General features: G+C 37.3%; 2 protein-coding genes across 2 annotated transcripts; one reads left to right on the top strand and one right to left on the bottom strand.

Moving 5' to 3' along the window:
* The first annotated feature begins 16,626 nt into the window (after nt 1-16,626).
* LOC149840430 (uncharacterized) lies at nt 16,627-28,530 on the top strand. The gene is made up of 6 exons (XM_090003157.1): nt 16,627-16,765; nt 17,140-18,826; nt 19,168-19,419; nt 20,680-20,760; nt 26,184-26,882; nt 28,341-28,530. The coding sequence occupies exons 2-6, from the start codon at nt 17,519-17,521 to the stop codon at nt 28,395-28,397; spliced, it is 2,397 nt and encodes a 798-aa protein (XP_089859283.1). The 5' UTR covers nt 16,627-16,765; nt 17,140-17,518; the 3' UTR covers nt 28,398-28,530.
* A 6,607-nt stretch (nt 28,531-35,137) lies between these two features.
* On the bottom strand, nt 35,138-69,089 carry LOC149840429 (uncharacterized). The gene is made up of 10 exons (XM_090005067.1): nt 68,872-69,089; nt 68,682-68,796; nt 62,177-62,400; nt 61,998-62,058; nt 37,086-37,312; nt 36,591-36,662; nt 36,161-36,304; nt 35,965-36,036; nt 35,485-35,556; nt 35,138-35,210 (listed from the first exon to the last, which is right to left on the bottom strand). Exons 1-10 carry the CDS (start codon nt 69,087-69,089, stop codon nt 35,138-35,140), a joined length of 1,278 nt encoding a protein of 425 aa, XP_089861193.1.
* Nucleotides 69,090-72,089: the final 3,000 nt, after the last annotated feature.

Genomic DNA, 72,089 nt, shown 5'->3' with positions numbered 1-72,089 from the left:
TCACAGTTATTTATGTTTTATTCTTAGAAAATCCAATAAAAATATTTTATTATTTACTTATCCTCACTCATATGTTTTCTACACAGGTTTTCTCAATCACACTTGTAAGCATTGAACTTTTCTTTCTTTTTAAGCTCTTTCCTCTTTTTTTTTCTTTTCACGCTTTTTCTTTTTGCGCACTTATTTTTCTCTTATAGCTTGCGTGTGGTCTGCTTTTATGCCTTGTGCAATGTCAATATCTTTTATACTTTTTCAATGCATACCAAAATATATCAACTAAGACATAAAAGTGACTTCCTTCATTCACCTTTATAACATGAGAGTCAAATATTTCAACTTGTATCTGTTCTCAGTTACTTAGGTTCACGAAGTTTTCCACTCTCCTTTTCGAAATGGAATTAAAAGTTTCAACTTACATCTAAGTTCCATCTACTAAGGATTGTGGAATTATCCAAACAACCTAACACATGCTATATATATATATATATATATATATATATATATATATATATATATATATATATATATATATATATATATATTTATTTTTTTTACGCTTTTGTTCATTTGCTTAGTTTTTCAAAAATACCACTGTGCATATTCATATTTATGATTCAAAATCAATTCTAACATGTATCTATCATCATTTCTTCGAAATCCACATAAACAACCATAATTTTTAGATCTATGTCAGAAAAATTTTTCGTGGGGTTTAAAAATCCTCTAAAAACATTAGATTTGAAATAACATTCATATAAGTTCAAACTCTTTCTTTAAAAATCTACTTTTTATGAGAGATGTGTAAACATGTGCAAGAACGTAAACAGAAATATCAAGGTGTGCACTCTACACCCTCCCCCATGCTTGAATGACACTGTCCCAGTAGCACTCCCCCATGCTTGAATGAAACTAAGTGAATGCACATGAGAGAAATAAATGAGGGAAAAGAGTAGAATGACCTGACATGAATTAAAAATGCACGTTCTATGAATGTAATGAATGCAATGTACACATGACAAAACATGAAAACCATGAATGAAACAAAAAGAACATAAAAAACTCATGAATAAAACTAAAAAGTAAAAAAACAAAATAAAATCTATAAATTCTAAGCAAATCTAATAATATACAAGATATGGGTTGCCTCCCATAAAGCGCTAAGTTTCACGTCCCCAGCCAGATAGATCCCTGAAAAAATCCTTCATCGTCCATGAGATCAATGGACATGAAGTCAGACTCAATCGGGCTCTATGAAGAAAAGAGTGTCATCTGTGACACTACGCACTGTGTTTCCATCCCTTCTACCTCCAAATGTAGGATCATAACTCTCTCGACGTGAAGAACAAAGATTAGTCTCATCTGAGAGACTGGTCAAGAATCGAGAGTCTAGGACCGACCGAGTATCAATGAATGCTACTTCAGACAAGTGGTGAATATGATCAGGCTTGACTTGGTCAAGCACCTTCTGCATCTGCACCTCTTGCTTACTCAAAACGATTGGTGATCCTAAAGGCTAAGAAAATGGGGCTTTATATGATGAAAATGTATGCTGTGAGTAAAACCCCTTCTGTTGAGGTATCATAGAGATCGACTCGTCAGTAGAAATGATATGGGATTCATGAGTCGATTCCTGAGTAGGGTGACACGCCTTCCCATACTGAAGGGATATAACAGATTTGACTAGCTCATGATGTGAAGTAGGTTGCAAGTCAAATGACATGGAATCCTTTCCCTTGGATGTGACAACAGACTGACTAGATGGGTTCCCCTCGCTTTGCCTACTGAAGGTCTCAACCAACTGTCCCATTTGAGTCTCTAGCTTGGTTATTGACTGCGTATGGGAGCTCAAAACTTGTAATATCCTATCTTGGAAGGATTGACTAAATGAAGGCTCATAAGGATGGGGTTGAGTATAAGCATGTTGGGCTGGGGGATGAACCTGTGGAAAAATGGAATGCGAGTAACCTTGTGAAGGGTTACTGGGTCTATACTGTGTCTGGGAGGGCTGATGGGATGGAAAAATAGACTGGTTTCACCAACCTGGGTTATATGATGATGTAAATGAATCGGGCATGGGTTTAGCTAAACCTTGGGCAGCATTCACCTGCTCCTGAACGAATTCAGGATATAATGGCGCTGCCGGACAATCTGAAACACAGTGTGCAGGGCTAGCACATAGCTCGCACACTCTTTCTACTAAACTTCTCGAAGAATTGGCTAGGAATTGATCTAACTTCCTAGTCAACTGGTCAACCTTGGTACGCAATTCTAATTCGGACCCAACTTCGGAAATCCCAACTTTCCTAGGACCACTAGACAGAGATGTAGTCCTATCGAGCCGTGAAGACAAGGTATGATGCATCGTGTTTTCACTCAAGGTTTCGAATAAAGACCACGCCTCGTCCTCACTCTTGAGCATAAAAGTGCCCCCACAAGACGAATCAACCATTTGACGGTGCTTTTCAGTAAGCCCGTCATAAAAATACTGCACCAACTGCCAACGAGGCACCTGGTGATGGGGACACTTACGGAGAAGATCTTTCAATCTCTCCCAAGACTCGTGAAATTGTTCTCCCTCAATTTGAGAAAAACTGGTTATAGCTTTACGAAACTGATTCGTTTTACTAATTGGGAAATATTTTTTTAAAAATTCTTTTTGCATTCCTTTCCAAGTAGTAATACGAACCGTCTCAAGAGATTTTAACCAGTGCTTGGCTTTATCTTTGAGAGAGAACGGAAACAAAGTTAACCTCATAGCATCTTCTCCAAAATTATTGATTCGCACAGTCGAGCAAATCTCAAGGAATTCGTCGAGATGACGATATGGGTCTTCATTGCTAAGGCCATAAAACGAAGGTAACATTTGAATCACACTGGCCTTAATCTCAAAATGGCTCGCTCCTACATCAGGTCTCGTGATGCAGGAGGCTGGGGTATACGTATTTGGCATGAAGTACTCCCTCAAAGGACAGATCAATTGATGATCGTCAGCCATTGCGTACACCTTAGAGTAGACCGGTGTAGCACACGTCCTAACTTTGGGTTTTCTACCTAACTAACGCACTAAGCGGCCAAACCACGCAAACCACAAAGCGAGTGAACTAAAAACAACACAAAACTAAACAAACACCACGCAGTTACACATAAAAGAGATTACGCATAAGAAATATAAAATCTATGTGTACGGTACCAATCGTACACAGCCACCTCTAAGGGGGTCCTAGTAGGTGGGTTGTGCAGAAAAGTAAGCTCTTCTCTAAGCTATGCACATACGTGGTTCTAAACCTAAATGCAACACAAACACTAGGCAATAAAGTGAATACTAATATTACGCCGTTCCCCGGCAACGGCGCCAAAAATTTGATGTCTTCTTTTAAATCGTTGCAATTTTGAAAAGATTTTTATATGAAAAACATGTGAAAACCAGACATCAAATAATAAAAACCGGTTCTCACTAGTGGATGAGACCGGGTCGAACTCAGGGAACGAGAATATATCGTATTCAAGCACACAAATCTAAACTAATCTTTATTGCCGAATTATTGAAATGTAAAATGTTCAAGAAAAGTAAAAACAACTAACTATTACAACAAATGAATACCCTTCGCAGAGGGCGTAAAATGCAATATTTACAAACCCAATTAAAATTCCTAATTCTAAACTAAAAAGTAAAAATTCTTCTATTCTTGCACTTCATGTCACGTAATCGCTTCCGCTCCACTCCTGTGCTATCCTGCACAAATTCAATGAACACGAGCAGTACACGAAAGAAAAACAAAAATTAACTAACTAAATGTTAATACTGAAAGGACAATTCATTAAGAAATTTTAAGACTAATCAAAAACTAACAATATTTTCTTAACTAAGTACTATTAACTGCTAATTAACTAAGTAATTTAATTACAACTAACAGCTAGCCTAATCATTATTATCAACACACTTTGTAAAAATCATGGAGACACTTAGTAAAAACACACATAAATCTCAATGAATCTTAATAACTGCAACACTCTATAGAAATCCAACTAACAATTAAAGATCAATATAATTCCAACAGTGAAGGTTAAAAGAGAACTGCCATGAATTTCAGCAAAGAAACAATTCAGTGAAAATCATTGATCATTTTTACTGAAATTTAACACATTATTGCAGTGAAGTTCAACAGAAAATTGTGTCAGGTCAATTCCATTTCAGTAAACACAAACATTAAATTTCAGCAAATCCACACATTCATTGGCAATAGTGAAGCTTGACTGAAAAACATTTACAGCCTGATAACTCTGGTGATTATCTCAGAGTAGTTAACCGAATCAATTATCAAGTAGAAATCAATAATCAAATCAATTAACTAACTCAGATTTGAATGTAAATCAGATCTTGGTTCTGCATTTCACTCACAAGATTTACATATAACTGTGTAACAACACGATCAACAGTTTCTGTGGTGACCTTCCAGATTTTGCAAAAATTCTAATGAATTCAAATTCAACTTCAGTTATCACAACCTTCAGATTTTATAATAGTGATTCACAGCAGTATCCATTAGTTCTCACTTTCTTCCGATAACAATGACAGAGCACCCTTATTTGAAATCCAGTATTTAGATCATTCACCAGCACAACAGAAAATTTTATCAGAAATCGGAAGTCCTTTTTATCGATCCAGATGATCGACCAACACTCAGCCGTAATGTAACTGAAATCAAAAATCTGATTATCTCAAACATTGGATTAAACCAAAGAATAAGATGAATTCAATCAAAAATAGACTGATCTCAGTAATAATTGGAGATTAAGTGACTGATTTATGGAACTTAATCGATCGGTACATGTAATCAAACTTGAATCTAAAACAAGAAAATAAAAAAGAAAAAGATAAAAAAACATGCGATTTGTATTTTTTTTCCTTTTTGTTTCACACAGAAATAAAAAACAGAATTCAATTAAAAAGAAAAAAAAACAAGAAAAATGAAGAATCGGAAGAAAAATAAGAGAAAGAAGTATAAGAAGAAGAAGATGCAGAGGATGAATAAGAAGAACTAAAAAAATCGGAAGAAGAATAATGGCGACAGAAATCGGAAGAAGATGAAATCAAAAAGAAAAAATATCGGCTGAAGAAAAAGAAGAACTGGAGGAGAAGAGGAAGAAGAAGAAGAAGATTTGAAGGAGAAGAAGAAGATTACTCAACACTCACTGTGAACCTGAGGGATTAGAGAAGTTGGCCTCCACCATCAACGCCGTCGCCGGATTGAGTAGCCACCTCCACCGGAAAGAGAAGAGAGAAGTAGGGAGAAGGAGAAGAAGGAGGTAAGAAGTGGTGGAGGGAAAAGAGGGGAAACGGGAGAAGCTTTGGCGTGAATGAGTGAAGACAGGGGAAAATTTCCCCTCCATTGGGTTTTTAACAGCAAGCAAACCGGTTTGAACCGATTTGTTGCTGTTTGTTTTTCAATTTTTAAAAAAAACTCCAAACCGGTTCAACCGGTTTGCAACAGATTTTTTTTTAGTTTTCAAAATCACAAACCGGTTTGTAACAATTTCTTCAAAACACTCAAACCGTGTAAACCAGTTTGTTTTATTATTCTCAAAAAATCTAAAAACTGTTTTAAAGAATTTTATTTGCTAAAAACCTCAAAACTCAACTAAACTAAAGACTACTTCTTAAAAATATTTACACTAAACCTCATTTCAACTTATTTTATAATTTTTTTTTTAAAACTAACTATATTCTCAACTCTAATTTTTATTTTATTTTTTTTAGGAACTCACAATGACAAACATTAAAATATTCATTAAATTGCAAAATAACACTAATTTTCAAGCATTTTCTCTTTTTAATTCATTTTAGCTCATTCACTCAAAACCAGCATAAAATTGGGTTTTAAATCAATTTTTTATGAAATCATGCATATTTTTGATATGAAATAACCCTAAAATATATGCATGATCAATAATAGACAATGTTTTTTTATCTAACGATCAAGTTTTTCATTGATCAGACTTTACATATTGGATTTTTATCATTCATTTAGTGAGTCACATGTTTTTATTATGAATTTTTTATGTTTAGATCATTTTTGAAAGCGCTAAAAATCAATGACCTACAATATTTTGTTTCGTGAAGTTTTAAATGCATTATGAGCCACATCGATTTTTCGTTTAAAAAATCCTGCCAATATATCATAAAATCTTCATGTAAAACTATTTTTTATTCAATAAATTTTAAAGAACAAATATATGAGGTTCGATCAATGAGATGCTCAAGCATTGGAGAAGGTAAGTCATCCATTGGTTGTAGATTTGGGACCTTCCTTTAGTTGGATGGCCCCACTTGCTTCAGCTTGCTCAAGAAGGGTGATGTTTGCAGATTTGGACCTAAACCACTCATCTAGCAACCTAGGCTCCATCCCATTATGCCAAAGGAAGGGGTGCACCATGGTTTTATGCCGTTGGAGAGGGAACCATAGGTATGACAGAGTCCAGTGTGACTGGGTCCCTTACTTGAGGGCTCCTTCCTTTTCGGAAAAAAATAAGAACAAAAGTTTAAGAGTTCTAGAAAGCATACACTCTTAATTGCTTGGATCTTCATCTAACTCCAAGATGTTATATATGACATTCTAGATGTGTTTAACATAGTGTACTGTGTTACTAAGTTTAATCTTGGCTAATATGTCACAGATTAACTGTGAAGATGATAAAAAAACAATGCCTCACCATTCATGAAGCTTAACATGACTTGAAAATGACTTAAGAACACCATGTTGAAGTTAATTTTGGCATGTAAAATTAGCAAATAGATCATGTCATGTGAGTTGAAAGGCTATATTTCAGGGTTTAAGATATATATATATATATATATATATATATATATATATACATACAAAAAATCACTCTCAGGAGACCTAGCCGTGCTGACCCTCTTTGATGTACTTATGATCACTGTCCTGGCAGCCTAAAACCCTGTGAGCTTACCGCTTGCCCCCAAAGGGTCGCCACACTTCAGCCAATAATATCGTGGTTTAGTATGGCTATAGATGCACTATATAGTGTTATACTGTTGATTAAAAAATACTCATTGTATAATCCTCTTCAAAATAACATACTACCCAAATATAATACTTTGCAAAATTTTAACATTTCAGGAGGTTTTTATTCATTATCATCATTTAGGAAATTTATTATTCACCTACTCATACAAATCAAAAGTCCTTACTAACCATTACAATCATTCATTGATTTTATCTCTTCTCTCAAAATATTATCAGCAAAATCACGATAAAAACATTTCCATATATTTTTTTTACATATTTTTTAATTTAATTATTGTTATTTGTAAAATATTTTCTCAAAAATTTCCAGGACGACACGTTGCCTTTTTAAACTCTTGTCCGTACACGCAACTAGAAGGGAAAGTCGTACAAACCCTGTTTTTACTTACACCGAAAGTAAAAAAAGAAGAAGAGAGAAGTGGGACTAGTAAACTATTTTTTTTTTAAGGCAAGATGGGGTTAGGCAAACCCCTGCAGGTTATACAATGATATCATTGGGATTCAAACTTGCAACATCCCAACACAAGGTGACGTGCAATAGCTGCTCCTACCAGACAAGCGAAGAATGAATTGAGCAGCTCAGCTCGTGACACGACTTGGTTCGACTGATCACGAAACTCGTTTGTGATAGGTTCATATAATTGGCGAGCGGAGCCTTGATCAACTCATTCAGTTTAAATGAGTCGAGATCGACTCAGCTCGGGTGAGTTCGGATAGATAAAATATATACTTATTTTATGTGTAATATTTAAAGAGAAGAACTTATAGGATATATTCATAGAAAGATGCATGAAAAATGCTTATGAAATATGAACGGTTATGTGCAATATATATATTACATATAATTTTGTTTAATATAAATAAACATTGTATATATTATATATAATAATTGACATAACTTACACGAGCAAGCTCATGTTCGACTCTGCTCGTTTAAGCACAAGTTGACTTTGGTTAAACAAAAATATGAGCTGTCACAAGATGGGTCAATTGGTGATGAGCCAAGCCGAAACATGCTCTGTTTGGTTTGGCACATTACGTTTTTTTGAAGAAAAATTAAGATTCATTAAATAGTAGCAAGAAAGAAATATACAAGTTAGCCAGATGACAAGGAGTCATTAGAATAATGAAACATCAAAAGTAGTTTACAAATAATGGTATTCGATATCATACAAGTTGATGACACCATGACGCACCCAAGACCCTATTAGCTGGTGTCCTAGCCAGAAGAGATCCAAATTCTTTCAATTAAACTTCATAGCATAAAACAGATGGAATTGAATAAACAATATAATTGACTTGGTAGGTTTCTTCTTTTCTCTAAAAATCATGTTGTTTTTTTCTTCCCAAACTTTCTACCAAGCAAATATAAACCACCATCTCTCCATGGAGGGAACCTCTACCCAATGAGGGTTGCCATGTGGCCTCACCCTCTCTCTCTCTCTTCTCATTTGGGTGACACCCCCCACCCTTGGGCCCCATTAAAAAGGCCCTCTTTCTTTCTCTTCTCTCATTTCTCCCTAACTCTCCCTCTCTGTCCTCTCACCCTCTCTCACACAACCCCCTACCTCCCTTGCACGGCCCAAGGAGAAGTGCACCCTTTGACTTTTTAAGAATATTGGCCCTATCCGGCCAGTTTGGGTGGAGTCTGACTGTTCCAGAGTAAAATCCATCATTTGCAGTGAAGTTTCGATGGATCCAGGGTGTAAACAGCATTGAAGACTCTCTAGTGTAGATCTACATTGACTTCATATGTAGATCAAGTGTTGTTCGTGTAAACAAGGTACGATTTCCTCTTTTGAGATCTAGTTATGTAAAGTTACATAAATAGATCTATGCAGCCTGAAATTGAACAAGTTTTGCCCGATTTTGGTCGACAATTTAGAGCAGTAAATCAGGAGAAATAAAATCCTAAAAAATTAGTAGAATAAGTCTGCTCTAGATCAAGTAAAAATTCTAAACTTGTTGACCAATGGTTCGACCGAAATAAATTCTGGAATGAGGACTGTTGAAAATATGAACTGAACCTGCAGAAATTAACTTTTTATGCGTAACAGGTTTTATAAAATCAATTTGAGCATGCTATAAGTTAAATTTGGATTTGCTGTTTTTTATGGATGATATGTGGTATATCTACTGTCTTCTATAAATTTTTTAGAAATTATAGAGTGCTTATAAATTATAAAAATTCAATAAACAGGGTGTAATTGAAACAGGGAACATAACCGTCTATTCTGCCCCATTCGAGTTTGGTGGTGAATGAATGACTCATTTAAAGGGAAATCAGGTTGAACTTAATTGTGTTGATTTTTCTGGGATGTTATCCGTACATACTCTATTTATGGTTTATTTTTTTAGAATTTGTAGCAATCAAATTTGTCCTTTAAAAATCCTATATTGAAATATATGCAATCATATCCTAGTTAGAGACAGATTTTACCTGGTTTAAAAATTTATTCAGTTTAAAATAGTTAAAGGTTTCAAAAATTGGAGTAAACACCCTTTATGTCTTTGGGACACATCAAGGGATGATCAAATATTTTTTTTTTGATTTATTCTATTAGAATTTGATTTTTTGATGGAGTTTGTAAGTGAAGGGTACAAAACCAATGGGACAGACAATTTGTCCATCAAAAATAGGTTTGAAAATGAGTTTTTGAATTTTTTTTATAGGGAATGGTATTGTATGATCTAGAATATCCTAACATTGTTTGAGATAATTTTATGATTTTAAATGATTTTATGACAATCAGGTTTCAAATGGACATGATTCTATCTTATTTTGGAATTTGACTTGTGTACAAATGAGTTCTTGGTGAAATTGGTGTTCTTGGATAAAAGACAAGTTAAGGCACCCTAAACAAAATTTAGTTGAATATTTGAAGCATTATATGGTGTGAAAATTTTATGAAAAACATGATAGGTTTTTGTAAGTTTAGCGAAACATGAATGAAGATTTATGATGTATATTTATAATTATGTCATGTACATGAATGATGAATAATACATATTTACAATTATGATATATACATGCATGGATGAATAAAAATCATATCATGTATGTTTATAATTATGACATATGCATCAATGATGAACGAAGACCTTGTGATGCATATACGCAAGTATGACATATGCATGAAAGGTCATAGTTGAGCTAAATATGCAAGCATATGGTTCTGAAAATGTCCATGGACATGGTCGAAAAAGAACAGAGTGAATGCATGTTATAATGCATTGATACTTTTCATGTGAAAGCTTTTTTTATATGTTAAATTTTTGTTATTCATGTTTTAAATTTGCAAGTATGACAAATGTGATTGATGCATGAATAAATAACATGAAATTTTATAGGTATTGACCTAAGTGCAACTTGAGATGGTATGAAATGTGACATGTTGCGTTTACTTTAAAAATTGATATGCATTTGAAAAAAAGTTCTTGAAAAAATAAGAAAAGTAATGTATGTCATTTCTCATCTTTTTAAGAATTAATGTAACTTTCCTTATCTTTGCGAGAACTTTTCTCAAATGGTCATTTCTCATCTTTTCAAGAATTAGTGCAGTTGCTCTTAACTTTTTGAGATTTTTTTTCTTCAATGCATGTTATTTCTAAAAGTAACTACAACATGCCACATTTCATACCATATCAAGTTGAATATGGGTCAATACCTACACAATTTCATGCTATTCGTAAATGCATCTTATGAATCAATTACATTTGCCACACTTGCAAATTTAAAACATGAATAGAAAAAAATTAACATACAAAACAAATATTCACATGAAAAGTATCCAACGCATTTTACTCTATTCTTTTTCGAATACGTCAGTGGATATTTCTAGGACCATAGGTTTGCATATTTAACTCAAGTATGACCTTTCATGCATATGCTATGCTTGCATACATGCATCACAAGGTCTCCATTCATCATTGATGTATATGCCATAATTGCAAACATAAATCAAATGATTTTCATTCATTCATGCATGTATATACCATAATTCTAAACATTCATCATTCACGTACATGCCATAATTGTAAATATACATAATAAATATTCATTCATTCATGTTTCGCTAAACTTGCAAAAACCTGACATAGTTTTCGTAAAATTTTCACATCATATCATGCTTAAAAAATGTAACTAAATTTTATTTAGGGTGTCGTAACTTGTCCCATATTCAGGAACACTAATTTCACCAAGAACTCATCTACAACTTGTTCTACACAAGTCAGATTCCAAAATAGGACATAATCATGTTTATTTGGAAACTGATTTTCATAGTCATTTAAAATCATTTTATGTTAAAATTTCCAAATAAAACTATCTAGGACACTGCTAAGATGTCCCTGGTCATAGAATACCATTTTCCTATAAAAAAATTTAGAAACTAATTTTCAAACTCATTTTTGACAGACATACAAAATGTTTTGTCTGTCCCGCCAGTTTTGTACCCTTGACTTGTAAAATCCATCAAAAATCTAAATTCTAACAAAAAAAAATATCGGATCATCCCCTAGTGGGTCCAAACACGCAAGGGGTGTTTACCTTAATTTTTGAAACTCATGACTATTTTAAATTGAATAAAATTTTAAACCGAGTAAAATTTGTCCCTGACTGGGATAGGTTTGCACATATTTCAGTATAGAATTTTTATAGGACAAATTTGATTGCTAAAAATTAAAAAAATTAAATCATAAATAGAGCACGTACAAACAACATCCCACATAAATTGCTAAAATTAAATTCAACCAAATTCCACTTCAAATGGGTCATTCATTCGTCGTCAAACTCGAACAAACAAAACAAATTGTTAAGTTCGTTGTTTGGAGTACACCCTATTCACCAAATCTTTACAATTTATCAATACTTCCATAATTTTTAAATTTTTTATAGAAGATAGTAGACATACCACAGATCATGCATAAAAATCAACAAATCCAAATTTAACTTCTAGCATGCTCAAATTGATTTTATAAGACTTGTTATGCACAAAAAGTTGAATTATGTAGGTATAATTCATATTTTTGGCATTCTTCATTTCAATTTTTTTGGTCGAACAATACGTCAACAAGTCCAAAAATTTTATCTAATCTAGATCACGGATTAGGGGACTTCAATTGATTTTTTGAGATTTTATTTCTTCTGATTCGCTATTCTAAATTTTCAATCAAAATCAAGCAAAACTTGTCAGATTTTGGGCTGTAGAGATCTATTTACGTAACTATACGTAATTAGATCCCAAAAAAGGCCAGAAAATACTACCTTGTTTACACGAGCAACACTTGGGGTATGTCCGAAGTCAGTGTTGAATCTATGTTGGAGAGTCTGCAACACTGTCTATACCTTGGATTCGTCGGATCTTTATTGCAAATTGTAAATTTTGCTATGCAATAGTTGAATTTCATCTGCAACCGGTCGAACTCTGCCCAAACTTACTGAATAAGGCCAATATTCATACAAAGTCAAAGGGCACACTTTTCGTTAGGTCGCCTAAGGGAGGTAGGGCATTAGGTGTGTGAGGGTGAGAGGAGAGAGTTGCTTGAAAGAGGAAAGAGAAAAAGAGAGAAGAGAGACAAAGAGAGCCCTTTTAATGGTGGCCCAAGGAGGAGAGGTGTTGTCTCCCAAATGATAAGAGAGAGATAGAGGTGAAGGCCACGTGTCAGCCCCCTTATTTAGTAGGGGTCTTCTCTATGGGGATTTATCCCTTTACCTTTCTCTCTTTTTTTTTCATCATTAGTCTTTTTCTTAGCTTTTTTTTCTTTAAATCCTTCTTCTTTTCTTTACTTTCTAACATGCCATTTGGTTATGGGTTACTTAGATTAAGATCCAAACCCACTTTTATATTCCACTCAATTCCATTTGAACTGGCTTTTAAGAGATTGGATCAGTTCAAAACATGTTTGGATGAAATTCTTGGGTTTGGATCCCTCCTAGATCCAACCTTACTAATTGTTTAAGTAAAAAAAAAATTATGAGTATTACAACCTCCACTTTATTTCAATTGCATGCTAACCTAGTTTGATTTTGGCACAATTATCAATTGCCTGAAACAAAGGAACTGAATTGGATCAATTTCAACATTCTGCCATGTAAGGGAAAAAATCTCTTGAAAATGGAAGCAGATCAGGTCATGCTGAACATGAGCGTTTTTGCTCATGCAGACATCGTGGCCGTCTGTTTGCATTTTGGATGAATGCCACTTGGTTTTGTTGACTTTTGAGTTTTTTAAAATGCAAATCGGATGGCCACGATGTCAGCATGAGCAAAAACGCTCATGTTCAGCATGACCTGGTCTGCTTCCCTTGAAAATAGGGGCAAAACCAGAGCAAATGTTTAGCAGTTTCAGTGCTATTTTCACATAGTTGCACCAAATAGTTTTATCTGAGAGCAAAGACGTACCATGTTCATTACACACACCCTATAGCAAGAAGCAACAAAAAATAATCATCTTTGTTGAACTCCCATTTAACTTAGCTCAATGAATCAATAAAGAGCAAACCCTCTTTGAAAGTATTGAAAGCCTTAACAATAACTTTCCACACATGGAAACCTTTTTTGCATGTTGAGTTCGAAGACCAAGCTGAAGTTGGCCCCACTAATCTGTACTTTCCCTTTATAAAATTGTACCAAGGCATCTCGTCAGTGATAATATTTATTAATGATAACAAAGCAATATTTATTAATGATAGCCTTTCGATTAGGGGTGTCAACGGGTTGGGTTGGGTTCAGGTCTAGTTAAAACCGTACTTGGACCAATTTTTTAGGTATGGTTTTAGGTCTGGACTCGAGTCTATTATAAGAGAAACCATATTCGAACCTGATAAGAACTATATGAACCAGACCCGGACCATACTTTGCAAATTAATATTTTTTTAGCATTTTTACATTGAAAAATTGTGGGTCTTAATTGAAACTCAGGTTGGGTCCAGGTTAGGTATAAAATTTTACAAACTATACATTGATCCATGTATTAATCGGATCTTTGGGTCTGGACCCAGGTCTTAATCGAGTTTTCTTATTTGTCACTGTATCTATACTTTATAGGATTTGGTTCTGGTCGAGACCGGTACACCCCTATGCCCAAAGGGTTTGGATCGGGTGCAAACACATAGCACAAAATTTGTGCATTAACCCCCTCAATCAGAGGCCTTGGGCCCAACAACTCACAGACCCCGTCCCAAAAAATACAGGGTGATGAGGTGCTTAATGCACAAATATTTGTGCAACAATATTGCACTTGATCTTTTCACATGCCCAAACCACCTCAATACATTGGGATGAATAATAACCAATAAACCATTTCTTTTTTAAACGCCGGGTGTTACCCTCACAAATTTCATAAAGTACGAGTCTGTCTGGTTATCTTTGGTAAAAAAAAAGTGTGGTCAATGTTGTAGTGGTCCCAACTTGTGGTGGTACATCAATAATTGCTACAGGTTGTCTTATTGTTTGGATGAGGATGTTACCATTTTACCCTCAAACAATGAGAATATATTATTGGTCTTGTTTGCCGATCAAAGTTGGGAAGGCTTATATATTAAGTAGGTTTTGATTTGATATCTTTCACTAATTTTTTTTTGTTTTATTATTTTTAATTTATACTTGAAATGCGTTGATATTTACATCTTCATTCTTCTAATGCCACAACAAATTGGTTTAAAGAAATTTTGAGGCTTGAAAGAGAAAATCTTAAACGAGCCGAGTTCGAGCTAACTTGTTTATAAAAAAAACATTGTTTGAGAGCAAAAGAAATAAGATTACAAACAAAATACATGTAAAATATATTTTTTCAATACCTAATGAGCTTACATGAGTCGAGCCAAACTTAGTACCTGTTGTTCATGTCTAGTTTGACGGAGCTATTTTACGAGTTAATTTGAATGAGCTCTTTACAAGCCAAACATGAGCCAAGTGGGTCAAATGAGGACTATGTTTGAGGGGTTGGAATTACCCAACAGACATGTCATAAATGACATTATAGTAACCATATAACAAAATCAATGTCGATGCAACCTAATCATAAATCCAACCCCTCTCAAGCCAATGTGTAGCATAGGCCCTTGGGGCAGGGGTCCTAGTTTCGTAGTTTTACGCAGTTGGCACGACTACCCTAGGTGCTGGGTGCAGTCTATTCAAATTATAAATTCAAAAAAAGAGACACAAAATTATTAAACAGGTAAATTTCAAATACCCACTAAAATTATTATCAAAATTAATACCACTCATACTTTAATCTCGAGTTAGTGCTGCCTATGGGTTGAAACTACCAAGTTAACCTTCGTGAAATGTTGGTGTCATTTTTTTTGGATTTTTTATACCTTTAAAACATATGATTTTTTTTTTTGCCCAATGTTATAAGTTACCAAAACATAACAAGTACTTTTGGGTAAGTTCATCCAGTTTTAAGCTACCAGGATAGTTACCATAAGTAAAGCAGTCCCAACTAGCGCGGCTAGGTTTCTGTTCTTGAGAGCTGTTTCTCTGTGTAAATATAAAAAAAACAATTTTTTTTTTTAAATCTGTTGATGGATTTTGTGTTTGAGACAAAAAAAGGCAGCGAGAAGGAAAAGTAAGAATTGACCTAAAATGTCTTTTAGGGCAAGTTGGATTGCATCTCATGTGATTGAAGATCTCAAGTGATTATGAATCACATGAGTAGTGAAATGGCTTGGAACGTGATTTTTTACTGCCTTGTTACTACATTTTTGTTTGCAGGTGAAAAATGGAGCAGATGAGAATCATTCTCTAACGTTTTTTTAATTGCTTTTATAAGAATAAATGTGATTTAAAGTTCAATGATAGTTGCATAATTGGATTATTTGCCCAATTTTATTGAAAAAGTTTGTGGGGCATTTGAAATTTGAGAAAAACCTTGTTGAATACATCAAATAAGGCTAAAAAGCTGGCGAACATCCAAAAACATAAATTTCAAAATAAAGCTTCATATTAATTTCAGGTTAATGTTTGATACCCTCGTGGGTAAGGTGTGCTCCTTAGTAAAAAGAATTTGTATTATTTATAAGTATTTTTTATTTTTTTATACATCATCTAACCCACCAAATGTGATCTACATGTTTGGATTAGTAGAAATCAGTGCTTTGTTATTTCAATGTTTACGTGAGATTTTGCAGAGTTGAAAGATCAACTGCCTATGCATATATGCAGCTGCTTCAATATCTCTATCTCTCAATATTTACAGCCAGCAAATTTAATGAACAGTTTTTTTTCTCTAAAAAGAAAAAGAAAAATCAACAGCCTATAATGTGTCAATTTTCCAATCATCAAAAGTGAAAAAAAACACTCACTACCTAATTAAAGGGTTCCTTGTATCAAATAATTATTCTATATTAAATAGAACTAAAAAATGATGATCATTAAAAAACATAACAATTTTCAGAATAAAGAAAAATCCGAGGGGCTGGGGTGGCAAAGTGGCATCATCATATGGTGGTGAGGGGGGGCACACAGCCATGCACGCCATCACTGTTACCAGAAAATTCGTGGGCTTTTTTAAGTACGTAAGCACTCCCCTCATGGATTGCCACCTCCACCAACCAAACCCCCTTCTCTCTCTCTCTTCTTTTTCTCTCTCTTCCAAGCAGGATCAAAGGAGGAGGAACGAGGCGTCACGGCTCGTCCTTCGCGTCCGGAATCCGGCGGAAATCGAGAACGCCCCCGTTGGATTTCAGCATCTCCGGCCCTTTCCCCGATCTTGGTGAGACAGTTTTCCGTCGATTTTTTCCTATTTCTCTCTCCTTTTACAGGGAAAAACCATCTCCTGTCTTCTTTTTTCGTTATCTCTGTTTTTTCCCCCTATTTCAACAACTTTCCCTTCGTTGTTGAAGAATCCGGCAGCCTCAATCGGGGTTATGGATTCTGTGGTCTTGTTGGTCTCTCTCTCTCTCTCTCTGTGGTGGCGATGAGTCGGTGGCGCGGTTATGGGTTATTGAGTTTTAAATTTCTTTTTTGCCTGAAATTTTCTTTGGTTTTCATTGTTTTGGTTATCAGTATCATTATGGAAGATTTTCTTCTTGTTTTTTCTGATTTTTCTTTTTCTCTTTTGATTTGTTTTGGTATGATCATCTTCAGGGTGCGCGAGGAAGGATCTGGTTTGGTTTCTTGGTGGGTACCGATGGATCGGAAGTTCGTTGCCACGCTTTCTTTATGGAGTTTGATGTATTTTATGGGGTTCATGGTTGATTTTGGCAGGAGGATTGTTGTGGTGGGAAGGGAAGACTCGGTTAGATAGTAGTGTGATTTGGGATTATGAGTTGAAAACTGGGTCTTATTTCCGGAATGTCATGTGCTTGATTTATCTTGTGGTGGGTATGGTTAAATTGTCATGGGTGGGAGAATCGGGATAAGAATTTCTTTTTTTCTTGATGGAATTCACGGGGATTGGATGGAAGGAATCGCTAGATCGTTGCTGTGAATTCTAGGAAGGAAGGTGGTAGTTTTTGCCCCAGCAATGGGACTAACTCGGGTTTCGTCCGATGAAATTGATGATGAAATGGCGATATCATTACCAAATGGTTTTTGTGTGGATGATTGCGATTTGCAGGGGTTGTGCGGGAAGGATGTGGAAAATGGGGCTATGGGGGACATTTCGTTCTATGGCCGGGGCTTCTCTGGATCGTCAAATGGTGAGCTTCAGAGAAACACAGGAGATGAATTGTCAATGGGCAATAATGTGTTGTTTTCATTGCTAAATGTGGTTGACGGTGCGCCTATGAATTCTTGTCAGTTGAAGAATGAGTCAAATGACAAACGATGGTTCACATCCAAGGCAGGGAGAAATGTGCATTGCCCTGCTTCAAGAGTTGTGGGTTTTGAGTCAAACAGCACACACTTATCGGTTCGTGGTTCTGGGGGTAATGATTCTCATAAGCTGAACTCATTCTCGATTGTTGGTAAATCCAATAATTCAGGTGACGTGCTTGGATCACAGGCTAGGAAACGCATGTTGTCTCCTCTTAATGGTATGCTTCGTTCAAATCAATTTGATGGTGATCCTTTAGATATTGATTTACCAAGTACAGGAGAAACATTCAACGAGAATTCTATGATTTGCTCTAGGGAGTGTTATAGTATGCGTATGCTGCAGGAGAATAAGAAAGCGAATGTGGGTGATGGGAACTATCTAAATTCCTTTTCACAGTGGCCTATATCTAGCTGCAATTCCTTGTTAGATAACGGCAAATTGGATCCTCTTATTTTTACAGATGGTCCATTGCTCGACAACAGAGAGACTGTTTCCGGCAATCATATGTGTGCAATGCCTGGAAACCACTCCTATAAAGAAATAGGAGTAAGCACCCAGGCAGGAGCAATAGCTGTATCCCCTAGGAAGGTCTCACCACATTTATCGTTGTCTCCTCTTGGTCCTAGATGGTCTGAAAGAATGAAAATTGGTTGTTGTGTTGGTAGGGATTCTTCAGAACAGGCACAAAATGATTGTTTTAAGTCCGAAAATCATGATAGAAAGCTTGATGATAGAGGTGATAGAGGTCAAGACAACTTTGTTAATCCTGAAGATGGGTTTGAGGTTGCAAACAAGTCATTTCAAGAGTTTGGCCTTTTACAGAAAGATTCAGCTCTGTGCACTTCAGATTGTAACTCTGTTGGTGCTCAGACTTGGAGTTATGATGCTACACCTTTGCCCCAGACGGTCAAGTTGATACGAAGCCTGAGCGGGCTTCCTGTTCGAAGATCTTTGATTGGTTCATTTGAAGAGTCTCTGTTATCGGGGAGGTTGTCATCCAGCAAGGCCAGCCAGGTTTGTTGATGCTGCAAACACCTCAAAACCAACTTCTTCCATGATTTCAAAAGTTTGATTACTTTGGAAACTTTCTGTTCATTTTCACATCTTGTTGGTTTGATTGAAACCACGCATTGTTTTCTGAGTCCTTTTAAGCCGTGATTCTTTATTAATTATCTATTTTAATGTGTTTCATTCTTCTGGTTCTTTTTGGGCCATGAAATCTTGTATCTTATATATAGCAACGTTTTTTCCTGTTTCTGTTTGTCATTTGTCCCATTTTTGGTACCATTATTTGTCTGCTTTTCTTTCCTATTTTCTATTTTATTCTTATAATTTTAATTTTAATTGTTTTGCAGAGAATAGATGGCTTTTTAGCTATTCTCAGTGTTACGGGGGGAAGCTTTTCTCCATCTTCACAAAAACTTCCATTTTCTGTAACCAGTGTAGACGGTGATAGCTGCTTATTGTATTATGCATCTATTGATCTTGGGGGAAATTCACTCGTAAACAAATGCAAAGGTCCAAAGATGAAAAGAAGCCTGAGCAATGCGGATTCCTGGTCATCCAAGAGCCGTTTACACATTCCAACAAAAGGGAGAATACAACTGGTACTGGGTTTCTTAACCCTCAAAACTGATTGCTGATCAAGTAAGTTAGGCTAGTTGTCCCCTGCTTATGATGCATGTGTATACCTTTCTATGACTAGTATTTCTAGTTAATAAACCAATAAAGCAAGTTATTCACTTCGGATTAATGTTTAGGGGTTAGAATGGAAACAGTTTTGAATTCTTTTCTACTTTATGCTTTCCCAGTTACCCTCTTTTAAGCTTTCCTGGGCTCTGCTTTGTTTCTGATTAAAAAACTAAGGCCTATGGCAAGCCTATATTTTTGTTTTTGCACCCATCAAAATTGGGTTGACTTATGCCTACAGTCCATGCACGTAATTTGTGCATTGCCAGTCATTCTTGACATTCTACTCAACTGTGCTACCATAATACACCAGCATGGAAACAAATTTTACAGCTATCATATGACATATGAATCAAGGCTAATTGGGCAGGACATAATTATAGACATTTGCCAGTTGGTGCTCTTCGACAATGATCATGGTTACCCAAACCCCAAAAGGTGAGAGTTGTTCTTCAAGTTTCCTTTGTGGATTTTCTTCTAGGATCCTCAGAGTTTTGTGCAAAAAATGTGCTTTAGGAGCGTGTCATGCTAATATCTGGTAATTGGACCATGTCTTGTCTTTGTGCCAGTTTTGACATTGAAGTGTCTTTATTTTGCCATGTAACTTTTGACTTGCGGTTACAATGTGATTGCTTTCCAATGTAACTTTCACAGTATAAATATATTAACAAAGTTTAGGGCTGATATAAGCAGTTTTCGCATTTGGTTGTTTCTGTATTACAGTTATTACTTATCTGTATTATACAGTTAAAACTACTGTTTTGTCTTTTACGAAACTATCTTTGTTACTGTTAATTTTACTCTATGAAATTGTGAATGCTGTCTTTAGTGCTCTGGTGGATGGTCTCTGCCTGACTTCACTAGATGACCCAAATTGGAATTTTTCTATATCAATGAAAATTCTTCAAGGCTCAGATGTGATCTCATGCTATGTTAGAATACTTAATTGAGATTCTATGCTTTTATAACATAGTTTTCAAGTGTTACACGTTGAAAAGATTTAACCAGGAATTGCTTTTCATTACTTATAGAAGGGAAAAACTCTCTTTTTCATTTTATATGAATTGGAAAATAAGCAATTGTTTGCCTTTTGACTAAGAGGTTTATATTTTTTTCTGTTATGGCTATATTATATTTTTAGTTCTATATCTTGATGATGTACACGTTGACCATTTCAGGTTCTTAGTAATCCAGAGAAGACACCACTGCATACTTTTTTCTGCAACTATGATTTGAGTGACATGCCTGCTGGGACAAAGGTATGCCAATTTGTAGGGAAACATGCATCATCTTGCACATGTTTTGGGTCTGCATATTCATATACATATAAAAGATTCAACAGAAAACTGTGAAGCATGACACCAATTCCGATCTTTCATGTTGCTTTTCCTTTTTTCAATCAACAAAGAAATGTCTGAGCATTTGTCATGAAAGGTATATATGCAAGTGGAGATAACATTATGCATCTTTATTTGTACTACTTTTGCAGAGTATTCTGTTACAGATGGTATTTTTATTTTTCACTTTTAATTATTCTTGTTATTATCACTGCTACTACTACTACCACTACCACAACAACCACCACTACTATTTAAGTTCCACAAGGGGTCTTATCTCTAAAAGCATGTATGTCTTTCATGTCCATCACGTCCAATTAAGTTTTCCTCTCTCTGCTTCTCTCTTGTTTTTATATAACTCTTTTATCGAGGTATTAATGCATTTGTGGGCACATAAAAATGTATTCTTGTTCCTATATAACATTGAAAGGGCTATCATTTGATATTGTCCTGCATCTCCACATAAAGTTAAAGGTTTAAAGCTCTTTCTATCTTTGCTGAAGAATGTATGAAGATACTGACTTGAACTGGGTTACGTTTCTTGGTGGGATTTCCCCCTCCTTTTGTTTAACCCATGGAAACCAAACATGAGTGTTCTGCATAGAGTATGTTGTGCTAATGCATGCGATGATTGTGGAAGTCCAGAAAAAATAGTTCAACAGTTGTGGCTGCACTGTCCTTGAAAGTCACATATGAAAGGTAGGCTATGTTTTCCTTTTATGGCACCTGGGTCTTTTAGAATTAAATTAACTTTTACCATGTACTTGTTTCAAGAACTTCACGGGATCAAATTATTCATCTGTTATGGTTGGATTCCATCTTTCATTCCTTATCATAAGAAAAGGGAAGGTAGGTTAACTAAAACCCGGGATGACACCTTGTCAACCTTTTCCATCTTAATGAACATTTCTGATTTTCACCTTAATGAACATTTCTGCTTAATCTTAAAAAAGAAAAGAAAAGAAAAGGAAAATGCCAAACTAAAAGACAATGATTTAGAACTGTGGTCCTCCAGTCTATTCTAAAGGCTCTTCTTTGTTTGCATTTAAAGCTGTCCAGCATTTCAGACACTGAGGACCTCTAGTCTATTCTAAAGGCTCTTCTTCGTTTGCATTTAAAGCATGTTGTTCTAGTGGCCCATTGCAAATGATGCAAAAAGTGGCATGATCACCACAATGCATTAGGACTACCTTCTTTGGCAAGATTAATTATGTGACTATTTTTTTCAAGTAGAACAATCTTGAATGAAGAATTAAAAACAGTAGTGAGGATTGCTCATTGGTTTTCTTAGCATATGGGTCATTTTGCAACTTGGGTTCCTCTGTTGGGTCAATTCCTATCGACAAATGTGATCTAGAGTTTTTCATCTTCTGTTTTTTTTTTTCAAAAATTCAGGTCATTCTTGATGTAATTTGTTCCTTCCTTGAGGGGCCGAGGAGCCTTCAAATATACCGTCATTCACAAGTCCTATTTGTCACTAGTCTAATCTCTTAATTTTTTTCTGAAGCCTCTGTTTAGTACTTGAATGAATTGGAACCTCCTGTTCAAAGTATTGGGAATGTGATATATGTTTTGGATTCAGATCTGGATCCATATTAGATCCAGATCCATTGTAAAAAGATGTTATGAGTTATTGTATCTTATCTGTCCATTTTACCCCCATTATATATCTTGTTGTATATTAGAGATTGGGGGCAGTATTGTACATTTGCATTTGTAATCAATTATAGATTCCTAATGATAAAAGTAAGAAACCCTGCACGTCTCAGCATTGGCGTTTTGGGATATTTGCAACAGCCTCTCTTCTTTCCATTCTTCTCTTCCTCTCGGTTTCTCATTGAATGATCTCTGATGTACATGGTATCAGAGCAACCTTCGATTCTGGATTGGTTATCGAGGTGAGATCGAAATCTTGGCTGATTCTTCTCCTATTCTTTGATCTTCTTCCTACATCTCTATTTCTTTCTTCGGTTATTACATCTATCAAAACCCCAAATATCTTTTCTCGTTCCTAAAATCCTTTTCTTTGTTTTGGGTTTATTATTAGATCAAAAAATAACATGTTAATCTTTATTTTGGACACATCTCCACCCTAAAATCTCTCCGTGGTTGAATATTCTCTGCTGCTGCTGCGTATTTCATTTTGGACACATTTTGGACACTTCTTTTCCTCTATTCTTTTCTCTTCTCTTCTTCTTTTTCTCCTTTTCTAAAGAAACCCTAGCTGTGATCTTTCTACTCATTGTAAATATAATATCACAATTTTCTTGATCTATCTAGATCGACATTCCCTAGATCCCCTTTTCAAATCACATCAACCTAAAAAAAGATATCCAAAATCGATTTTGTGTTTTCGTTTCCTTGTCTTAAAAAAAAATCTCATACATCTTTTCCCTGCTGCTTTTGTTTCCTGGTATATATGTTTAATTCAGATTTGAATCTGTTTTAGAACTGGATCAAATCTCCTTTATTATTTTCGGTATTCTATTGAATTTGCGGTTACAATTTATTATATCTGTTGATATTGTCTTTCTCTATTTTCTGCTAACAAAATTTATTATTCGTAATTATCTTCGATCTGCAAAAGAAAAAAGAAAAAAGACGCAGTTAGACCTGGGTTTGCTACAACCACAACTTTTCTTTTCTCCTAAAATCTCTTGACATGGATTCTTCATCTCCTTCTATTCTCTCAGCAAGCTTTCTTAATCAGCTAGTTTATAAAAAACTGATCTCATCCAATTTTCTTGCATGAAAACGTCAAATAATTCTTTTCATTCATAGCCAAGATCTTTCTGGACACCCGGATGGATTGGTTAAGATCCCACTAGAGTTTATTTTGCGGGATAAAGTTTACATGGAATAACCTTAGGGATATAGTGAAAAGGATCCCAACCGATACATATGCAAGCTAAACAGGGCTATATATGGGCTCAAGCAGGCCTCCAGATCGTGGTTCAAAAGTTTCTCCCTTGAAATTCAAAAACATGGATTCGCCAGATTATATCTCATTCACTTTTTATATACAAAGGTAAAGTATGGTTAATTGTGTTACTCATTTACGTGGATGATATCATAGTTGTAGGAAGTTCAGAGGAACACATCATCAAAATTAAAGAAGTTCTAAGTCGCAGATTCAAAATGAAGGATTTGGGAAAGCTCAAATATTATTTGGGAGTGGAGGTCGATAGAGGAAAGGATACGCTGTTACTGACACAACACAAGTACACTATTGATTTACTAAACAAGGCTAGCATGAAAGATTGTAAACCTCTGCTGACTCCTAGTCCTTTGAATCAAAAGCTTAGTTGTGATGAAGGGCAAGTATATGAAGACCCCACTAAGTATAGGAGTATTGTAGGTATGCTTCAATACCTCACATTTACTCGACCAAATGTTGTTTATGTAGTAAATCAAGTATCTTAGTATATGTACTGTCCGAAAACCAGACATGTAGAGGCAGTAAGAGAATCCTTAAGTATCTCAAAGGTACACTTGGAGATGGTCTTTGTTATAGGAAAAGATATGAAAATGAAAGATGTGCTTACCATGATGGCCTACTCTGATGCGGATTGGGCAGGTGATCCTGATGAACGAATGTCAATTTCAAAATATAATGTTTTTGTTAGAATAAACTTAGTCTCATGGAACTGTAAGAAACAAAAGACAATCACTCGCTCTAGTATAGAGGCCGAATATAGAGCCATGGTTGTAACATCTTTCGAGGTGACATGGATTACATATATGTTGAGCGATTTGGATCAGAAAATATCATGTTCAGTGTTGTTCTGTGACAACCAAAGTGTAATTAATATTTCTCTCAATCCAATTCAGCACGGAAGAACAAAGCATATTGAAATAGATCAACACTTCATCCGGAACAAGATAGAGAATGGTGAGATTGAAACTAGATTCATTGGAACAGAAGTGGCTGATTTATTCGCAAAGGGGCTGAGCAAGCATCGTTTTTTGTTTCTAAAAGGCAAGTTGTCCATGATTTTGACCATGTACAACTTGAGGAAGGCTATTAGGACGTGATATATGTTTTGGATTCAGATCTGGATCCATATTAGATCTAGATCCATTGTAAAAGACGTTATGAGTTATTGTATCTTATCTGTCCATTTTACCCCCATTATATATCTTGTTGTATATTAATCGGTCCATACCCAGTATTAATCGGACTTTTGGGTCCGGACCTAGGTCTTCTTATTTGTCACCATACCCGGACCCTATAGGGTTTGGTCCGGGTAAACCCGACCTGTTGACACCTCTAGGTAGCAGTTAAACTGATTTTTTCTATTATGCTTAGCTCTGTTCGGTATCATGCTCATGTTGACCATAATGATAAATCTACAAACTTGTGCTTTCAGATTATTGCAATTGACTTTCTAGGGAATGATTTGTCTTCTTAAGTGTTGCTCCTTTAGGAGGTTTCATTCATGTGGAACGGATGACTGAAGGTGCTAACTAGAGAAGTTCAGTTGAGATGTTTTGGTGGATCTATGGCCTAATAAATGTTGCAGTGCAGTGGTTGTTCACATGCTTGTTATCATAGAGATGCATTTACCCATAATAGGCCTGGAGCTATGTAACACAGGTACTTCTATCAGGCCCCTATACAGGTGTCATACCTGTGTCATATCCGTACTGGTACTGCGTACCCCTGGTATGAGAACTGTGTTTCAAACTTGATTAGACTCATTTTATCCATCTTATGTCAATGTATACTTATGCTCAATGCCAAAAGCGTCTACTGTTAACTATGTATTTGTCGATCATCATTTATTCATTAACTATATATACCTTTGACATACTTTAGGTTTTTAGTACACTATTGGCGATCTATTTAGATCACTGATTTGACATTCCATAAGCATTGAGCATAAAAAAAAAATTCAGCTTGCATACTTTAAGTGTACGTAAGAGCCAGTCACATAAAAATGTATAGCCTTCCCGCCTTATGTCTGCTGCTTGTGGCAATGCCTTCAAATTCCTAGCTTTCTAATATGGTATAAAGCGCCAAATTTGTCAGTGGATTCCGAGTATTTGTGCCAGTACTAGTCTTGGACATAGCTAATGAAACAAACAAATACGTTCTCTTTGCATTTATACTGTATCAGGCCCTGTGCATTTGGTGCTTCTGATGTCCTGCAGCAGACTGAACTGATGGATGAGGATAAAAGCTTGGTTGCACAGAAGACATTTTAGAACAATTTCATTTCTATATGTTACATTATATCTTCTCATCCAAGACATTTTTCTTTTGCATGTATATTGGATTAAAATGAAAATGATACACTAAATACTTATTGACAATTATTGACTTTTTTAATTTTGTGTTACAGACCTTTGTGCGTCAAAAGACCACTCTGCCCTCATCCTCTGGTTTGGCTAGAGAAGGAAATTACAATCTTGCCCAGGAAAGTGTTGCCGTTGCTATTCCGATCCCAGAGAGAAGCCACACTGCACCACTTCATGAAGATCCTGCTGCTTCTAACGGTCACTGTATGTATAGAATGAGGTCTGAGGAACAAAAATCGGAAAATATGGAGAGGGAAGTATCTGATTATATGCACTGTATTTATTCTGATCAGTGGCATTTTGATATACTTCATACTACAGAAAGGAAAGGAATAAATTCAATGACTTTTTTACCTAGACGCTGTCCCAACAATCTGAATGTGTTTGACCTTGATATGAAATTGGAGAATGTAAATGGCTTAAACAGCAGTCGTTATCTGAAGACTGACAATGAGGATTTCAGCCCAATGGATATATGTCATATACCTGGAAAAAAACATGTAAATAGTTCCACAAAAGTGAATGAAAGTTCTGCCATCGCTGGTGTTCTAAGATATGCTCTACACCTTCGTTTCATATGCCTTTCTAAGAAATCCTTGAGGTCAATACAGAGGTGCAAGTCAGATCCATTATCTGTACCACATGTGGGTGATTTGGATAGTGAGGGTGAAAGGCGCTTTTACCTGTACAACGACTTAAGGGTTGTGTTTCCTCAACGGCATTCAGATTCAGATGAAGGGAAGGTAATAAATTTATTATACGTGCCTTTTGTTGATATTAACACTTTTCAAAGATCATTCTGGTTGGTACATGCGTTCTCTTGGTTTGGAGGTTGATAAACTGTTCTTGCATGTTAAATATAGTGAACATGTGATGGTGATGTCACAACTCTGTCGGACTAGTTTGATACTAGGCAATTGACTTTTGAAAGTGACCGCCTAATATTGTAGGATAAAGTGAAAGAGGTGGTACTAGTCCATGATTGCTGGTATGGGTAATGGGGTTCTGCCATGATCAGAACAGACATTACACTTATGGGGTTTACTGCTGTATAGTTGAAATACCCCTGGTGAATAAATAACATTGAGCGAACTTTACATTTATTAGCACAAGTTACTAGCTCATCCCTTTTGATTGCCAATTGCTGTCCCCTGGCTGTATGTGGTTCTGAGTTCTGACAATAGAAAACTTGAAGCTTAGACACACAAGAATGTATCCACTTAATTCTTGGTCAGAACATCTCTAGCTTTAACTGCTTGATCCTGCTTTATGACTTTCAATGGTTCATGGGCCTTTTTATACTTCATTGTCACTCTAAAATAAGGATGTTGGATATGATAACTTGATGAAAAAATCTATTCTTGATTTTTTGTACAGAATGCCGTATTCTATTTGTTTTTTGCTGCTTACAACATAATGTTAAATCCAAAGAAAAAAAAACGGCTTGCTATTAGGTCATGCTGGTGGATTTTTTTTAGGCAACATGAAAGGCTTCTTGAAGATCTGACATTTGCGTGTTTTGTATGCATGTCTGCAATGTGGTGAAATGTATCTGGCCGTTTACGTAATGAATACATCAATAACATGATTGTCATCTAAAAGTTGTGCAAAATCCTCCTGACCTAAATTGGAGAAGAACGTGCTTGTCTTCTACATTGGGGGTTGATAATTGCACATACACATATGATCACTTTTTTTGTGAATGTTAACAAGTTGACATCTTTTTCCTGCCAACTGATTTTGGTAATACCATGGTGGTTTCGTATATCAAATTGTGACCACCAAGTTAATTAGTTAATTGTCTGAGAAGTAAAAGGCCCATTTGTTGGTTGTATATATTTTAACATAAGTTTTTATATACAATCAGAAATGCAAACGTTGTACATACATTTGTAAGCTTTGGTATCTTCAGATATAAATCTTGTATGAAAGTCTAATCTCAAATATACATTTGTAAGTTTATGTATCTTCAAATATAACTCTTGCATGAAAGTCTAATCTCAGGTTTCTTGAAGTTCACTGTTTTTGTAGGTAATAGTCATTTTTTTTTCGTGGGCTGGGCTTGATAAGAGTAAAATCCATGTGCATTTCTGTTTGTTCCCATCTTTCTTAGGAACGAGCTTGCAAATAATTGGAATCATGAATGAGCTCTGCATTAGCCTTGAAAACTCAACACTGTTTGCTATGTTCTTTCCATGCAGTTGCATGTGGAGCATCATTATCCGGCGGACCCAAAGTACTTTGATATCAGCTATTGACGTCCCAGCCTCCAGCTTGATGTCTTTGAGCTGATTTGTACATACAAAAATGTCAACCCACTCATCTTAGTGGGTAGGTTGTCTTAATCTGTAAAGAATTCCATTTGTCAATAATATGATTAGACTAGTTCATTCCTTCATTAGGTTTTATGAAGAGATCCTTGCAGGTTTGAATCCACCTAATTTGTAATAATGCCCCCTAATTTGCAATGTGTACAAAAGTGGTTCTACACCGGCTTGCATTGTAGTTGGCTCTGTTTGGGAGCCTTGAAACAGAGGTGTGTTGTGTTTCCCCCGGTGCTATCATGCTCTCTGCTGTTTGGGAGCAGTGGTGTTTGTTAAAATATGTTGTACATATATATATTTATATATATAGATCACGACACATACACATATATATATTAATTATATATATGTCTATGTGTCTATCTACATATATAAATATATATATATTTATATCTTTTGTAAATAGACCCATATAGGGGTAAAACAGTCTTTTTACTTTTTATCGCATATTGTAATTTTTCTCTTTTTCTTTTATTTCCTTTTTTCTTTCTTTTTTATTTTCTTTATTCTTTTTCTTTTCTACCTTGGAATGGGCCCCACCTAGGAGGACGTTGGAGCATCCAACGGTCATATTTATGACCGTTGGAAGGGCTCCAACGTCCCTCTAGGAGCCCTTCCAAGGCCTCCTCTTTTGTCTATAAATAAAGGGGTTTCTCCCCATTGTATAGCATGCTTCTTTGAAGCCTTTTGAGTGGAATATATATATTTTTCCTCTTCTTTTGGGTGCCTTACCACTTTAAGTGGTTGTGTTGTTCTTTTGCCCATTAGTGGCTATTTGTGTATGTGCGTGCTCTCTTGTTTTGCTCTTGGAGGCTTCATCCGGCACTTTATTACATGGTATCAGAGCCTTGGTTGATAAAGCTTTATCGGATCTTCTTTTGACAAGTAATATCCTTCTCTTTCGTGCATTTATATTCCTCTTCTACAAATGGCCAACAAGGATGCAAAAATCGACCTCTCATTCAAATTGGATGGGACCAATTATCGCATGTGGGCGGCCGCTATGGAAAACAATCTCAAAGGTAAAAAACTTTGGGGTTATGTATGTGGAATCATTCCGGAATCACAATTGAAGTTGACTAAGTTTGAAGGTAATGAGGAAAAAGCTTTGAACGAAGAGGAAAAAGAGAAGGCTATTCTTGATTACTCTTCTAAATTAGAAGATTGGGAAAGTGAGCATGCTAAAATTTTAGCATGGTTCATGAACAATGTTGAATTAAAGATTTGTGCAAATCTCGCCAAATTCAAGAAGGCTAATGAAGCTTGGTTCTTTATGAAAGACATGTACACTCAAAGAGACCTTGCTAGGCATTTCTTTCCACAAGAAAAGGTAAGAGCTACCAAACAAGGTGATATGAGTATTAGGGACTACTATAGTGCCATATCTTCTTTATGGGATGAACTTGTCCTTCTCGAACCCCAATGGGAAGGTAGTGCTATTGCTATGAGGCAAGAGCAAATGGAAAAAAAAAGATTTTTTCAATTTATTCATGGGCTTCGCCCCGAATTTGAGCAACTTAGAGGATCTCTTATCCATAGGGCCTCTACTCCTCTAAGTGATATTTTGGCCGACTTATGTCAAGAAGAGACTCGTTTGGCATTAAAACGAGATGTTGATGAAGTTCATGCCGTATCTAGACCCGGCAACAATGTAAGGTCATACAAACCACCTCATTTTTTCAAAAATAATGGTGGTGGAGGAAGGAAAATCATTTGCCATAATTGTAATGAATCGGGCCATATTCGTCCGGATTGCCCAAGATTTAAAAAGAAGGTGGCCTAAGACTCAAAGAAAGATGGTGACATAAAAGAATCTCTTACTCATCTTACCGAAACTCTTCAACAATTCATGAAGATGAGCTCCTCTCAGTTTTCCTCTACACCATCCACTTCCGGCGCCGCTATCTCCTCCTTCCCAGGTATGACCTCTTGGATTCTTGATTCGGGTGCCTCCTTTCATATGACTCCGAATGCATCACTCTTATCAAAAACAAGTCTCAACAAATTTAAATCTTTTGTCTCCACTGCCGATGGAACATCCTTGGATGTTGAAGGCATTGGGAATCTTGTGAAAACTTATAATGAAAACAAAGAATTTTTTGTTCCCAAAATTTGAATTATTCCAAAACTTAATTTAAATCTATTTTTCGTTTCCCAAATTACCGATTTTGAATGTAATGTCACTTTTTCACCTACCCATTGCTATGTGCAGGATCTCCGGTCCGGGAAGCGGATTGGGCAAGGCCATAGAAGAGGGGATCTTTATTATATGGATTTTTTGTCATTGCCAACCAAATCATTTTGTAATCATGTTCAATCCAAAGATATTGAGACTTGGCATAAAAGACTTGGACATCTTAGTGTTTCTAAATTGTATCTCTTTCTTTTTTTGGAAAAATTTTGTAATACAAATACATTCACATGCAATGATTGTATCCTTGGAAAAATTCATTCGCTTCCGTATTCTCATAGTAATTTTGTGTCAAAAAGACCTTTTGAACTTGTGTATTCCGATGTATGGGGACCGACACCCGTTCTGTCCAAGGGAGGCTACTCCTACTATGTTAGTTTTGTTGATGACTTCACTAGATATACATGAGTATACATTATTAAAAACAAATCCGACGTCTTTAATAATTTTAAAGAATTTCATATTCTTATTCAAAACCAATTTCAAATCAATATAGCTATATTTAGATCCGACTCTGGAGGAGAATACATGTCTAAAGATTTTCAAAATTATTTCAAAACAAATGGAATTTTACATCAACGATCTTGTCCTAAAACCCCACAACAAAATGGTCTTGTGGAAAGAAAACATAGACATTTAATTGAAACTACAAGAACACTTCTTGTTTCTAAAAATGTTCTTAAAAACTTTTGGGCCGAAGCTCTTCTTACCGCAACATATTTAATCAATCGTATGCCCTCTGCTTCTTTAAAAAATGTATCACCTTTTGAAAAATTATTCAAAATTACTCCAGATTTTAATAGATTAAGGATATTCGGATGTAAATGTTTTGTGCTTGTTCAAGGATAAGATAAACTATCACCTAAAGCTATTGAATGTGCATTCATTGGATATGGTGAAAATAAAAAAGGTTATAGATGCTATGACACTCGAAATAATAAACTCTATATATCAAGAAATGTAAACTTTCTTGAAGATCAAAATGGATTTGATGTTCACACATCTAGAGAAAACCTTGACTATTCCTTCCTATTTGATCTTGCTCCTAGAATTGAAACACCAGATGCAAGTACTTGCGATAATACTTGTGATGGCATCTCCCATCATAATGATATACTCCAACATGGTAATGATTCTCAAATTGAGAATCTTAATGAAATGAATGTATATACCCGGCGGTCAGGAATTGAACATCAACCTGCTCTTGAAAGATATTCTCAAGATCTCTCATTAGAAGAACCTATTAATGCACCTAGGAGATCTTCTCGTAATAGTAGACCTCTACAAAAATTTGTATCTTATGAATCTTTCTCATCTAATTATAGGACTTGTCTCATGTTAATTTATTCATATCATGAGCCTACTTCCTTTAAAGAAGCTAAAGATCATCCATATTGGATTGAAGCAATGAAAGTTGAATTAGAGGCTCTTAACAAAGCTCAAACTTGGAGTATTATTCCCCAACCATTAGGAAAAAAGGCAATTGGGTGTAGATGGGTATATAAAGTTAAAACCAAGTGTGATGGATCTCTTGAGAGATACAAAGCTCGTTTGGTTGCAAAAGACTATGCCCAAGAATATGGAATTGATTATGAGGAAACCTTTGCTCCCGTAGCTAGGATGACTAGTGTGCGAACTTTAATTGCCTTAGCCTCCATTAAACAATGGCCTATATATCAACTTGACGTTAAAAACACTTTTTTAAATGGAAATTTATATGAAGTACTTATGGATCCTCCACCAGGTCTTGAAATTGGTAAAGGAAATATTCTAAAGTTAAATAAAGCTCTCTATGGTCTTAAACAAGCACCTAAAGCTTGGTATGATCTTTTTAGCAAAGTAGTTCTTGATAATGGTTTCTCCTCATGTTATACTGATACTGCTTTATTTGTTAAAAATTCTAATGATCACATTACAATTCTGTTATTATATGTTGATGACATGATTATCACAGGTAATGATAAGAGAGGTATTAACCTTATTAAGAATATTCTCAAAGAAAATTTTGATATGTCTGATCTTGGTTATCTAAGATATTTTTTAGGTATTGAAGTTGCATACTCTCCCAAAGGGTATGTCCTCTCTCAGATGAAGCTTGCCTCCGACATTATTGACAGGTCTGGACTGACTGATGACAAGAAGGTGGAGACGCCAGAAATAATCAATGCCAAGATGAGAGCCAGTGATGGCACTCCTTTAGTTGATCCCACACCTTATCGTCAATTGATTGGGTCGCTCACATACTTATCCATCACTAGGCCCGATATTTCTCATGCAGTTCATAGTGCAAGTCAATTTCAGACTACTCCCTCCACCATTCACATGGCTGCTGTCATGAGAATTATCAGATATTTGAAAGGCACCATAACAAAATGATTATTCTTACCCTCTTCTTCACCTCTTACTTTACTTGCTTATACTGACTCTGATTGGGGTGGTAACCCCGATGATCGTATTTCTACCACGTGGGTATTGTGTGTTTCTTGAAGAGTCACTTATCTCTTGGAGGTGTAAGAAGCAACAGAAAGTTTCACTCTCTTCTACTGAAGCAGAGTATCGTGCGATGACCACTACCACCACAGAGATCGTATGGTTAAGAAGTTTGCTTAAAGATATGGGAGTCTCATTCTCGACTCCCTCAAAGCTGTGCTGCGACAACAAGAGCTCTATCTATATTGCCAGCAATCACACCTTTCATGAAAGAACAAAGCACATTGAGATGGATTGTCATTATGTTCGTGATGAGTTCCTACGCGGCACCATTCAATTGCCTTATGTTCCAACCGAGTACCAGTTGGCGGACTTCACCAAAGCTTTGCCATCGCCTCGTTTCTTCTTTCTCCTTAGCAAACTCTCGGTGATCTCACCGTGTGTTTGAGGGGGGGTGTTAAAATATGTTGTACATATATATATTTATATATATAGATCACGACACATACACATATATATATTAATTATATATATGTCTATGTGTCTATCTACATATATAAATATATATATATTTATATCTTTTGTAAATAGACCCATATAGGGGTAAAACAGTCTTTTTACTTCTTATCGCATATTGTAATTTTTCTCCTTTTTCTTTTATTTCTTTTTTTCTTTCTTTTTTATTTTCTTTATTCTTTTTCTTTTCCACCTTGGAATGGGCCCCACCTAGGAGGACGTTGGAGCATCCAACGGTCATATTTATGACCGTTGGAAGGGCTCCAACGTCCCTCTAGGAGCCCTTCCAAGGCCTCCTCTTTTGTCTATAAATAAAGGAGTTTCTCCCCATTGTATAGCATGCTTCTTTGAAGCCTTTTGAGTGGAATATATATTTTTCCTCTTCCTTTGGGTGCCTTACCACTTTAAGTGGTTGTGTTGTTCTTTTGCCCATTAGTGGCTATTTGTGTATGTGCGTGCTCTCTTGTTTTGCTCTTGGAGACTTCATCCGGCACTTCATTACAGTGTTGCCAAAACACTGCATTGGGAATGGAATTGGCAGTCTAAATACCACATTTCAACATCATTTACAAGATGTTTTTGGCAACTCCATCCTCAGCATCATGTTTTGCCCACAAATGGGATGGTGTTTCCATCTCAATGCAAGGCTCCCAAACAGAGCCTAAGTCGACCCACTTTGAGTTCACTTGTATCTTTGGATTCTTCAGCAGTCAGAAATGGTTGGCTGGGCATGCCGGCTGTTGTATGGTTGGTTGAATGCATGGTGCACCTATAGCAAGGTATACACTAGTGATTTGTAGTGCTTATGCATTAAATTGCTTGCAATTGGGGCTGGTAAATGAGCTGAACGAATTAAACAGAGGGCTGAGTTAAAGAAGGCACTTTTCAAAATTGAGAACAGAATTTGGACTTTAAAAGATGTACACCCTAAATTTATTGCTCGCAAGCCAACATCCGCACTGTATGAGCCTATATGAGTTGAGCTGAAACTCATTGTTAATGAGCCTAAAATCACAGCTCAAGCTCAACCCACACGTTGTTCAGCTCGGGTTTGGGTCATGATTTTTATGCCTATACCTGGATATCTGGTTGGTTTTGGGTCAGAGGTCAGATACAAACCCAACCTATTGACCGCCCTTGTTTCATTTGATCGGGTGCCTTCATCTATGTACCCTCACAACTGCCCTTGTTTCCATATCAAGTATAAGCAGCGGAGGTGGGCGTAGGCTTTATTTTTTTTATGCATATCTCTCTCTCTCTCTCTCTTGCAGAAACATCACACACATTTAGAGACGTACAGTCACGTCTATGCAGCGCGACCTTGATATTAAGACGGGGAGATCAGCAAAACTACAAACTAACGATATTTGATTTTCTTTCATGGTGGAAAAGTTGAAGGTAAAATTACACAGCGACCCTGCAAGCTGCAACCAGCATATGCTTTCACAAACTCAAAATTGATTGGAATCCTTTGTTGCTTTTCTTATTTTGTCTTTTTCCCTCTCGCCAGACAGGTTTTGTTTTTTTTTGTTTTGCTTCAGTTGCAGGCGAGGTCGTAACTCACAGAGCCAATCAGTTCTGGCCCTTTCAGCCGTTTATTGTTCTCGAAACTGCAGACACACCATCAATCAGTACATAACAAAACCACTAACCAAACACCGTAGAACTCCAAGACATCACACAAAATGGCAAACTTGCCACCACTCAACTTAGGCCCTAGTCCCATTTTTCATATATTCATGTAATCAAAGAATATCCCACAAAGAACCGGACCAAGAAATGATATATATATATATATATATATATATATATATATATATATATATATATATAGAGAGAGAGAGAGAGAGAGAGAGAGAGAGAGAGAGAGATGATTGGTCTCACCTCTTTTCCGAGAACTTGGAGAAGGAACCAGAAGTAGGGATCGTACCACACAGGTCGTTGTCCGAAACCTCACTGGCAAAAACCGTAGTACTTGCTGTGTCATGTAAAATAATCATAAAGGAGACTATATCGCTGCAACACTTTTTTTTTTAACTGTATACTGAATTAGTGATGTTGAAAATGATAACCAGGTCCCTCATTAGGGGACCTCTAAAAAGGACAGGGTGGTCATTTAATTTGAAGCTACAATGGGCAACAGCCATAGTCAAAGAACTCGTATATCGGAATCCTATCATTTCTCTATTGCACCGAGCATGTGTTGTGGTTATAGGTACTGCTCGTATTGGGACTCTAAAATGGGTACCACTAACCTCAATAGCAAGACAGTGAAAACCTATTGCAAGATGACCAACTTTAGATTTTACCCTTCATCTGATGAAAGCTTTAGGGAAAAACAAGGAAGGGGGCGAAAAAAATTACAAGATTTTCAAGCTCTTGAGCTGTGTAAGTGCTCTGGGGATCTTGCCTGTCAATCTGTTCCTGTTCAACCTTCTGAATATTCAAATTAAAATGTTCCCATTAGTGAAAAACACAATGTGACAAGGTTAAAGACCATTTGTCATAACTTGGACAAGCCCATTTGTGTAAACAAACAAAAGGAACATGGGCCCCTTACAGAAATCTCAAAGAGGTTAGTCTTCTTAGGGATGGAGGTATGGTCCCTGTGAGATTGTTATGGTACAGGTCCAAGCTTATAAGACTCCTCAGATTCCCAAGCTCTTCAGGAATACTGCCAGTCAGCTGGTTCTTGTAGAGCTCCCTGCATGGGGAAGCGATAAAGTTTGATTCCCAAACTTGAGAAAACTCACATCATTTCTATGAAGTGATTCCAGTCTTTTGCTCCTTTCCCATTGTCAAGTGCCCCTCGGATCTTTGGGAGGCAAAAGAATGGCAGATGAGGACTGACCAACACCAACAAATCGTCATATAGAAGTTCGCTGATGAGTTTCAAGTGATGGTCTAAACCCTCATGCTACAAGGGCATTATCGTCATTTAAGATGAATTTGTGACTAAATTGACCTCAGAGAAGGAAGAAATTCCTTACAGGTACTGGAGACGCTCCAACCTCCCTAGCTCTGGCACCAGCTTTCCTGATAACCTTGCATTCCCGAGGTCCCTTTCAAAATCATGAAAAATGAAATGAAAATGGTGGAAAACTCAAAAGGGTAATCTTGTCACTGTAACTCCTCACTCTGTTATGATTATGAATCAGATAGAAAGCCAGAAGAACAGACAGGGATGAATGATATGACGGTATTACCCTTCTTTATCTAAAAAATTACCAATATATTGCCCATGAGCAGTTTGAAACCCCAAGTTGGAAGAGCACAACAGGAATTTCAAAATGAAGATGGTCTTCTCCATTCATTCAGTTTCGTGATTAAGGTCGCTCTATCAAACGGTACTTGTTAACAGAAGCAAGATTACTGTTTTTTTTTTTATTTTTTATGTAGTAACATTATGTATAGCATATAACCCATTAACTAAGATGACCAACAAGATGAGATGGTGATGATGGTAGAGAAGAAGAGAGCTTTACAGTCTGGTGACTCTGTTATCTTGGTCACAGGTGACATGAAACCAGGTACAGGGGTTAACCAGTGTCGGATCCCAGCTCTGGAGCACGTTAGCAGGGTCATGGAGGGCTCTTCTAAGTGCATAGAGAGCGTCTCCTGCATAGAGAAAACAGTGAAGAGTTCTTTTACTCGATCTGACAGAACTGCTTAATGAGGATGGAAAAGGAAAAAGAAAAAATGGAAATTTTACCTTCCATATTGGCTTTTAGGGGGCTGAAGATAGTAGTTAGCAGAATCCCCATAAACCACAAGGCCATTGATGAGAGAGAGAGAGAGAGAGAGAGAGAGAGAGAGAGAGAGAGGAACCCTTGTTTTGTTGGAACAATTTATAGACCCAGTCTAGAAGTGGTAGTGGAAAATAGTAGATAAAAATATAAGCACTAATTTCTACAGGTGGTAGTGGAAAATAGTAGATAAAAATATAAGCACTAACTTCTGAAACACAATTTTTTATTTTGAGGAATCTGAAGCACAAATTTGTTGGTTTACCAAACCTTTAGAATTGAAAATACTTTCCAGGGTGTCATGCTTCTGGGATGCACATTGGGATTTCTGACTGCCAAAAGATGGCTGTATGGGGTCGTTTGGAACTTGATGGGGTTGAATGTTAGCAAGACATATATCTCCCCCGTTCATCTTGAATTTGACAATCTAGATTTGTCTGTTAGTATATTGTGGGCCACAACATGACTGTTGTTTTTTATGTACAAAACACTCGTATTCAAAATAAAAACGTTTTAATTGTAAAAAATTAAAATGTATGATGCTGTCATTAATGCACTACAACAAAGCAGTAGATTAGCGACGACCACATTCTGTCGCTAATTCATCGTTAATAGGCGTAGCGACGGATTAGCGACGACGAGGCGACGATATGCTTACGTCGCGAATTTTTCGACGCTAACTGGCAACAGATTTATTCTGTCGCCAGGTCCGTCGCTAATTGCGACGGACTAACGAGCGCTGTATTCCATCGCCAATCCGCCGGTACTAAATGGCAACCACGGCTTGACGACGGATTTACTTCCGTCGCTAGATTTATATGAATAGCGACGGATGGTTCCATCGCTAATCCGTCGCAAACACGAAAAAAAATTAAATTTTTTTTTTGAAAATTAAATACCGAGAACGGTACAATTTATATTTCCTGTACAATTTATATTTCTTGTAAATAAAAAACAAACCACAAAAAAAAATCCATATAACAAGAATCTACAACAATTAATCGTTCCACCTTAAAATTAACAAGTTTAATTATTTACAATTCAACAATTACAATTAGGAAACATAAAAAAATAAAACTTCTTCAACACAGTTCTCTAATCATCGCCAAGATTTTGTGCGTCTTCTTGTTCATTGTCTTTATCTGTCCCTTCAGCTCCGCTACGCTGATTATCGCTAGCCGCCTACACAAGAAAAGAACAGTCAGTATTGATAAACAAAATATAATGAAATAAATTACACACTATATGTGATTCTATCATGTGCTCATGTGTGATCTAAGGCAATAAAAAAACTCTATATGTGATTCTATCATGCTCATATGTGCTCTAAGGTAGGCAAAAAATTATATATGTGATTCTATCATGCTCATATGTGTGCTAAGGCAGTAAAAAAATTGAATATGTGATTATATCATGTTCATATGTGTTCCAAGGTAGCTAGAAAAACTCTATATGTGATTCTACCATGCTCAGATGTGCTTTAAGGCAGGCAAAAAACTATATATGTGATTCGATCATGCTCGTATGTGTGCTAAGGCAGTCAAAAAATTGAATATGTGATTATAACATGCTCATATGTGCTCTAAGGCAGGCAAAGCAAAAAAATTTATATGTGATTCTATCATAAATGATTTATGTTCTAAGGCAGTAAAAAAACTCTATATGTGATTTGTGCATGCTCATATGTGTTTTAAGGTAGTCAAAAAACTGAATATGTGATTATAACATGCTCATATGTGTTCTTAAGCAGTCAAAAAACTGAATATGTGATTATAGCATGCTCATATGTGCTCTAAGGCAGGCAAAAAAACTTTATATGTGATTATAGCATGCTCATATGTGCTCTAAGGCAATAAAAAAACTCTATATGTGATTCTATCATGCTCATATGTGTGCTAAGGTAGTCAAAAAACTGAATATGTGATTATAACATGCTCATATGTGTTCTTAGGCAGTCAAAAAACTGAATATGTGATTATAGCATGCTCATATGTGTTCTAAGGCAGTCAAAAAAACTTTATATGTGATTCTATCATGCTCATATGTGTTCTTAGGCAGTCAAAAAACTCAATATGTGATTATAGCATGCTCATATGTGCTCTAAGGCAGGAAATTTTTTTTATATGTGATTATAGCATGCTCATATGTGCTCTAAGGCAATAAAAAAACTCTATATGTTATTATAGCATGCTCATATGTGCTCTAAGGCAGGCAAAAAACTCTATATCTGATTCTATCATGCTCATATGTGCTCTAAGGCAAGCAAAAAGTTATATATGTGATTCGATTACGCTCATATATGTTCTAAGGCAGTCAAAAAACTGAATATGTGATTATACCTGAGAGGGACCTGGAATCGAAGATCCCCTGTTCAGAACAAGATTGTTGATCTCATTTTGGAGAAAGGGGGCGACGGTGTCATGAAAGTAGTTCTTCAGTGATTCCGTAACGATCTGGCGTACATCATCACCGGAAAAAATAGTCTGCTGCTTGGAGCTTATGTCAGCGCAAGAAGTCGGTGAGCCGTAACTGGAAGAAGCAATAACTGGTGAAGTGTTCATATTACTCCCAAACCCGAACACACGACCTTTTTTGGGTTCACCTGCTGCAGTCACCCATGCTGTAGGATCAAATGATGGATGCTGAGTAGCGTCATCGCCATATCGCTCTACCATCTGTTGCTCATATGCCTCCTACAAAATAATGTTTAAAGTATTCATTAATAATTAATGATAACATTATGATAACTTGCATATATATTGCAATGATTATTAATAGAATAAATACATACCGTTGTCGTTCTCGCCTTCTCTGATACGAAGACTCCCATGGTCTTCTGTTTATGTGTTTCAACAAACACATCCTTATATGGTACACTGCCTCATTTTTCTGCTTCCTGCGAAGTTAAATGACAAAAAATTTAGTACACAAGTTTGCAACAATACTTATAAAATTAATATTATATATTGATGAGTTATCATTTTCTTCAGGTGACTCCCAAATGTCTTAGATCCACCTGTGTGTAGATGGGCTTCGGGCATCTTCGATCGATTTTGTGCAGCCTTCGCAGAGCGATTTCTAAATGCATCTCCCGCCCACTTATCGCACATTTCATCCCAGTAATCTCTCCTGATAGTAATAGGGCCATGGCCCTTCCACAGTAATGGATCATCTACTACGCCAGATGCTTTTTTTGCTGCAGTCTTCATAGTGTGCAACATGTCTGCAAATCGATTAGCAGTCACCTTCTGCCATACCTTCCTTGCATCATTTTCTTCCACCGTAGTTGCGAAGCGATTCGAAGCCTACAAATATTTTCAGAAAGTTAGTAGACATTACTTAAATAAATTAAATATGAAACACATTAACTATGAGGAACAACTGTATACCATGAATGAGGACCACAATCTGTCTAACACCTCCTTTGGGTTCTCTTTCCATTGAGCAACCGGTCCTGGTAGATGTTGAAGAAGTGAATTTCTAATCTCCCGTACTACTTCTTGTGGCTCAAACCTCGTGCTGCACATGAATTGTTACACAGTAAATATCAATATAAAATATTTATAAGATATGCAATAATTGAAAACAAAATACTTACGGTCGATTATCGATATACACTATTCGAATGAGTCTTCTTGTGCCAGCCTGAGAAGACCCTATTTCCTGTGTTGGCTCCTGACTTGTGTGATCAACTGGTGTAGGTGGGTCGTGTACAGGCGCAACATCATCTGTAAAAAAATACGTTAGAAATTCTCAGAATGCGCATTTGAACTAATCACGCATCCAATTAGTTATATGATATACCTATCACAGGAGCCCGTGAAGATGAAGGCTGAGCCTGACTACTACTGGATGAGCGACCACTATAACCTCCACGAACTATATTCTAACAAATAACATATGTCATACAATATATTCAAATAATTCACATCAAGTATTACAATAAATTCAAGTCATTCGCATCAAGTATTACAATAATTCAAATCATTCATATCAGGTACTGCAATGCATTCAAGTCATTCACATCAAGAATTGCAATGCATTCAAATCATTCGCATCAAGTATTACAATGCATTCAAATAATTCAAATCATTCACATCAAGTATTGCAATAATTCAAATCATTCGTTGCATAAATTATAATACATTCAAATAATTGAAATCATTCACATCAAGTATTGCGATACATTCGAACCATTCGTATCAAGTATTACAATATATTCAAATAATTCAAATCATTCACATCAAGTATTACAATGCATTTAAATAATTCATATAAAGTATCATAATACATTCAAATAAAATTTTTAATCATTCACATCAAGTGTTGCAATATAACTCATGCATTTGCATCAAGTATTATAATACATTCAAATAATTCAAATCATTTACATCAAGTATTGCAATGCATTTGAATCATTCGTATCAAGTATTACAATACATTCAAATAAAATTTTTAATCATTCACACCAAGTATTGCAATACAGCTCACATCAAGTACTACAATGCATTTAAATAGAGGTTTGTAGTATAAGATTTTGCTCACTAGCTTGAGAATTCTTCCTCGTCACTAGTTTGACTTTATTCTTCTTCTTCTTCTTCTTCTTCATTGTTTGCCCATCCACTTGGTACATCATTTGGATCACATTCCTCTATGAATGTTTCATCGACCAATGAAGATATAACATGCATATCATGCGCAACATCATGACCATAAGCGAAGTCATAGACATCATCTGATTGATAGTAATCGCTGTCTTCAGCTAACTCATCTTCCTATAACTGATCATACTCGGGGTATAGTTTGGACTTCACCTTGCAAACTGCCCACCATTCATTTCTATTTGACTTTTTTATACTCGGATATGAAGTATAATAAACTTGTTGAGCTTGCGAGGCTAATATGAATGGTTCATATGTTCCAAACCTGGATTTATGATTCACCTTCACAATGCCTGAAGCTTTGTCGAGTCTTGTTGCAGTTGGATCAAACCAATGACACTTGAATAAAGTAACCCTATTATTCATGCCTAAGTAAGTCAACTCCATTATTTCCTCTATAACACCGTAGTAATCATGTTCATTTTCACCGTAACTGCTACCCTTGACACACACACCACTATTTATCGTTGATTTGTTTATACCGTAATCTTTTGTATGGAATCGATAACCATTTACAATATACCCGTTGTAACATTGCACAACTTTGGTCGGACCATTTTCTAAATCACATATTCCTTGATCTTTAACATCACCATGATGAACCTACGCACAGACATAAACAATGAGGTTCTACAAATCGATTATTCTTACAAATCTTGCAGGGACACCTAATCCGACCTGTGGGATCCACTGTACTGACACTTGCCGTTGCAAATTCAATAAAACTGTCAACACCATCCATATATTCATGCGATAACTCATTGTCCACTATCCTACGATACCTCCATTCACGGTTTGCAGTCATTTTCTTATGATGTTACGAATAATAGCCTAACGAATTAAAAAAGAACAATCAGAATGCTACGATGAAGAACATATCAAATTTATCATGCAATATATGATGTCATACAATAACAAGAATTTTGATGCATGCATTGATAACTTAATATTTTCATGTGCAAACTATTCATGACACGATACAATCGTTTGAAATGAAACATGCTTTCATTATACAATTTCACATGAAAGTCATAATCAAATTGAAAGTTACATGCAAGCATGGATACAATTACATCAAACATTGCAATACATCGTAATCATTCATATCAAACAAATGGTAAACATGTACCTGCAACAAACACACTTCAATATCTCACTAACTACTACCATGCCTAGCATAGACTCCGTACTCCAAAAATAAGAACACTTCAATATTCATACATTAAAATCATGCTCAGCATGATCTCCAAACTCCAACGAAGCAACCCTAAATATCAATAACTAAGTGAGTGTGTGAACAATAAAGTGTTACATCTAATAAATTAAATAACATGTGATACAATTGCATCACTTATTCACCACGGGTATTTACCCGATTTGCATTGTTTTTGACACTTACTTACCACAGGTGGCTGAGCACGAGCTGGTTCCGTTGAAAAATCTACACAAAAAAACACTGTTTTAAAATGAAGTCACCACGAAAAAAAACTGTTCCGACAGGGGGTCGACCCCCTTACGAAACATAGGGGGTTAACCCCTTTACGGAACGTAGGGAGTTAACTGACCCCCTGTTCGGGCAGGGGGTCGACCCCAGCCTTTCCGCCAGTGAGTCGACCCCATGCCAGAATAGCAGGGGGTCACTCCCCTGCCTGAGCAGGAAAGGCTTGACCCCCTACCTGTTACGGCAGGTGGTTAAACCCCCTGCCGAAAAGGCAGGTGGTTAACCCCCTGCCCGGGTCGACCCCCTGCCGGAAAGGCAGGGGGCAAGGGTCCCCTCCCGGTTCACGCAGGGGGTTAACCCCCTGCCGGAAAACGCAGGGGATTAGCCCCCTGCCGGAAACAGGAGGGGGTTAATCCCCTGCGTTTTCGGCAGGGGGTTAACCCCCTGCGTAAAAATGGGGGTTAACCCCCTGCCAGAAACGGCAGGAGGTCAACCTCGAGCCGGAAAACGCGGCGGGGGGGGGGGGGGGGGGGTCCTTTACCTTTCTCCGGGCGGCGGGGCCGGCGGACGGTGGGACCGGCGGACGGTGGGACCGGCGGACGGTGGGACCAGCGGACGGTGGGACCGGCGGACGGTGGGACCGGCAAACGACGGGAGTGTGACCGTCGAACGGCGGGAGCGGCGAAAGAAGAAAAGGAAAAGCTGCCTGGGATTAGGGTTATTCGAAAGTTAGCGACGGCTTAGCGACAGATTAATTCCGTTGCTAAGCCAACGTCAATCGAATTTACGGAAATAGCGACTGACGATATTCTATCGCCACATCCGTCGCTAAGTAGCAACGGACTAGATTCCGTCGCTAACTTCGTCGGTAAATGGTGCGACCGTAACGACAAAACAGTACGTTGCAACATCCGTCGCTACTTAGCGACGGACTGAGCGACGAACTATATTCTGTCGCTATTTTCGTAAGCTTAATTAATTATAGCGACGGATTTTTGTCGCTCGCTAATCCGTCGCTAAGTAGCGACGGAAAGATTCCGTCGCTAATGTCCGTCGCTAACAACGTATTTTCTTGTAGTGATGAGCACATGATACAAATCACAAAAAAGGAAAAAACCAACAAAAAAAATGAGCATCGTGCTTAAACCTAGTCTTTGGTACGCATGTCCATACAATATCAATGAGTTGAAACTCATAAGTGCAGTTGTTTCTACTCAATTTGACACCATTGATGTGATCTACATGTTTGATTTATTTAAAAGTTGACCCTTGAATAATTCAGTTTTTTAAACAAGTAAAAAATTCAATGGTTGTAATTTTTTCCACTCAAAATATAATTTTTATTGAAAAAATGCGATTAAAGTGTTGGTTTTATTAAATCAAGCATCTAGATCACATTTATGGTGTCAAATTGAGTCAAAACAATCCCTACCCATGAGTTTTTAACTCATTGATACCTATTGGTATTAGTATCAGAGACTTATATATATATATATATATATATATATATATATATATATATATATATATATATATATATAGAGAGAGAGAGAGAGAGAGAGAGAGAGAGAGAGAGAGAGAGAGAGATATGGTTAGGTGCTTAATGAAATATGCTTAATGGGTTTTTCTACTCTTTTCAATATTTTTTTTCGCAGTTTCAACCTCTTAAAAGTGTTGGGCATGATCGATTTGCGAGAAATCCACACTCAATGAAAAAGTGATATTTGGAGCCTTGAAAATTTATAAAGACCGTTGATTTTTTGAATCTTATAATAAAACACTTAAGAGCTGATCCCTATAAAATCAACTACATAGATCACATCTATAAGGTCAGAATTAAAAATAAAAAAACAAAAAAACCCTGAAAAACTCATTAAGCACTTACCATTAAAATAGATAGAGATCTAGAAAGAGATTATTGATCTGGTAAAATATAATCATTAGCCGTTCTATTTGGTTTTGTCATGATTTTCATCTGGAGGCTCGGTTTCATGAATCATCACGGGCTCGCTTTGACAACATGATCCAAAATCGTGTATTTGCAAGTATCGCACCAACTGGCTCTCTCCTAGAAGTCCACCAAAAGATTTACTTCACGTGACCTTCTTGACCACCGTCACAGACAGAATCCTGATCTAGTGGCCAATTAAAATTAAAAACTCATTGTAGGTCAACATATCCTGACTGGATCTTAGATCCATCCAAATTGAAGCAGAAGGGGTCCAGAGAAAAAATTATCAGGCTAAGCTTAATTTGTCATGATCCCACCCACTGGCTGTGATCAAAGACAACAACTGGGTCATAGTCATACTCCACTGTGCAGGCTGTGCTAGGGGTCCTGACCCGGTCCATTCAGTCATGATCATGCTGAGCTGTTGTTTAAGAGGAAAACCATCAGATTTCTAAATCAATGGCCAAGATTCCCTTCCACATGTTCCCCTTGCATCATTGCAATGGAAATTGGAAAATGACTTGATTAGTGACTGACATTACTGTACCCTAATTGCCCATAAACATATCAAGGCACGTTTGGCATCAAGTGAAATGAGACAAAGTTCATAAACTCAAAGGTGAAAAGCGACCAATTTCATGAACTCAAATGAGAAGAATGAAGTTCCATGAATTTTGTCATGTTTTCAAATAGATTAATGGCAATAAACTTTCGAAAAATACATACATTTTCTCATAATGGATATAAAGTTTAAAGCTGACAGGTCAAGGGCCATTTGGCTGCTTGCCCTATGTCAGAAGACAAAAGTTTATCATTCCAACGTTCCTTTTGTAGGTATGCCATTGCCAGAGTATCCCTTCTGGAAGGCATTGGTGATGGTGAAATGATCATATGTGATCCTAAACTTTTCAAGATCTTGACCCTACAATAACAATCATATCAAAATCTAACTTTTAGGACTGGAAAACAATTAGATGAGCTATCACACAAACCGTTGATCTTAAGAAATTGACGGCTCATATTGATCGTTTTCTGTCTCTCAGAGATATTCATCAATTAAGCTTTTCGGAATTAAAAAAGGCATTTAAAAAAAATGGTAAATAAAACCATGTTGGGGTTGGCCCGCATGGCGAGCCAGGTGGTTGTGAAGGCATTGAGATGAAGGTGCTAGATCAAACTAAACTGGCGTACATGTATATTCGTAGCTTTCAAAGGTGGGCTACATACCCAAGGTTTGCCTCCTAGAATCTGGGTTTATTAAGTGGCCCGGTTAAAAATTAGGGCAAAAAAAGAACTGAATCACCAATGGGGGCTCGGCTTGTCGGGTAGGTGCACATCACCTTGTGTAGGAACGTTGCAAATAGGGACGGCTCAAGACAAGTTGAGGCCCTGACATATTTTATTGGAAGCCCATATTTCATCATATTTTTTTTTCATTGGAGGCCCTCAGCATGTGCCATGTTTCATTGGAGGCCCTCAGCATGTGAAATATAAGAGTTACATTTTATTTTTTTTCATTTGAGGCCCTAAGCAGTGGCCTCAAATCTCAAAGAGGCCAGCCAGCCCTGGTTGCAAGTTCAAATCCCAATGGTATCATTGTATAACTGGTAGGGCTGGGTCTGCCTAACCCCAGCTTGCCTTTCAAAAAAAATAAAGAACTGAATCAATTCAAAGAAGTGGGAAGATGTTACTACAAGATTTAAGGGTTTACTGTAAACATAGTGAAACATAAGTTTTATATTTCAGGGCAAAAAAAGAACTGAATCCTTCTGTCTCATCTTTATTAGGGTTAAGATTTGGTCAGGTTTTCATGACGATTCAAATGATTTTTTCCTCGTTTTTAGTTGTTTTTAATGAAACTGTTGACAATAAGCTCCTCTCACCTCTCTCTCTCCTTGATTTAAGGGATCCTATCTCATCTCATCAAAACGATTACAGAAATATCTCTGTATATCAAGTTGGTTATGGAAACTGCATACCATTGTGATAATTTCCAAGTTAGTTCATGTTGTACATTATAAATATTGTATCCCTGGATGATTCAATGATAAGAAAAAGAGAGTGAGAGTGTTTACCGTGGACGTAGGTCTAGAATGACTGAACCACGTTAATTCCTTCTTGTGGCAAATCGTATTCGCAATCGCAACAGGTACACAATGATACCTGCAAATCGCTACATGGTGGTATCTCATAAATCGCAACAGGTACACAATGATACCTGCAAATTGCTACACGGTGGTATCTCATAAATCGCAACATGGTATCAGAGCTTAGTTGATCTCTAGCTGCTGCGTCCTTCTCTCATCACTATCAAGTGTTCCTATTTGTTGTGTGTGTCTCCTCCTCATGGCGAACAACTCGTCAGGACAACCTCAATCTTCATAATCAACGAAACAGATCCTCATTCAGGATCAATTACCTAATACAAAAATCACATCGATGTTATTGAATGGTACAAATTATCTTTATTGGTCCAAATTTGTTTCCCTGTACTTAAACGGTAGATCTATAAGCTCAGATATATTAATGGAGAAATAACTAGGCCAAGCATAAATGACCCCAAATATCATGATTGGGGGTCTGCCAATGACCTTGTTATATCTTAGCTTCTTAATTCGATGGAAACTTGAATTGTTAAGGGTTTTTTATTTTTAAATACCGTCCAAGAAATATGGACCACTGCTGAAGAAATGTATAGCGAGCAAAACAATATAACTCGTATGTATCAGTTGTTCTGCGAGATTCATAATCTCAAGAAGGATACTCAAGGTTTCTTAGATTTTTTTGGAACAATGAAGTGTCTATGGGATGAATATGAGTCTTATACATCCACATGCACGAATATGATTTCCTTCAAAAATCTTCGTGAAAAAGAAAAGGCATTCCAATTGCTCGCTGGGCTCGGAAATGAATTTGATCAAGTTCAAAGCCAGATTTTGTTATTAACTGAATTACCATCGGTTAACAATATATGTTCTATCATAATGAAAGAGGAAACTCACCGTCGAGTAATGAATGTAGAAAAGTCTCTCTTTGAAGCATCCGATAGAGCTCTTTTTACTGATGTTGTAGCTTGTGCAACAAAAAATTATGAATCATCACGACACAAACCAAGAAACAAGATTTCTTGTACCTTTTATAAAAAAAAATGGACATACCCAGGATAGATGCTAGAACCTTCACGATAAACCAGGAACTTCTCCAGCTCGACGTCCTCATAAAGTCATACCATCCGATTATGTGGCTACCACTTCAAACCTGAATGATAAAGTTAGCTCAGAAGATCTGTCTATTCAATTGAAGAATATTGTCGAGCTTCTTAAAACCGTTGGTTAGAAAAATGATCAAGTAGCTATGACAGCCTCCACTCATCTCAGTCAAATCTAGGTACTATTTCTGCTCTTCACAATGATAAAAGTTGGGTCATTGATTATGGAGAAAGTGAACATATGTGTTCGACCATAACCAATAAATCCAGGCTAAGACCAATTTTCGGCAACAAGCATGTTGTCATTGCAGATGAAACAAAAGTTGAGGTAACAAGTATTAGTATATTTCAGCCGTTTGATCGTGCAAAAGAATTGGATGTTATGGTAGTCCCAAGCTTGTCAGCTAACTTATTATCTGTGTCAAAAATTATCAATGAGCTTAATTGCGATATCACTTTCTCACCATATGATGTGATATTTCAGGACAGGGCGACGAAGAATGTGATTGGTAAAGAAAAAATTTCAGATGGTCTTTATGTGCTTGGAAGACATGAAAGGGCCATGCTTGCTGAAAAATATGAAGGATGTATGTGGCATAAACGCCTAGGACACCCGTCAAGCCAGTCGTTGAACATTTTGTTTCCTGATTTTTAATTTGATTGTCATTCGTGTGATGTTTATAGATATGCTCGAATGACTAGACTTCTTTTTCCTAGACCAGATAATGTTGTTGAAAGACCATTTGATCTAATTCATACCGATGTATGGGGACCTTGATCTCCTGTGACATCTTATTCTAGTTTTAGATATTGTCTTACATTCATTGACAATTTTTCAAAGGCTACTTGAATTTATTTGCTTAAGACCAAAGATAAAGTCCTTAATAAATTTAAAGAATTTTTCTCTATGGTAGAAAACCAATATGGCACAAAAATCAAGATTCTAAGATCTGACAATGACACTGAGTATAAAAATACTCAGTTTGACAAATTTGAAAAACAAAAGGGTATAGATCATCAATTTACCTGTGTAAGTACTCTTCAACAAAATGGAGTAGCCGAAAGGAAAAATTGTCATTTGCTTGAAGTTACCAAGGCCCTGCTATTCCAAATAAATGTTCCAATTTTTTTTTGGAGTGATGCAGTTCTGATTGCTTGCTACATTATTAATCGTCTGCCTAGCAGGATCTTAGAGAAACACTTTCTCTTGAGATTCTAAAGGGATGAAAACTCAATTTAAATCACATGAGAACCTTTGGATGTGTTGCATTTATAGCCAAACAAGGATCAGATAAACTTAGCAGTTGTGCTTCCAAATGTGTCTTCTTGGGGTATTCTGCTTCTCAAAAGGAGTATAAATGCTATAATGTTGAAGAACATCTTTTTTATATCCAGATATGTGAAATTCAACAAAAATGCTTCATACTTTCAGCAAAATCAATGACAGGGGGAGACAATAACTAGGGACATATTTGAGAAAAACTATCCTCAGGAATGAGTAGTTCTGCCCATGACCGACACATGTGAGGAAATTGCAACCAGCATAGGAAGAACTTTGGATTCATCGCAAGAGGCAAACTCTGAAATAAAAAATACTGAAAATCAACCATTGCTAAGAAGGTCAGAGCATCAATCTAGAGCTCTTGTTCATTTAAATGATTATGTTACATTCTCAGTCATGTACCCTATTGAAAATTATATTGGGTATCACAAAGTTAGCAGGACTCATAAAACCTACATCAGTCACATTTATCAGATTAAGGAGCCATCTTCATATGAGGAGGCTAGAATTGATCCAATATGGGTTCAAGCTATGAATGAAGAGTTGCAAGCTCTTTATAAAAACAAGACTTGGGAAGTTGTTCTATTACCTCTTTAAAAAAAGGTAGTCGGATGTCGCTGGGTATATAAGATAAAGCATAACAACGACAAGACGATAAAGAGATACAAGGCCAGGTTGGTGGCTAAAGGGTATACTCAGACTCAAGGTCTTGATTACGATGAAACCTTTGCTCTCGTTGCTAAAATGAATACCGTCAGAATTCTTTTATCTATTGTTTATAACTGCAATTGACCTCTCTATCAATTAGATGTCAAAAATGCTTTCTTACAGAGAGACTTAAAAAAAGAAGTATATATGAAACTTCCACCTGAACATCCTAAAGAAGAAAATACCGACAAAGTATGCAAACTACATAAGGGCGTTTATGGCTTAAAACAATCTTCCAGGTCATGGTAACATCGATTGAGCAATTGCTTGGAACAACATAAATTCGTCAGAAGTAATGCTGACAATTCAATGTTTGTCAAAGGAGAAGGAAATCATTTGGTTATTATCTTGGTATATGTGGATGATATCATTTTGACAGGTACAAATAATGAAGCCATTTAAGAAACAAAGAGGCTTCTGCATGACACCTTTGACATAAAAGATTTAGGCAAACTTTGCTACTTCTTAGGCATTGAAATAGCTCATTAAAAAAAGGGCCTCTTTTTATCTCAAAAGACATATACGTTAGATCTTCTTAAAAGTGCAGGAAAAATCAGATGCAAGCCTGTAGAAACTCCGATGAAAAGTGGACAAAAATCTATTATCTCTCCTGATGATGTAACAGTTAATAAAGAATGATACCAGAGATTAGTTGGAAAACTAATCTACTTAACTATTACTCGATCGAATATTACATATGCCGTCAACCTCGCAAGCCAATGCATGCATGCTCCTCAGGAACTACATTGAAAAATTGTAAATCGAATATTGCAGTATCTGAAAGGAATGTCAGGCCAAGGATTATGCTACAAACAGAACAATTATCATCAAATTCAGGGGTTCACAGATGCAAACCGGGCAGGAAGTTCAGACAAAAGGTCTACCACAGAATATTGTGTATTTGTTGGGGGCAATATGGTTACCTGAAAAAGCAAAAAGCAAGGGGTGGTTGCCATATCTAGTGCAAAAGTTGTTATTCCAACCTTGTGAAAAAAGGATTTCAGAAAAGAGACTTCAAGCCTAGAGGCACATTTTTAAGATCGCTATCTTTAGAACTTCAATCGCCTCATTTCGGGAATTCCGAAGATGTGAAAAAGGGTTTTGTTACGACTGAGTTCCCAGGATACAACTAGGCTTGAACCTCAAGAGAGTCATTGCTTTGCAAAAACAAATGACCTCTCCCACACATGAACTCTGCAAGCCAAACCGAGAAGAAAGAAAGGAGAAAACTGGAGAGTCAGAAATTCTGATGTCTTCAAAAGACGAAAATAGAAGATATTTATAGACTTTTAGAGAGGCCAAAACGTTTTGTGATTAATGAGATTAATGGCCGTAAATCTGACAGTTTGAAAATAGAATGAAAAGGTACCTGAATGGTCACCCACCTTTGACTGTCAATCAAAGGCCTTCAAAACCATCCAACAGTCACAAAGTGCCTTAAACTCAATATAAATGTTATTAAAACCTTTCAAATGACCAGATATCTCAAAACCGAAAAATCAAAACGGACATTTGTGCCTCATATGCACCTCGCACCGCTGCGAGCGTGCGAAGTGCTCCATCAAAATGCCACATTGCGCCTCAAGCGCCCTTGCACGCGCACGCGCGCGTGCGCGAACGGCGCGTCCGTTGCTGCACGATGCACAACAACGTCCGCAATCCACTTAAAGACTCAAGGCTTACCAAAGTAAAAAATAGATAACAAACTCTCTATTTAAACCTCTTAAAAAACTTTTCTCTATTAGATATGGGACTAATTTTTTTCAAAACACTTTTGGTAGTAAACAAAATCATCAATATTTTAAAACTTTCCTAACAATCCCCCACTAGTTTTAAAATCTATTTGGCTTGCATAGAAACTTATGCATTAGTGAAAGTGTTTGCATGACTTGAACCCCCACTATTTAAAAGATAACTTAAATTAACCAAGGTGCTAAGTGAACTTACCTTGAACTTAGCTCCTTATATTGTTAATAGAGTTTTCAATCATATAGGTTTCCAAAAGTTCGATTGTGTGGATTTCATGTTGGCACATTTAGAGCCTTGTGCTTTCTTGGATTCATGAGTGCTCTAGAGAATTGTCAATTCTCACAAGAAACGGCTCACATTTCTACACTCATATAAGTGAGTTTGTCTAGGTGTACTATAACACACACGATAGCCTTAAGGCCTACAAACTCATTAAGAGCTATTAGCTCAACCCTTATATTAGTTACAGCTCATGAGCACACATCAGTAATGGGCTTACATAAATATGCTCAATATCTGTCATTCACCAATTTGTTTCCCATTGAACCTATGCATGTGAGATCTCCAACGCTCTAGGTTGGGTATCCTTAGGTGATGACTTAATTGGCTTAATTCCCATTCCCCTCGATGTTTTATTGATGACATCTCTCGAAAGGCCTTTCGTAAATGAGTCTGCCAAATTTTGACATGACTTCACATATTTCAATGAAATAATATTGTCATCAATCATTTGTCTTATAAAACTGTGTCTTAGACTAATATATCTAGACTTCCCATTGTATTTCATATTGCCTGCTTTACATATAGCTGATTGGCTATCACAAAATATTGAAATAGCAGATATAGGCTTCTCACCTAGTGGAATATCCACTAGCATATTCTTAAGCCATTAAGCTTCTCTACAAGCAGATGCCAAAGCAATAAACTCAGATTCCATTGTAGAATGAGTTATACAGGTCTGTTTCTTAGACCCCCATGTAACTACTCCTCCACCAAGGGTAAAAACCTAACCACTCATAGACTTGGAATCTTTAAAGTCGGTATTCCAACTTGCATCACTATACCCTTCAATAATAGCAGGAAACTCAATATAGTGAATTCCATAGTCTAAAGTATGCTTTAGATATCTAAGAATCCTGTTCACTGCATTCCAGTGTTGATGACCAGGATTATTAGTGTATCTACATACTTTACTCATTGCATAGGCAATATCAGGCCTTGTGCAGTTCATTGCATACATAAGGCTACCTACAATACTGACATATTTTAATTGTTGAACACTTGCACCAACATTAGGAGTCAATTTCATATTTGGATCATATGGGGTGCATGCTGGTGAACTATTAAGATATCCATACTTTGTAAGAATTTTTTCAGTATAATGTGATTGACATAATACAATGCCATTTGTATTTTTTATAATTTTGATTCCTAAAATAACATCTGCAACACCCAAGTCTTTCATACAAAACAAGGAAGATAAAAATCTTTTTGTTTGATTTATGCATTCACTATTGTTACCCAAAATAAGCATATCATCAACATATAAACATATAATAATAATTGAGCTACTATCTACTTTACTGTAGACACATTTATCAACATCATGAATTTTAAAACCATTATGTACCAAAGAATTATCAATTTTTTCATGCCATTGCTTAGGGGCTTGCTTTAATCCATATAAGGATTTCTCAAGTTTGCAAACTTTACGCTCTTGCTCTAGCACTACAAAACCTTTAGGTTGCTCCATATATATCTTTTCATCTAATTCTCCATTCAAAAAGGCTGTTTTCATGTCCATTTGATGAATTTGAAGCTTATATATGGCAGCCAAGGCAATCAGAATTTTAATAGTCGATATTCTGGTTACAGGAGCAAAAGTATCAAAATAATCAATACTTTCTTTTTGTTTAAAGCCTTTTGCAACCAAACGCGCTTTAAATTTATCGATTGTACCATCAGCTTTTAATTTATTTTTGAAAATCCATTTGCAGCCAATAGTTTTGCAACCAATAGGTAAATCCACTAATTTCCAAACATTATTAGACATAATTGATTCTATTTTATCATTAATAACTTCTCTCCAAAAGGCAGCATCTTGAAAAGACATAGCCTCTTGAAAAGACACAAGATCATTCTTAATTAGAAATGTATAAAAGTCAGAACCAAAATTAGTTGGTTTTCTAATGCGTTTACTGTGTCTAACTTCAGTTTCTAGTTCATCAGCATAATCATTAGAATATTCATTCATGTCATTAACAGGATATTCATTTATTGTAATGCGATTGCCATCAAGAAGAGAATCAAATGCATTTTTATGTTCTATGAAAGATGCATCTCTAGATTCTATAATAACATCATTAACAATGTCCAGAAATTTATATGTTTTACTATGTTCAGCATACCCAACAAATGCATATTTAAATGCTTTATGTTCAACCTTCTTCCTTTTATTTTCTGGAATTTTAACATATGCTAAACAACCCAAAACACGAAAATAACTAAGATTAGGTTTCTTACCAAAACATAATTCATAAGGTGATTTTTTAGATTTGGAATAAGGAACTCGGTTAAGAATATAACAAGCAGAAAGTATAGCCTCTCCCCATAAGTTAGAATGCAAACCTGTATTAAGAAGCATAGCATTCATCATTTCTACAAGTGTTCTGTTTTTCCTTTCTGCTACATCATTTTGTTCAGAAGTTCTAGGTGCTGAAGTTTGATGGATAATGCCATTATCTTCACAGAATTTATCAAATTCTCCTCCGAAGTATTCACCTCCTCTATCTGTTCTTAAATGTACAATATTTGTTTTAAACCTATTTGTACTTCAGCAAGACATAGAAGAAATTTGGAAAATGCTTCAGATTTATGTTTCATCAAATAAACATAACAGAATTTCGAGTAATCATCTATAAAGGTAATGAAGTACCTATTGCCACCACGACTTAAAACATTATCCGTCGTACACACATCAAAATGCACTAATTCAAGCAATTTATAATTCTTTTCTACACTATGAAATGATAGTCTAGTTAGCTTAGTTTGAATGCATGTCTCACACTTATGTTTATGTTTTATTCTAACATGACAAGGAAGAAGACCAAAGTTATTCATATTATAAATGCAGCGAGAATTTATATGTCCTAATCTTGAATGCCAAAGAAAATAGGAGTCAACCATATAAACAGAAGTAATAGATTCATTTATGCTCATCTTGAACATACCACCAGTGGCAAACCCTTTTCCTACAAAGATTTTTCTTTTGGTCACAGTTACAATCCCAGACTCAATAATAATCTTAAAGCCATTTCGTTATAGTAGATCTGCAGAGATTAAATTTTTTCGAACTTCTGGAGCATAGTGGACATTCTCAAGTGTTAGGACTTTCCCGAAGGTCAACTTAATTTCCACACTCCCTTTTCCCAACACTTTAGTTGAGGAAGAGTTTCCCATAAAGAGACTGCATCCCTCCCCCACTACTTCGTACGACTTGAACAAGTTCCTGTCGTTTGTCACATGAACAGTGCTTCCAGTATCCAGGTACCAGTCCTTATTTGCAGCCACCATAAAGGTTTCAGAGATTACATCAACAAGCCTCTCTTCTGACTCATTTGGCTTAGGACCAGTCCTCTTCCGTTCTCTGCATTCTCTAGCAAAATAGCCAAACTTGCCACAAACATAGCAACTAATTTTCTTTTTATCAGTTGACTTTTTCCCTTTCATGAAATTCTTTTTGATTTTCTGGGTTTTCATGATTTTGCCACCCTTGTTACTAACAAAATTCACTTTAGGATAACCTTCTTTAGGACTCGAATTCTTTTTGTCATGAAGACAAGTCTCCTTCTCAATTCAGATGTCCTTAAGAAGACCATCTAAAGTGATTTTCTCATTTTTATATTTTAGGTGATTCCTATATTCTTTCCAGGAATCCGACAGTTTCTCAATGATGACAGCAACTTGAAAGTCATCATCAAGATAGATACCTTCTCCTTTGATCTTATAGGTCAGAATTTGCATCTCATGAATTTGAGCAAGTATCGGCTTATCATCAACAATAGAAAAATTAACATACTGATCTACGATAAACCTTTTGTTACCAGCATCTTCTGCATTGTACTTGATCTCGAGAGCATTCCACAACTCTCCAGCCGACTCCAATGGTGAATACAGGTCAAAGAGAGAATCGGCTAAAGTGTTCAGGATATGCCCTTTGCATCGGTAGTTGTCAGTATGCTACTTCTCTCGCTCTTTGTTCTGTTCTTCTGTCTCAACTTCTCTAACAACGACAGTGGGACAAGGCTTTTTGAGGACATAGTCGATATGCAACTCGGACAACAAGAAAGAGACCTTTGATTGCCACCGCTTGAAGTTTGACCCATCAAATCGATCAAGTTTTTCAAGGTCACGGCTAAGCAGATTAATGGAGTTGGATGTCGAACCAGTGACCATAATTGAAGTTATAAAATTGTTATTCCAACCTTGTGAAAAAAGGATTTCAGAAAAGCGACTTCAAGCCTAGAGGCACGTTCTTAAGATTGCTATCTTTAGAACTTCAATCGCCCCACTTCGGGAATTCCGAAGATGCGAAAAGGGTTTTGTTACGACTGAGTTCCCAGAATACAACTAGGCTTAAACCTCAAGAGAGTCACTGCTTCGCAAGAACAGATGACCTCTCCCACACATGAACTCTGCAAGCCAAACCGAGAAGAAAGAAAGGAGAAAACTGGAGAGTCAGAAATTCCAATGTCTTCAAAAGACGAAAATAGAAGATATTTATAGACTTTTAGAGAGGCCAAAACGTTTTGTGATAAATGAGATTAATGGCCGTAAATCTGACGGTTTGAAAATAGAACGAAAAGGTACCTGAACGGTCACCCACCTTTGATTGTCAATCAAAGGCCTTCAAAACCGTCCAACAATCACAAAGTGCCTTAAACTCAATATAAATGTTATTAAAACCTTTCAAACGGCCAGATATCTCAAAACTGAACAATCAAAGCTTGCAAAGTGCGCCATCAAAACGCCACATTGCGCCTCAAACACCCTTGCGCATGCGCGCACGTGCGCACGCGCGCGCAAACGACGTGTCCGTTGCTGCACGATGCGCAACAACGTCCACAATCCACCTAAAGACTCAAGGCTTACCAAAGTAAAGAATAGATAACAAACTCTCTATTTAAACCTCTTGAAAAACTTTTCTCTATTACTTATAGGACTAATCTTTTTCAAAACACTTTTGGTAGTAAACAAAATCATCAATATTTTAAAACTTTCCAAACATAACCCAAGTATAGGGACATGGCAAATACTATCAGTAAAATAACATGGGCCAAAACACTCCTAACAGAAATGAAGATGTCAGTCGATTTACCTATTTCCATGTTCTGTGACAATCAAGTAGCAATACATATTGCAGCAAATTCAGTCTTTCATGAATGAACTAAGTATATCGAAATCGATTGTCATTATGTACGTGAAAAGGTTCAAAGAAGAGAGATTTATACTTCATATACTAAAAGTGCAGAATAACTTGCTGACAGATTTACCAAAGGACTGAGTCGAGATCATCATCATTACCTTCTCGACAAGTGGGGTTGTGCAAACATCTACACCCCACTTGAGGGAGAGTGTTGACGACAAGCCCCTCTCACCTCTCTATCTCTCCTTGATTTAAGGGATCCAATCTCATCTCATCAAAACGGTTACAGGAATATCTCTGTATATCAAGTTGGTTATAAAAACTGCATATCATACCATTGTGATAATTTTCAAGTTAGTTCATGTTGTGCATTATAAATACTGTATCTCTGGATGATTCAATAATAAGAAAGAGAGAGTGAGTGTCTGCCGTGAACGTAGGTCTAGAATGACCGAATCACGTTAATTCCTTCTTGTGGTAAATCGTATTCACAATCGCAACAGGTATACAATGATACCTGCAAATCGCTACATGGTGATATCTCATAAATAGCAACCGGTACACAATAATTCACAATGGCTTAGGAAATTGAATTCATTCCATACTTGTGTAACCTGTCTTGCGTACTGAGACTTATGACAGCTTTTAAGAAGGCTTTCTTGATCCAAATGAATTCAAATATTTTTTCCTTCTGACCTTACACAATCCCAAACCGATTTCGTAGATAATGTCATCGTTGGGAAGCCATCTGATGACATTCTATGGAACCAAGCATCAATGACAGAGCATCTTAAAAAATCAAGCTTTTGATCAGCATGTTTCCTATGTCTTTGCTCTTAAACATGCCAATATTATTATTATTATTATTCTTTTGCGGTACACACGATGCAAATTTTTTGTGATTATGCTCGTATTTGTGTCACGATCATGGATTCCTTGTAATCTTTCTTTATTTCGAACAACCCTCGTATAAGTAAAGAAAACCTTGGGTGGGTCCTACGACCACCTTGCCTTAACATGGCTCACCTTTTGAAAGTTACGGACACACTACTGCACCAGTACTGGAGTATGATCACCCCCTTCATCTCAGCACCTTTAGCAACCACCCTGCTGGCCACGTGGGCAACCCGATCGAGGTGGGGGATTCCCTGTAATCCTTTGGTGCAAGAAATAGTGTAAAAATAAAAATTATTATATCTGGGGCAGCGGGCAGGCATGCCTCTTTCTTGATACCAAGTGGAATGTGGAGACACCAATGTTGTCGGTATCGGTGTGTTTCAGTTTGTAACCATCGATACGATACTGACCTGAATCAATTATTTTTAATAAATATAAAAATAGTTTAAAATTATTTTTTAATATTATTTTAATGATTTTAACACGTGTCATGTTTTAATTGATTTTTTTGGCCAATTCAGAACGATACACTTAAGTATCGGCCTATATACAACCTGAATCGTTGGCCAAATAATACAGGTCCCATTCTGATACTGACAACATTGGGAGACACCACAAAATGCGGATTGGTCGGTCAGCAATTATCCGGGCAGGCACCTCTCGGCTATGATTTGGTGTATGGATTATTCGGGAAATCCCAAAAGCCGCCTAGTTTCTAAGATTTAAAAAAAGCCAACTAGTTTTTTAGTTATTACAATAAACTGCTTCTTATCTTGTTTTGTATTTCATTTCAAATATCCTCATAAAGTATAACTTCTTTGATAAAATAAGAATAATCTGACGTTTAACTTTTTCTTTTTTTTTTTTACTATGAGGAATCCTTGCCAAGAATCGGATGACTTAACGAGCCCGCCTCTCTGCAATGTAAACCCCGAGTGGAGTCACCATCGCCAGCCTGAGCCCTTACAAAGCCGACTAGTTAAAGACTCTGCAACCCGGTGAGAATCAAGCCTAAAACAAAAGGGTCAGCACCTTCACCCCAGGTCTAGGGATGGCAGTAGACCGGGCGAAAACGGGGCCTCCCCCGTTAATTTGAATCGGGGATGGAGGACATGAAACGAGAATGGAGGTGGGGATGAAGGTTAAAATCAAAACCCATGCGGAGATGAAGGCAAAGATGAACTTACACTTTCTCTCCTCCCTATCACTTCTCCTCAATCCTTTTTTAGGGATGACAATGGATCGAGGGGAAATGGGGCCCCGCCTCGCCCCGACCGGGGATGGAGGTTAAAATCAAAACCCGTGGGAGGATGGAGGTGGGATGAAGGGCATAATTTTGAGATGGGATCCACTGCCATCCCTACCCAGGTCCGCTACCACTCGGGCGACCCAGACGAGTGTACCTAACTTTTAACAAAGATAGATGTCACTATACTGATTTTTCTAGTATGCCATTGGATACAAACAATGAAAAATAGAAGTCATATGTAATAACAAGTTATTTGCCTTTTTTTTGTGAATAACTGACAGGGAGGAAGGCTTTTGTAATTCACTAAATATTTATAATTTTTTGTTGTCCACTTTTTCCTACGGTGAAAAATAGACGTGTTTAACCAGAATTACGAAACATGGCATGTTGGGATACGCTACCCACTAGAATTTGTTCCCTACATGCTGTTCAAAGGATTCGGCCTACGGGTGTCAACGGGTCGGGTCGGGTTTGGTTTGGACTTAAATAGAACCAGACGTAGACCTGATTTGAGATGCTGGTACTGGATTCAGATCTGAGTTCAATCGAACCCACTATAAGAGAAGCCATACCCGTATCCTATAAGGATTACATGAACCAAACCGGGTAAAGTAAACATTTTTATCCTTTTTACATTGAAAAACAGTGGATTTTTTTCGAAACTCGGGAGTGCGGTATGAAATTTCATAAACCACACCGGGCTAGCTCCTTCTATTAATTAGACCCTTCGGGTCCAATACAAATTCTAATCTGACCTTTTTATTTATCACCAAACCCTGACCCTATAGGGTTTAGTATGGGTCGATCGGGTCAAGGTCAAACCCAACCCATTGACACCCCTAGTTGGACCCACAAGTGGATCCTGGGGTTTGGATTCTGACCCATGGGTCCAACTTTGGAACATAATGAATTCATTTTAGTTGACATCTTTTCAGAACCGAACCTGACTCAAAATGACTGATATCCTGCATATAAATGACAGATGTTCCCGCATATTGGAGCAAATCTTCCCCGATATGAAGATGTTTTAGGGGATCGGAGATCGGACCCAGCTTTGGGTGCTTTTGGTCCCACCTGATGATACATGTGAAGTTGGACTGGGGCCTAGATCCGACCCATCAAGAGGCTTTCAGAACGTGTCACATAAGGCAGATAAATATATTCTACATCAAAATCATTGGATTGAGAACATGTCCATACCAAGTATAATGCATCTAAGGTTAACCACATGGTCCAATGCACTTGAAAATACATGTAGATGAGAATCTTCTCACTGGGGAAATAATTCCTTCTAAGTATCCCACTTAATTACCATCCTAAGCCACTGAGCAGATCAACATATGAGAGAAGGGACATTCTGTTTTATCTCATGATTTGCTCATGTTTTATTGACTCGCTTGTATCTATTTCTTGGATTATAATGACTATGCCACACCAAATTTTTCTTGAGGATGATGGTATTAATTTTTGGATCACTGAAATTCAAATTGCTGCTCGTGGTCTCTAGGCAAAGTAGCTGCGCGGCTCAGCCTGTCATACTTATGGTTTCTGTACATGTCAGTATAAAACTCCAAGTGCTTACCCCTCGACCCCAGGGGGTTGCCAAGCTTCGGCTTATGCAGGGGGTGACGCTCATGGAATTTGAACCTAGACTGCCCTTCAAACGGTCTAGGCCCCACCAAACCCCTTGGGTCTCTAGGCAAATAGTTGGTTATGGAAGCTGAGGTGAGTTTGTAGTCAAGGGACACCATGTACTGCACGTTATCATGTTTGATTGCCTCTTTCTGCTTAAGTAAGCTGTGCAAAGTTTAATGCTTTCCATATCATCGTGTTTGCCTTTTTATGTACATTAACCCAAGGGCGTGTTGGATTTGTTGGGAGGGGGGCGCAGAATTTTTTTTTATCTATGTTGGGAGCAGCCAGATAAAGACTCAACTATAAGTTTTAAATACTTTGGGGTGTGGGGGGGGGGGGATGTCTGATTTTTTTTTTTAGCTATGTTGGGAGCACCCAGATAAAGGCTCCAATATAAGTTTTAAATACTTGGGAAGGGGGGCGTCCATATGTCCGCTTCCTTTACATGAGCATTCTCCGCAGCATCAAGAACAGGCTGGAGATTAGAACGGACCAAAAAAAGACACCTTCCAAAGATGAGAGCTCAAGAATAGAGCCCAGCACGTAAATGGCTGCATCCCTTCTCCACCATCATTTATCCTATAAATAGTAGGATCTTTTGGGTCTTCCTTAGGGTTGGAGTACCTGATGCCGTCATTGTATAACAGCTGTAGGTGGAGGTTGATTGGAGCAGGGAAAAAACGGACTGGTGGTGGCTGGAGCAGAGGATGCGATTTCTCCTCAGCCGAACTGCGGCCCTCCACAAGCGCAGGCTGCCTGATGCAGTCGGTGAGCAGGACTGATTCCCGCGACCGGATGAAAATACTTCGAATGGAGAGGTAAGATTTTAAGCCCTCTTTCGTATTTCCCTGTATGTGAAAAACTAATTTTCATTGTATTTCACTCTATATCGCGGGTTGCTTATGAAACCCCTCTTTTATAGGGCACGGGATGAGAACAGTTTGTATAACCGTTCTCCCTTTATCCCATGTTGGTTTATCGGAAGCGATCATTCCAGATGTGGGGATGAATCCACATCGTGGATAACCACCACGTAAATCGTGGTGGTTAATCCAACATTCTTTCACTTGATCCGACGATAAACCCTTTAACCAAAAAACCTTATGAGAATAACTTGATGAATAGAATGACCTTTTTATTCTATTCTATAGGTCCTTAGTTGAATCTCTAATCCTTATGAGATTAACAACAAAAATAATAAGAATCATGAAGTGACAGTGATCACTTTATTTATATGATATGTCAAAAATAGTTTAACAAGCCCATCCTCATTACATGTTCAGAATATAATTTCGGTGCTAGCCCTTTAGTAAGAGGATCATCAATCATCTCTTTGGTACCAATATTAACAATATGCATTAAATGATTCTTCGTTTTTTCTTTAACAACAAAATACTTCAATTTCATATGCTTACATGACGTAGTACTTTTATTGTTGTTCGAAAAGCACACCGTAGCTTCATTATCACAGTAGACCTTCAGTGGCTTCCCAATGGAATCAACCACCTTTAACTGTGATATGAAGTTTCTTAACCATATAGCCTGTGAGGTAGTCTCATATAATGCTATGAATTCTGCCTTCATGGTGTGGGTAGCAGTGGTCGTATGCTTCTCACTCCTCTAAGAGATCGCGCTCCCAGCAAGTAAGAAGACGCACTCAGTAGTAGACTTTATATTATCAAGGCATCCTCCTAAGTTCGCATCTGAGTAGCTAATGACCTCGAGGTGATCAACTTTATGATACATGAACATATAGTCTTTTGTCCCTTGCAAGTACCACAAGACTTTCTTGGCAGCCTTCCAATGGGGTAAACCTGGGTTAGACTGAAATCTGTCAAGCACCCCTACTCCAAAAGAAATATCTGGTCGAGAACATGTCTGCGTGTACTACAAGCTGCCAATAACGGATGCATATGGATAAACACTTATCTGTGCTTTGTCAATATATCATCCTGTGGACAATCCTTTAGGCTCATTTTATCACCTTTTGATATGGGTGTTGAACTAGGAGAACAATTCTCCATCCCATATCGCTTTAACACCTTATCTAAATAGGATCTTTAGAAGAGGCCTAGAAAACTTTTTGCTCTGTCTCGCCGGATCTCAATGCCAAGAACATAAGCAGTCTCACCCATATCTTTCATATCAAAATGTGATGCAAGAAACTGTTTTGTCTCTGAAAGCAACTTTATATCATTGGTTGCAAGTAAAATGTCATCCACATACAACATCAATATAATGAACTTACTCTCACTTTCCTTAAGGTATATACATTGATCAATAATGTTTTCTGTAAACCCGAAAGTCATAATGACTTAGGAAAATTTAATATACCACTGTCAAAAGGCCTGTTTAAGTCCATATATTGATTTGTTGAGCTTGCAAACTAGACGATTATTTTCAGAGAAACTAAGAGGTTGATTCATATATACCTCTTCATTCAGATCCTTATTGAGAAACACTGTTTTCACATCCATCTGATGTAGCTCCAAGTCATAATGAGCTACAAAAGCCAAAATTATTCTCATTGACTCTTTAGTTTAGACAGGAGAAAACATCTCATTGTAGTCAATGCCCTCCATCTCGGTGAATGCTTTAGCAACCAATCTTGCTTTATGTCTCTCTATGCTACCTTTGGAGTCCTTCTTGGTCTTAAAGACCCATTTACACCCTACGGGCTTTACTCTCTTAGGTAACTCGACAAGATCCCATACTTGATTTTTAGCCATAGAGTCTAACTCTTCTTTCATGGCTTCTATCCAGTATTTAGATTGTTTGCTTTCAATAGCTTCCATAAAAGTCAACGGGTCATCATCCATATCTATGAAATCACCAGGCTCCTGATGGTACACTACATAATAAGGATGTATGACAGATCTCCTAATTCTTGTGGATCTCCAAACAAGTCGTTCTTTAGGTTCAGATTGAACCTGATCATCTTGTTCATGCTCTTCTGTATTGTCCATAATAGGTTCACTTTCGATTTATGCATCAACAATCGAATGATCAACCACATCATCATTATGAATAATAATGCAATATCTTTCAATATTTTTCTTAACAGGTGACGAAACTGGATCATGTACTTCCTCAAAACCAAGGTTTTGAACTGCACTTAATCCTACTGAACCATCTTCAAGAAATTTTGCCTTATCTGTTTCAACAATCTGTGGTGAATGAGATGGGCAATAAAACTTGTACTCTTTTGATCTTTCTGGATAACCAATGAATTATCCACTGATTGTTCTTAGATCAAAGGCTTTAATGTTGGGGTTATACAATTTAGCCTTTACAAGACATCCCCATATGTGCATATAAGACAAAGATGGTTTTTTACCTGTCCACAACTTGTAAGGAGTTTTAGGCATAGATTTTGTAGGAACCTTATTCAAAATATGCACAACAGTCCTTAAGGCTTCACCCCACAACTTTATGGGAAGTGTTGAATAATTTAACATGACCCTGACCATTTCTTTAAGCATAGGATTTCTCCTTTCAGCTACACCATTTTGATAGGCACTACTAGGCATGGTATATTGAGGCACAATGCCTTTCTCTTTGAGAAATCGTGCTAATGGTCCTTCCTTTTGCCCCATCTCAATAAACCTACCATAATATTCGCCACCTCTATCAGACCTGATTATTTTAATAATTTTATTAGTTTGTTTCTCTATTTCTTTCTTAAATTCCTTGAACATCAAAAAAATATCATATTTTTCAAAGATCAAGTAGAGATATATATACCGAGAATAATCATCAATAAAGGTGACAAAATATTTTTTGCCTGTGTAACAAGGGGTAAAAGGTCCACATACATCTGTGTGAACTATCTCTAATATCTCACTACTGCGTTTGGTACCCTCTTTATATATGTTTGTATGCTTAGCCTTTATGCAATCAACACATGGGTTATTGTCGGTAAAATCTAGAGATTTTAAGATCCCTTCATTTATGAGTCTCTTTATTCTCTTTTCAGAGATATGACCCAAACATCGATGCCAAAATATGTAAGAATTATCGTTTATCAAGCTGCATTTATTTCTAACCAATGTATATTCCGAAGTCAGGGACTCCTGAGTTTGGATCTTCACGTTCAATCTATACAAACCATCATAAACTGATGCAGAACAAATTTCAATTGAATTTCTATAAATGAACAATTTAGAATTTTTAAACTTAAAATAATATCCAAATTTATCCAATTTCAAAATTGAAATTAAGTTTCTACTATATGATGAAATATAAAAGACATCATGAAGATCCACAACTATGCCTGTATTTAGAGTAATCCTGCAGGTTCCAACACCCTTCACATGTGAACACATCTTGTTTCCCGAATAGATGCTCTTCTCATGCATTGCTGGTTCCCTTCTGTTCAGGAATAGTTGTAGACAGTTGAAAATATGAACAGTAGCACCAGAATCAATCCACCAGTTATTTTTAAGAATTTGTAATAAATTACATTCATGAGAAACAAATGACAAATTACCTCTCTTTTTCAACCATTTTTTGTACTTTATGCAATCTATCTTCTTGTGTCCCTTCTTCTTGCAAAAGAAACACTTTATGGGATCAGAGTTGGATTGCTTGCCTTGGGATGTCTTATCCCCTATTGGCTTCTTCCTAGCATTTCTCTTAAATGCATTATTCCTTGGCCCTACCTTGGATGCATGAGAAGCCATATGCGCACTCTGCACCTTCTCACCTTTCAACCTCACTTCTTCTTCAACACACTTGGACATAAGTTCATTGAACATTCATTCATCATTATGTGTGTTGTAAGAGATTTTGAAAGGTCCGTACTTCAAGGGTAAAGACGCTAGAACTAAATGCACTAGAAAAGAATAAGAGATGATGAGCTTCATGTCATTTAGCTGAGATGCTATATTCCTTATTTCCAAAATGTGCTAACGAATATTTCTCCCTCCAGTATATTTCATAGATATGAGTTTAGACATAAGGGTACTGGCTCTGGCCTTTTTTGAACTCACAAATTGTGCTTCAATAGCACTTAAAAACTCTCTAACTGTCCTGCGTTATAGTATGACACTATGAATATTCTTAGCCACCTTAGATTGCAAAACCAACAAGCTAAGTCTATTCGAGCGCTCTCACTTCTCAAAAGCAGTCTTTTGATCAATAGTGCTTTGATCAACAGGTTCTTCTATCCTTAGGTCCAGATCCAGATCCATATACCCTAATGTAAAAAGTACAGTATCTTTCCAATCTCTAAAATTTGATCCATCTAGAAAAGGTATGCAACTAGAGTCATCTAAAATCACAGGACTAGAAAACTGCACGACAAAAGACATGTATCAAGAAACATTCGTACGAGATTAAAACTTTAATAAAAAAAGCAAAACAATAAAGGCCCTTAATATGCTTATTTTCAGGCAAGTAAAAGGGGACATCGGAGTCCTACTTTGGTAAGAGCTCTGACATGCAAAACCACTTCACCTACCGACCATATTCGACAAAACTAAGGTTCTTGTGAAGTTAGACTATCGATACAAGGTACCTTTGGATACACATGTGTGATGTATCTCGACATACCTTATTCTACCCTACTTAAATTCCGAACATGATAAAATTATCTTTGGATCGTTTATCGTTTCACGAATCTAAATACATTGTTAATATCAGCTTAAACTGTATGATAGTGTTAAAATTCTTTAACAACATATGTGTATTTAGTCATTTCGGTGACGTGAATACACTAAGTCATCTAACTATCCTTAATGCCAATATTAAACAATCATTTATGCATGCATAATTTCAAATAAATGCATGAACAATAATAAAATAGGCTTAAATGGGTAAAACCCTGAGTCCTCAAGCAGGAACCGGTCTGAAAGCACTTTGAACTAGTCTGAAAAAACCCTGAACCGGTTATCCAAGGGTTCGAACTGGTTCTGAACCTTATGAACCGGTGTCAAGTATGAACAAAGGTTCATAAAAACCCTATAACTGTATGCCCAAATCCTTGTATTTTCTTATATTTATGAAAACAAGGTTTTAGCATCTCGGAACCAGTGAGAAACTAGAAGGAACCGGTCAAAAACAACTCCGAACTAGTCCCGAAAGGAGCCGAATCAATCCCTGATCCGGTTCAGGCCAAATAGTGCCTGGACCCTACTGGATCTAGGTTGGACCTGACTTTAACTGGATTTGAGTCAGACCCAGCTTTAACTGAATCCGAGTCAGACCCAGCTTGAACTGGATCCGGGTCGAACCCGACTTGAACTAGATTCGGGTCTGACCCAACATATAATCAGTTCCGGGTTTGACCCGGTTTTAACTCGATCTGGGTTGGACCCGGTATGTAACCGGATCCGGGTCTGACCCAATTTTAACTTGATCCGGGTCGGATCCGGTTTATAACCAGATCTGGGTCTGACCTGGTATATAACCAAATCCGGGTCTGAGCCGGTATATAACTGGATCTCAATCTGACCCGATTTTAACTTGATTCGGGTCGAACCCGGCATATAATCGGATCTGAATCTGACCTGGTTTTAACTTGATCCGGGTCGGGCCCGGTATATAACCAGATCCGGGTCTGACCTAGTTTTAACTTAATTCGAGTCAGACTCAGTATATAACCGGATCCGTGTTTGACCCAGTTTTAACTTAATCCGGGTTGAACCCGGTATATAACCGGATCCGGGTTTGACCCAGTTTTAACTTAATCCGGGTTGAACACGGTATATAACCGGATCCGGGTCTGACTCAGTTTTTACTTGATCCAGGTCGGACCCGGTTTCATCCGATTAAAACCAAACCTGTAAAACAGAAAACCCAAGGGTTTTCTGTTTTCTGCAAAAGGGGGTTAGGGTTAACCCAAATCACCGCCAGCAACCCATGTTGCCTTCCGATAATGTCGCTACACCTGCCGGTGACCTTCATGGAGCCTAGACCGGTGCTGCACCTCTCCTCGCCTGACGGTAGAGGAAACAAAGAAAAAAAGGGTTTTAAACCCTTGTGTGTTGCTGAACATTAGATCGACGACAGTCCATGGCTTCTATCGGCGACGACTGATGCTCCTGCAGCCCAACGGCCACAGGTAAAAACCCAACCCCCCCTTTTTTTGTTCTGTCGCCCTACGGCGACAATCGCCGGTGCTGGCAACCAGCTGCAGCATCGCCCCACGACGACCTGCATAGCCGAACGACCAGGACACACCCCGCGCAGTAGATGCAGGGTGTGGGTCCATAACCCATTGTTGGGTCTTCCTTATGGGCAGCCTGTGCACAAACAGAAAAAATACACAGCAGAAACTGTATCTGTGTAAAAACAAAAAAACAAGGGGGCTGGAGTACCTGATGCCGCCATTGTATAACTGTTGTAGGTGGAGGTCGACTGGAGTAGGGGAAAACCGGACTGGTGGTGGCTGGAGGAGAGGATGCAGTTTCTCCTCAACTGAACTATGGCCCTCCACAAGCGCAGGCTGCTGGATGCAATCGGTGAGTAGGACCGATTCTCGCGACTGGATGGAAATACTCCGAATGGAGAGGTAAGATTCTAAACCCTCTCTCATATTTCTCTGTATGTGAAAAACTAATTTTCACTGTATTTCACTCTATATCGCAGGTTGCTTATGAAACCCCCTTTTTATAGGGCACAGGATGGGAGCAGTTTGCATAACCGTTCTCCCTTTATCCCATGCTGGTTTATCGGAAGCGATCATTCCAGATGTGGGGATGAATTCACATCGTGGATAACCACCACATAAATCGTGGTGGTTAATCCAACATGACCCACCAAAAGTGCTGATGTCATCATTTTACAATGGTGTTGGTGATTGAAGTGATGGTGATTTCAAAGCACAAAAAATTATGTTTTGTCAAATCACCTGATATGTTGTGGAACATGAATCCCATCATTCCAAATAGGATGGGTTCCATCATACATTCAATCCTAACAATCTAGCTATTGATTGGATGACTAGGATTGAATGTATGATGTAGAACCCATCCTATTTCAAATGATGGGATCAGTGTTTTATGTTGTGCACTTAATGAGCCAGTCTCCCTGCAAAGTAAACTTCAGGAGAAGTTACCCACACCCAAGCCCTTATGGAGCCTAGCAGTTAAAAGCACTTGCTCCTTAACTGCTCTCTTCAATGCTTCCTACTTGATTAGTAATGCTTAGTTATATTGGGTTTATGCTTTGTCATTCAAGGGTTACGTGCTGCCAGATCCTTCAAGCGATCTTGTTTGTCTTTTGATTAGTTTTTTGGGGTACGATGAGGTCCTTGATTTGAAATACAAGTCGCATCCAGGTCGTGGCTGTAAGTTCCTAGCATTAGCAAACAAAGGTCACTCAAAGAAGGAAAGGGCTAAGTGACTAGGCAAAATTAAAGAAGAGGTTAATGTTGGATTAACCACCACGATTTACGTGATAGTTATCCACGATGTGGATTCATCCCCACATCTGAGATGATCCCTTCCGATAAACCAACATAGGATCAAGGGGGAACGATTACGCAAATTATTCCCACCCTATGCACTATATAAGGGTGTCATGAGCAACCCTTTGTAGTGAGCATCTGCTATCAGAAAAGTGCGTGTGTGCAAACTAAAGCGGGAAGAGATCGACTCACCGGTTGCATTCGGAAGCCTGCGCTTGTGGTGGCTGCAACCCGGCTGAGCAGACAAATCCCCTTGGCCTGATCGATCATCAGAATTCAATTCGTCTTCCTATGCTCTAGCGACCTCCGATTCCCTGCAACAGCAGCTCGTCAATGGCTGCCTCAGGTACGCATCACCTCCCCTATGCTTTTGCTGTTTACATAAGAACCTTTGTTTGTTTGGCTGCCTCAATACAGGGTCACCAGAAACAAAAGGGGAGGTGATCCCGGACGACCCCACAATGGGTTATAGGCCCACGCCCCGCATCCGCTGCGCGAGGTGTGTCCTGGTCGCCCGACACTGCAGCTGGTCGCCGACACCGATGACTGTTGCCATAGGGCGACAAAAAAGGGCTTACCTCTGTTTTGAGGGTTTTCAATCAGACAGGGTGCGTCGACTGCGGTTTCTTCTCCATCTGGTGCTGCAGAGCCGACGCAGTTGCCGTCGACGACTATCGAGTCACTACAGCACAACAGCCGGTGCTGGCTTTGGCTGTTTTCACCCCACCGTCGAAAGCAAGTGACCGTTGGGTCAATGACGGTGGTGGCAACTTCATCTTTGCCTTCGGATCGCCGATAATCGTGAGATTGCCGGACTACCGAGGCCGACGGCGGCCATCTCCCTCTGCAACTGGAGAAGAAAAGTGAAATAGGGTTTGAAAACCCTATTTCGTGTTTCAGTCCCTTTTTTAAAGTTTTTGGGTCCAGGTTTGGATCCCGACCCTCCCCACCCGAACCGATCCATAAGGTTATTTGGATCGGATTCGGGTGGGGGACCTGTTTCTTTTTAGATCCCTGACCCGCAGGGATTTTGGGTCCGGATCGGGTCCATAAGTGGACCCGATCCAAATTATCTGACCCGATCCATAAAGGTCTCTTTGAATCCAATCCGGTTAGCGGGTAATAGATCCAAAATCCATATGACCCAGACCCATTTTGATTTTGGATTCGGTCCGGGTATGTGAGATCCGTTTTGGATCTCTGGAACCACACACGATCCATCAAGTTCTTTTGGATCGAGTTTGTGGTTCAGACTCGGATCTGATGACCCGTACCGACCCATGATGATAATCTGGGTAATCCAGATCTGGTTCTTTCATTAGCAGATCCAAAATCCAGTTAAAACCGGATTATATAGTTCTGGATCAACTTGACAGAACCGATCCAATCGGCCTGTAATAGAGACCGAACCGGTTCAGCTTCTTTCTGAACCGATCCGGATCTCTCTAGAACCGGTTCTCAGACAACTGAGACCGGTTCACTGTTGCAGAGACTGGTTTAGAGTATTACAGACCCAGTTCAGTACATTTTGAACCGATTCAGAGCTTCTTATGACTGGTTCATCTAGTTTTCAGACCGGTTTATGGGTCATATGACCGGTTCATCCAGTTTTCAGACCGGTTCGTGGGTCATATGACCGATTCATCGAGTTTTTGGACCGGTTCATGGGTCATATGATCGGTTCATCCAGTTTTCAGACCGGTTTGTGGGTCATATGACCGGTTCATCCAGTTTTCAGACTGGTTCGTGGGTCATATGACCGGTTCATCCAGTTTTTGGACCAGTTCATGGGTTATATGACTGGTTCATCCAGTTTTCAGATCGGTTCATGGTTTATATGATCGATTCATCCAGTTTTGGACCATTTCAAGGCATTGTTTCATATTGGCATTAAGAATAGTTAGATGACTTAGTATATTCACGTCACCAAAGTGACTGAATACACGTATGTCATCAAAGAATTTCAATACTATCATTTAGTTTAAACCGATATCAACATTGTATTTAGATTCGTGAAACGATAAATGACCCAAAGGTAATTTTATCATGTTTGAAATTTAAGTAGGGTAGAATAAGGTAAATGTGTCAAGATACATCACACATGTGTATCTAAAGGTACCTTGTGTC

Source organism: Nuphar pumila, chromosome 4 (assembly GCF_984573655.1).
Source record: "Nuphar pumila chromosome 4, dmNupPumi1.hap1.1, whole genome shotgun sequence".
NCBI classification, from domain to species: Eukaryota; Viridiplantae; Streptophyta; class Magnoliopsida; order Nymphaeales; family Nymphaeaceae; genus Nuphar; species Nuphar pumila.
This window is presented reverse-complemented; position numbering and strand designations above follow the sequence as displayed.

Bases quoted from the DNA above. Each gene is read 5' to 3' on its own strand.
- LOC149840430 (XM_090003157.1), top strand. From the start codon at position 17,519: ATGGGACTAACTCGGGTTTCGTCCGATGAAATTGATGATGAAATGGCG. The intron at 18,827-19,167 runs GTTTGTTGATGC...ATTGTTTTGCAG, and splicing joins CATCCAGCAAGGCCAGCCAG to AGAATAGATGGCTTTTTAGC. The intron at 20,761-26,183 runs GTATGCCAATTT...TTTGTGTTACAG, and splicing joins ACATGCCTGCTGGGACAAAG to ACCTTTGTGCGTCAAAAGAC.
- LOC149840429 (XM_090005067.1), bottom strand. From the start codon at position 69,089: ATGAGAGAGGGTTTAGAATCTTACCTCTCCATTCGGAGTATTTCCATC. The intron at 62,401-68,681 runs GTTGCCAGCACC...TTTCACATACAG, and splicing joins GTGGGGCGATGCTGCAGCTG to GGAAATACGAAAGAGGGCTT. The intron at 62,059-62,176 runs GTACTCCAACCC...CATCTTTGGAAG, and splicing joins TTATACAATGACGGCATCAG to GTGTCTTTTTTTGGTCCGTT.